Source organism: Mytilus trossulus, chromosome 3 (assembly GCF_036588685.1).
Source record: "Mytilus trossulus isolate FHL-02 chromosome 3, PNRI_Mtr1.1.1.hap1, whole genome shotgun sequence".
Classification (NCBI taxonomy): Eukaryota; Metazoa; Mollusca; class Bivalvia; order Mytilida; family Mytilidae; genus Mytilus; species Mytilus trossulus.
In genome coordinates, this window is record NC_086375.1 from 61,953,390 (window position 1) to 62,009,683 (window position 56,294).

The following is a 56,294-nucleotide window of genomic DNA, read 5'->3' on the forward strand; positions in this document are numbered from 1 at the left end:
TTTCTCCACTCTTCTCGGTTATTTGCTTTTCTTTCCACTGTGCCCCAGGTATATTCTCTTTCCTTTAGCTCATTTTCTATGGTGCGTCTCCGTGTTTTTTTATGTCCGTCTCGTTTTCTTTTCCCCTCTGGTGTCCTTCTATTGGCTACTTTGGTCATGTTGGTCATGTCATCAGATGGTTCGCGCATAACATGACCAAGCCACCTCCATCTTCCTGGTATCAGCAAAGTCTCCATGTCGTTGGTGCTGGTCATCTCATGTAGGTCTTTGTTGGAAATTTTATTTGGCCAGAATAATATTGTTATCTTCCTCAGGCATGTGTTATGGAAGCTGAAGATATTTGTTGATATTTTCTTTGAAAAGGCTGTTGTTTCCCAAATGTTGCCTAATCTAATGAATGCGGGTCTAGTTTTTCCTTCTAATTTTGATATCTCTTTCAGCACCACCTTCTGTTGTTATATAACTGCCTACATAATTAAATGAATCTACTGTTTCCAGCTGGTTCTGTTCTATAAATATGACAGGATATCTCTCTGTAATGAGGTACATTAACTTTGTCTTTTTGGCATTGATCTTAATCCCAATCATTTTAGCTATTTCTTTTAATTTTTTTTAGTCTTCTCCTGCATATGGTCTTCTGTAGGAGATAAAAGTGCTAAATCATCACTAGAGTCTGTGTCCTCAAGCATGGTACAAAGTGTCCATCTCAGACCCGTGATGATTTCTGCTGGGGTTGTTCTCATTACCCAATCAATAGCATTTATAAACAGCACAGATGGCATAAAACATCACCGTCTTACTCCTGAATTTACATGGAAACTAGCGTCAGCTATAGAGTTGATGGTACATGAGAAGTTTGCATAGTACTACTTGATGAGTTGCACTATCTTACTTGGTGTTCCATAGTTTCTCAGAATTTCCCAAAGACTTTCCCGGTGTCAGCTGTCAAACGCGTTTTCGAAGTCCACAAAATGTACTGGTAGTTTTTTCTTCCACACATGACACTGTTCTAAGATGTTACGTAGGACAAATATGTGATATATGCAGCATCTACCTTTACTTGTCTTAGTTCCTTTTCCACAGCCTCTGTAATTTTATTTAAATCTATGCGTATTGACAGTTAATAATTAGTTTTAAAAAAAAGACATTTTTGCCACTAGTTTGGACGGCAACTAAGAAATAAAAAATTATTTTACATGCAACGAGAAAGTGGAAACAATTATAAACCACATCAACACAAGACAACCACTGAACAACAGGGTCCTGACTTGGCCGATTGGAAACAAATGCAGTGGCTTTAAACGTTTGACAGGTGCTAACCTTCATTACCGTTTCAACATCACAACATAGATGAACACACTATAAAAAATCTTTTGTAAATCTAGACCCTGATTTGGACACAAGAAGAATAGACACAGCAATTTCTATATACGACTGCTTTATGAAGCTGAGAATTAATTCAATTTAACCTAATCTCATACATCAAATTGGAATAAAAGTATTTACACTAAATGTTTATAGCACCCCTAGTTTGAATGTCCCTCTGGTATCTCACGACCCTCTTTTATATAATAAACTGTTATAACAGAGTTATGTGTTGTAATTTTGTTATTTCCATTATGCAAATGTTGAAAATTAAAATAATAACACTTTAACATGTAAGTTCGCAAATATTTAAATATAGTTAAATGAACCATGGCTAAACAATCTCCATGGAATGATATGTACCAATGCTTATACAACTGCATACCAAATATCTTTGACTTAGCATAGAACAGGTCTCTTTCAATAAACCTAAACACGAACTAATACATATAAACTGAGCTAAATTTCAAAGTCAACAAGCAAAAACTGAGGGGGTGTTGTCAAATTATCTCCATGGTAATGAGATTTGCCAATTTTTATAAAACTACATACCAAATATCATTGACCTACCACTAGTCATTCCCATAACTGACCTAATCACAAACTAATACAAAAACTTCAAAGTAAATTGACAATGACTGAGTTGGTTGGGCTAAATAATCTCCATGGAAATGAGATTTGCGATTGCTTGTACAACTGCATACCAAATATTGACATACTTCTAGTGGTTCCCAACAAACTCAACTAATCACAAACTTATACATGAAAATTGAAGCAAAAGTTTCAAAGTCAATAGACAATGACTTAGGGGATTGGGCCAAATAACTTTATTAATTCTGTATTCAAAGTTTTTTTGCTATATAAGATTTGAAAAATCTAAAATTTTAAACCTTTTATTCAATAAATATGCAATAACAATATACAAATAAAACATCTGAATTAATTTTTGAAATCATACAAAATTGTTTAAAATAGATGTATAAAAATAGATATAGTTTCATTACAAAAACTTGCTTTTAACAGTTTACCCTATGTTAAACATCTAACTTACATGAATCACAAAATTTCAACCTTGGAGACCACCATATGAAGGTATAAATTGGCAGTCCCTAAAACTGTTTTGCTTTTGACAAACTATACTTCTAGATAACAAAGTGCTTACAAGAATATGCATCCATTGAAGTTTGTATGGTTTTTATTCTGTTTAAACTATCTCCATTTGGGACTACTTCCATTTTTCTACTTAGGCCGTTTTTATTTAATAAGTTGGTTTACAGATATCAGCCCAAAAAACTTAGGGTAGGAGGAGGGGGAAAAAATTTTAAACTAGATCTTTCCAGTTTGTTTTTTTTTACTTGGTTTACGGATATCAGCAGGGCTCACACTTCTTCAGAATTATAGGGAGAAGTGACTTCTCTTTTTGAAACTGATAGGGAGAAGTGGTGAGATTTGAAAGAGAAGTGCTCATTTGTGTGGTGCCCTACAATGTTTGGATTTTACTATAGTATAAAGGGTAATATGTAAATAATGTTCTTTTTATATTGTTCAAATCATATCTGAGTTTACAATTAAAGTAACATTTCAAATAAAAAGTTTTACTTGGGTTCTTGTGAGAAACTTCCAACTAAATATTTAATATCTAGCACTAAAAAAAAATAATTTTATTTTGAAAACTGTAAAGAAATTATAATATATCAATTACAATTTAATTCAAAACTATCTTAAGTATGAAATTCAGTGTTTCTCATCAAAAAATATATAATTTATTAAGCTGGGCCATAATATATTGATATTAGCTAGTGTAATAGTCTCAGAGTTAAGCAACTTTACTCAAGTTTGAAACAAATTCAATCCATAAAAAAATATAGGGAATTATATATACCAATCAATTAAATGTAAATAAAAGTCTCTTAATGCATGTGAAATACGTAATTTTTCCCTTTGTGGTCAATATTTGAATGTCAGCTGTTCCATCCGTGCGTCCGTAATAATTATTGTAAAAGTACGGATTTCGGCCTTAGCTGGTCAGGTTCAGATCCGTAGTTTAGAAATCGGTAAATGGCGGACGAATGAAAGAAAATTTACAAAAATAAACGATGTTTGACAAGTAATTTGGAAAGGAACATGACGTTTTTAATGCAATAAATGGATTAAACATTTACTAGAGGCAACTTTTATCACGTTTAAATGTAGTAACAAACTTATTTTGCCACCGTAATTTAGGTTGATGTACGTTTTGGAGTCACAAGCACCGGAACTTGCAAAAATGTTCGAGGTGATAAAAAGTTGTATTTTTTATCAAATAAACTGCTACACACTGCAAATACAATGCTTCAGTCTCTTTTCTTAAGATAATGAACAGTTTATGTCTTAATTTCCTTAATTATCAATAAAAAAAAATGATGTTTCATCAACTTGGTAAAAATTGAAAATGTCCAATGACAGAAGCGACTGAAAGCAAGTATCGTCAAGAACAGGGCGACTTGTTTTCGCTTTTGGGTGTCAGGGAAAGCTAACCAGTCACGTTTCCGGTGCACTGGTTAACTATTTTTTAATGCAGCAATAGGAACCAGAATACGAAACGTAAACACAAAAATTCCGTTTAAAATTTTCTTAGTAAATCGATAAATGTGAGGTCGGGGGAAATAATTTTTAAGGACAAATGTGCATTTATTTTTATTTGAATTGGCGAAAATTCGGGTGAGCGGATCCATAAACCAACTTATTTAATAAAAACGGCCTTATGTTACTCTTTTCTTTTATATTCTATTTAAGCATATGTACTTAAAAATGGGGAAGTACCTTGGTTTTGATATGCATGTTTTATTTTTCATTTCTCACAAAAAGTTGAAACTAAAAATTTTAAAAAAAGACTCTGATGAGTTTATTGATACTTTCAGAAAAATATTGCATTGCAATCACTTTAAAATTGCACTTTTATTATGAAATCTTACATTGTCTCAATGTAAAACCAATGATAATATTAAAACAGCGGCAAATAAATCATTCTGCATATAAAATTTTCAACAACATATATGATTAAAAGGTTGATACTAAACATAACAAACAACTGCATATATTGTCACAGTATGGACTAATGAGAACATTCAACGTACTAAGGTCAGAAGTCAAACCTTTACTTCCACAGAAAACAATATGACGGTCTATCTTAACTAGTCCCAAAATTCAAGAAGCCTGAATTGGTTACCTTCAAGTGATTAAAAAATAATTAAATTTTGATCAAAATATTTTATTTTTAAGAAATACAGGTGCCCTGTTGGACAATGGATTGTCTCAGCAAGATATCAAAATTATATTAGTTCCAAAAAGTTTGAAAGGATAAATTATATTTGATTTAACTGTATATTTTCAAATTTACTATTTCATTGACGACTAGACATGGCTAGGTTAAATGAAAATTGGGATCTACTAGACAAATTTAGTGAATACTTGTTTGGTTGATAGGGTCAAACAGTATCTCTTGCAGAAAGGTTTCTAAATTTTCTTCCAAAATAGTTAGTTAAAATCCCTTATAACTGTAAAATAAAGGCTGAGAAAAGCCTATTTCCCTTATAAAGCATGAATAATTTAAAAAATACTATTTAACATTTTTAAAGAAAAATAGTGTTATGCCATTTAAAAAAGCAGGGGTACATGTACAATCAATTGCATGTCATTAGCATCCTCTGGCACAAAAAACAATCACATCCTACTAAATTTAATCCTGGTATCTACAAGTTCATTTGGGACTACGCTTATATACAAAAGCCTCAAAACTTGCACTGCTTAAATAACCTTACTAGCTAGAGATTCCTTTTTTCTTGTGACATAAAATAATAGATTTTCTTATCAGATGTCTATTAATATCAAAGATTTCATAAGAAAACATCTATCATACAGTAAAAATTATTCAATATTGTAGGGTTAATTGATTTTTTGGGTCAAATGTATCAAAATAAAAAATTATCAAACAGATGCAAAAATGTATACAAACATGAAAATGCACGTTATTAACCCCATGATAAAAAAAACAGAACAAATATTGAAGTAAGAAGCTTAAAGGGGCACTAGCTACGAGATATATAAAAAATATGAATTTGTTTCATTCAATCGTAAATGAAAGAAAAATAGGGAAACAATAATTCACTTTTAGAAGCCAGTTTGGTACAATTTTGATAAAATACAGTAAACAAAGAAACATACACTGCCACTTCACATCAAACTGCATGAGTTCCCTATCTATTTATATCTATGTTTATGTTTATATTGGGTTATATGATCATGAACAGCCTTCACAGGTCACCATGATGATTAATTAGATAGAGTCTAGACTAAAATACACACAAAATGGTGATGTATATTATCGAGCATACCCATTGTGAATTATTTATTTTAGACTTTCTATCAATTGGATATACATTGTGGTATGCTTTAAACCAAATATGAAAATTTGAGTCAAGTTAATGATCATGAATTTGACAGCTAGTGCCCTTTTAACAGGCGTTTCTAATGAAATGTTACTATTCAACAGTTTAACTGTTTTATTTTTAACCTACAAACTTTTTTGATTTTAGCCCAAATAATGAATTTTATATGGATGAAAAATGTGTCTGGCATATCAAATTATATGGCGTGGTATCTGTATATACTGTATAGAATGATTGGTGTTTGATGCCACTTTCAGAACTTTTCATGGCAGATGACAATAAGATGATACAATTTTGTATTAAGTTGGGTTTTTTTTTAATTTGATTTTCAAACATGACATCCAAAGAATATAAATGATTGTAGTCAAGTTTAATAAAAAGAGATGAAGGTTTTCTATAAGGTGAATAATACTAGACAACAGACATAAAGTGCTATATAATTTCTTACCAGCCTTCAGAGCGGAAAATACATGATTAGCTATCATAATATGCCTAATGAACACATCTACTCACTAGAAGCAAGTGACATTTCAAAAATAATGTTATCTACCAAATGTTACAATTTTTAACCACCAATAGCTCATAAACTCATAAAAACAATCAATAAATGTTAAAAACATTGAAAACAAATGCATAATAAATCAGTATGGACATAATTCATGATTTTACAATTCAATCAGCAAGTATATGATTACAATTTATTCACCCACAGTAAACATTAATAATAAAAACTAGAGGCTCCAAAGAGCCTGTGTCGCTCACCTTGGTCTATGTGAATATTAAACAAAGGAAGCAGATGGATTCATGACAAAATTGTGTTTTGGTGATGGTGATGTGTTTGTAAATCTTACTTTACTAAACAGTCTTGCTGCTTACATTTATCTCTATCTATAATGAACTTGGCCCAGTAGTTTCAGTGGAAAATGTTAATAAAAATTTACAAATTGTTAAAAATTGACTATAAAGGACAATAACTCCTTAGGGGGTCAATTGACCATTTCGGTCATGTTGACTTATTTGTAAATCTTACTTTGCTGAACATAATTGCTGTTTACAGTTTATCTCTATCTATAATAATATTCAAGATAATAACCAAAAACAGCAAAATTTCCTTAAAATTACCAATTCAGGGGCAGCAACCCAACAATGGGTTGTCAGATTCATCTGAAAATTACAGGGCAGATAGATCATATGCCAACACTGATCCCAGCCATCGTTCAACATCACTCACTTTCATTTCTTTCCTGCTTGCATAATCTATAATCTGAAAGGGAGAGAAAATTATTCTTTAGATTTAGTAAACTATTTTTAAAACCTTTGAAAAAGTATGAAGATTATTTGTACCAACTGTCACCGTTGATTCTTTTAACCCATGTTTTACTGTTGTACACTGTCATAGGAATTATTATCAACTGATCTCTATAGTTAAACACAAACAAGGTTAAGTAATCAAATAAAAAATCATGTAAATAATTTTTCTAATCCTACAAGTAATGATCATTTCATAAATCAGAGGAAAATCAAATTAACACATAAGTTCAATACCTGATCTTTAGCCAACTTTCCAGTGGCAAAATATGATGATTTTCCATGACTAAAATATAATCCTGATACAGACGCTGCTGGGTCCATCGCTAAAGACTCTGTTAACTGTATTCCTACATCTGAAGCCTGTAGTAATTTCCACATAGTTTCCTTCTCTGTATGGTCTGGCTGACTTGGATATCCTGGAGCTGGTCGAATTCCCTACAAATATAATACATGGTTGTTATAAGGATAGTTAGATCATGTCTCAAAAAAATAAAAAATTTATGTTTGCTATACACTATTAATCATCATTTCTCTTTACAATTAGATGAATTTATTTTGAAGTATTTTAATAATAGGGGTTCTTAACATAGAATATTATAATTCAATTAATTTCTTTAAAACATCAGTAAAAATATCCTACCTTGTATTTAACTTTGAGTAAATCTTGTGTTTCCATAACTTCTTCCTTGGAATAACTCCATAATTCTTTTCTCACTTTCTCGTGTATCTCTTCAGCAAATGCCTGTAAATATTAGAATAAAAATGTATTACCACTATCATAAAATCTTATTGACTGTATGTTTAACATAAGGTTTTTTTAACATTTTAAGGATGTAATGTAAACTTTTGTTCATTAATTAACACTTCTCCCCCCTTTTCCCATCACAAGATGGAGCAAGTTGCCCAATATGTTGAAGTTGGACTTGTAATGTTAACAAAAATGCAAAAGAAATATGAAATGGACAGAGGTAATCCAGTATACCCCCTCCTATAGGCAGGGGTAGAATAATAATAACTAATTTCTTGATGAAGCAACATGTTTGGCAAAGGATCTATAATGGTTAACCTACCTCAGCTAGTCTGTCAGCTAATGCCTTTGTCATTATAATTCCATAATCATCATACTCTTTTTCATATCTAGATAAATTGAAAATACATTGAATATAGCATCCAGAAAAGATATCATGTACCTTTCAAAAGTATATTTTTGAAAACCAAAATGGCTTTATATGACATATTTGCTATTTGAATGCTGTAATAAAATCAACGGTACCAATTTTGTTGCACCAGATGCGCATTTCGACAATACATGTCTCTTCAGTGATGCTCGTGGCCAAAATATTTTAAATCCAAAGAATATATAAAAGATGAAAGAGCTATAATCCAAAATGTCCAAAAAGTATAGCCAAATTCGTGAAAGGAATCAGAGCTTAACACATAAGTAAATTGGGATATATACTAGTGGTCATAATTTAGTATATGAGGCTCTGTGATATATGTTTCAAAGCACATCAATATAAATAAAATTGTTGAAAATTAATTGCGTTTCCTGAATGATTTGTTATGTCCCTGATAAAGGTTTTAAAGTATGAGTTCCAAAACATATAACACAAATCAAATCATAAAGACATTCTTTGACAATACAAAGTCAGATTATTTCAAAGTGATACTGTAAGGACAAAATCCACACTAAATAAATTAATAAACTCACTCTTTACATATTTCCTGGACTCCATGACCTGTTGTGACAGCAAACAAACCAATGTAATCTACCATTCCTGACTCCTTTGGAGCTATGAAATCAGACAGACACAAATAGGCACTCTTATCATTTACATCCTTCTCTGCCTACAAATGTAACATCAAATCATAGTTTTAAGGACATGTTAGGGTATAGAATTTCAGGACAATAATAGATCCTGTATCTTGTGCTTAAAAACTGAACAATGTATGTTAGGATAGGAATGTTATCTCCTGTATATTTATTCAATAGTCTTTTTTTGGGTTTTTTTGTATCTGAAATAAGTTGGTCTCTTTTGCTATGTTGAAGGTTAAAGGTGTTTGTTCATGTATTTTATGGAGTGCTTGTTGATGACAAATAGCTAATAACTATTCATAAGTTTTATTTCCGACCAGTCGTTGATGCAAACCTGGGTCATCAATATTTTACAGAATCTGTCTACATTTGTTGTACAAATGAGAAATTCTAACTTAGAATGTAAGAGACAATATAATTTTGACAATCAGTTACTATAGTAAAACAAGTGCTTCTTTGATGGCTGAAAAGGCCTTTCACTGTAACTTGGGTGTATAACAATTGTTGCCTTTTTAAACAATGAATATCCAAAATTGTCAACCCTTTTGAAGAAACTCTCTCACTTCTACCTTCACCCTCAAGGAAATTACTTTTTTAGGTTGACAATGTTGGATATTCACCTTTTCTACAGGGATATGTATATGTTAGTATGACTGTATTACCTATTGTCTAAGTCCATATAAGACAGTTATGATCAGACCATCATCACCTAAGATATGTATATGTAAGGATGACTGTATTACCTATTGTCTAAGTCCATATAAGACAGTTATGATCAGACCATTATCACCTAAGATATGTATATGTAAGGATGACTGTATTACCTATTGTCTAAGTCCATATAAGACAGTTATGATCAGACCATTATCACCTAAGATATGTATATGTAAGGATGACTGTATTACCTATTGTCTAAGTACACATAAGACAGTTATGATCAGACCATCATCACCTAAGATATGTATATGTAAGGATGACTGTATTACCTATTGTCTAAGTCCATATAAGACAGTTATGATCAGACCATTATCACCTAAGATATGTATATGTTAGTATGACTGTATTACCTGTTGTCTAAGTACACGTAAGACAGTTATGATCAGACCATTATCACCTAAGATATGTATATGTTAGTATGACTGTATTACCTGTTGTCTAAGTCCACATAAGACAGTTATGATCAGACCATTATCACCTAAGATATGTATATGTTAGTATGACTGTATTACCTGTTGTCTAAGTCCACATAAGACAGTTATGATCTGACCATCATCACCAAAGATATATATATGTTAGTATGACTGTATTACCTGTTGTCTAAGTCCACGTAAGACAGTTATGATCAGACCATTATCACCTAAGATATGTATATGTTACTATGACTGTATTACCTGTTGTCTAAGTCCACATAAGACAGTTATGATCAGACCATTATCACCTAAGATATGTTTATGTTAGTATGACTGTATTACCTGTTGTCTAAGTCCACATAAGACAGTAATGATCTGACCATCATCACCAAAGATATATATATGTTAGTATGACTGTATTACCTGTTGTCTAAGTCCACGTAAGACAGTTATGATCAGACCATTATCACCTAAGATATATATATGTTAGTATGACTGTATTACCTGTTGTCTAAGTACACGTAAGACAGTTATGACCTGACCATCATCACCTAAGATATATATATGTTAGTATGACTGTATTACCTGTTGTCTAAGTCCACATAAGACAGTTATGATCAGACCATTATCACCTAAGATATATATATATTAGTATGACTGTATTACCTGTTGTCTAAGTCCACGTAAGACAGTTATGATCAGACCATTATCACCTAAGATATGTATATGTAAGGTTGACTGTATTACCTGTTGTCTAAGTCCACGTAAGACAGTTATGATCAGACCATTATCACCTAAGATATGTATATGTAAGGTTGACTGTATTACCTGTTGTCTAAGTCCACGTAAGACAGTTATGATCAGACCATTATCACCTAAGATATATATATGTTAGTATGACTGTATTACCTGTTGTCTAAGTCCACATAAGACAGTTATGACCTGACCATCATCACCTAAGATATGTATATGTAAGGATGACTGTATTACCTATTGTCTAAGTCCATATAAGACAGTTATGATCAGACCATTATCACCTAAGATATGTATATGTTAGTATGACTGTATTACCTGTTGTCTAAGTACACGTAAGACAGTTATGATCAGACCATTATCACCTAAGATATGTATATGTTAGTATGACTGTATTACCTGTTGTCTAAGTCCACATAAGACAGTTATGATCAGACCATTATCACCTAAGATATGTATATGTTAGTATGACTGTATTACCTGTTGTCTAAGTCCACATAAGACAGTTATGATCAGACCATTATCACCTAAGATATGTATATGTTAGTATGACTGTATTACCTGTTGTCTAAGTCCACATAAGACAGTTATGATCTGACCATCATCACCAAAGATATGTATATGTTAGTATGACTGTATTACCTGTTGTCTAAGTCCACATAAGACAGTTATGACCTGACCATTATCACCTAAGATATGTATATGTTAGTATGACTGTATTACCTGTTGTCTAAGTCCACGTAAGACAGTTATGATCAGACCATTATCACCTAAGATATATATATGTTAGTATGACTGTATTACCTGTTGTCTAAGTCCACGTAAGACAGTTATGACCTGACCATTACCACCTAAGATATATATATATTAGTATGACTGTATTACCTGTTGTCTAAGTCCACATAAGACAGTTATGACCTGACCATCATCACCTAAGATATGTATATGTAAGGATGACTGTATTACCTATTGTCTAAGTCCATATAAGACAGTTATGATCAGACCATTATCACCTAAGATATGTATATGTTAGTATGACTGTATTACCTGTTGTCTAAGTACACGTAAGACAGTTATGATCAGACCATTATCACCTAAGATATATATATATTAGTATGACTGTATTACCTGTTGTCTAAGTCCACGTAAGACAGTTATGACCTGACCATCATCACCTAAGATATGTATATGTTAGTATGACTGTATTACCTGTTGTCTAAGTCCACATAAGACAGTTATGATCTGACCATCATCACCAAAGATATGTATATGTTAGTATGACTGTATTACCTATTGTCTAAGTCCATATAAGACAGTTATGATCAGACCATTTTCACCTAAGATATGTATATGTTAGTATGACTGTATTACCTGTTGTCTAAGTACACGTAAGACAGTTATGATCAGACCATTATCACCTAAGATATGTATATGTTAGTATGACTGTATTACCTGTTGTCTAAGTCCACATAAGACAGTTATGATCAGACCATTATCACCTAAGATATGTATATGTTAGTATGACTGTATTACCTGTTGTCTAAGTCCACATAAGACAGTTATGATCTGACCATCATCACCAAAGATATGTATATGTTAGTATGACTGTATTACCTGTTGTCTAAGTCCACATAAGACAGTTATGATCTGACCATCATCACCAAAGATATGTATATGTTAGTATGACTGTATTACCTGTTGTCTAAGTCCACATAAGACAGTTATGACCTGACCATTATCACCTAAGATATGTATATGTTAGTATGACTGTATTACCTGTTGTCTAAGTCCACGTAAGACAGTTATGATCAGACCATTATCACCTAAGATATATATATGTTAGTATGACTGTATTACCTGTTGTCTAAGTCCACGTAAGACAGTTATGACCTGACCATTATCACCTAAGATATGTATATGTTAGTATGACTGTATTACCTGTTGTCTAAGTCCACATAAGACAGTTATGATCTGACCATTATCACCTAAGATATGTATATGTTAGTATGACTGTATTACCTATTGTCTAAGTCCACATAAGACAGTTATGATCAGACCATTATCACCTAAGATATGTATATGTTAGTATGACTGTATTACCTGTTGTCTAAGTCCACGTAAGACAGTTATGATCAGACCATTACCACCTAAGATATATATATATTAGTATGACTGTATTACCTGTTGTCTAAGTCCACGTAAGACAGTTATGACCTGACCATCATCACCTAAGATATGTATATGTAAGGATGACTGTATTACCTATTGTCTAAGTCCATATAAGACAGTTATGATCAGACCATTATCACCTAAGATATGTATATGTTAGTATGACTGTATTACCTGTTGTCTAAGTACACGTAAGACAGTTATGATCAGACCATTATCACCTAAGATATATATATATTAGTATGACTGTATTACCTGTTGTCTAAGTACACGTAAGACAGTTATGATCAGACCATTATCACCTAAGATATATATATATTAGTATGACTGTATTACCTGTTGTCTAAGTACACATAAGACAGTTATGACCTGACCATCATCACCTAAGATATATATATATTAGTATGACTGTATTACCTGTTGTCTAAGTACACGTAAGACAGTTAGGATTTGACCATTATTACCTATTAAAGATATGTATATGTTAGTAAGACTGTGTTACCTGTTGTCTAAGTCCACATAAGACAGTTATGACCTGACCATTATCACCTAAGATATGTATATGTTAGTATGACTGTATTACCTGTTGTCTAAGTCCACGTAAGACAGTTATGACCTGACCATCATCACCATATACTTCTATGTCATCTCCTATACTGTTAGCTCTGTAGAAAGCTACCACACCATGGGCTTTGAGTCGCTGGTCATTTATTAACTTCTTCAGTAATGTTTGTGCATCATTGTACACTCTTTTTGCCTCAGGTCCTTAAAAAATAAATCAAACAATATTTAAGTCTAGACTTCCACACAGCTAAAACAACCTTCATATCAATTAGTCCTTCAAAACTATAAATAGCACAACAGTTATCCAAAAGGTAGATCTGATCAACAGAACTGAAAGGTAAAAAAAATTAATGGATTTCCAAAATAATTGATCAATGAATAGTATTATTTTTAAAGCATTGTATCTTAAAATTAAAAGACTTATAATTAATAAATGTTTAGTCTGATCTACCACCAATATATTTTTTCAATATGCAAAGACATTCCTTTATAAAATTACCATTTCTCTTTATCTCATCCAAAATTTTAAATATCAAAAATCAGCTCCAACTTGGAAAGAAAAAAAATCAGGAAGCCATATTCTCATTTCACTTACCAACTTGTTTATCGTTGAAGATTTTAGGGTAGCCTCTGTTTGGATACTTTCCTCTCAGTTGCCATACATCAAAGAAAGGTTTCCAATCTATGTACGGCACCAGATGATTTAAATCATAATTTTCATATTTCTTCACTCCAAAAAATGTAGGCCTTCCTATAAATAAAATATTTTTTTCTTATAAAAGCGATGATAATAATCTCCATGACTATTGTTTGAAGTTGGTAGACACCATAAAAAAAAATTATGTTGATATAATTTCAAATCATTTAAAAACATTTCTTTAGAAAGCAAAGATCAGGTGTTCAAGGGAAACCATTAAAATAATTGAGATACAAAACAAAATAGGAGGTGCACACAAACATTATATTGTAAGAATTGAGAGAAAGTTTGAACAAATAAAGTTTAACAACTGACCTACTGGTGGATCATTAACCCAATCTATGCACAACTTCTTTTCTCTTGCTTTCTGTAAACTCAGATATTTTCTGTCCTGAAAGAGAAGATCACAAAATTTAGATATAGCAGACTTTATATATTATCAAAATTTACCACTTTTGTTTTGTTCCAAGAATAATCAACAACTATCTTTATTCAAGCTGAGCAATGAATCTACTATGGATAACAAAAAGGCCTTTAGTTCCTTCAGCACAGATGTATATTTACCATTGTTTACCTGCTATTGGCATTGGATCAACTTATTCAATGAAAGTTGCAATTAATTCCCAAAATATTAAATTATGATACGATTATGTTTAAAATATACATTTTATCTACACGAACTCCATGTAGTAATAATCTGTTTTTGGTGTCAAAGGAGCAAAGAATTGTAATTGAATTAGAATACCCACAAATTGTGAACAAATTCATTTCTTTGAACATTATGGTAAATTCTGTTTAGTTGACATCACAATAAAGCAATTAATATTCCAACTTACCTTTAAAGAATCATAATGTTCATCTCTTATTTCTTCATATTCCTCCTTAATTTCATCTGTGAATTCATCAAAATTGTTCACATCCAGCAGAGAGGAACACTGTAAGTAAAATGTTGTTTAAGAAACAGTATGTTATTTATATATACATATTTATTCACATGCTTTGATCATTTTAACATAAAATTGATGTTTTAAAATTGTTGAATTTGAAAATCATTGATAATGTTTAAATTGATCGCAAGCTTTTCTTCATTCCTAGTAGCTGTGATATCAACATCTTCTAACTTCCCTGATTTTCACAAATTTGGATAGCTACTCTGTGGAGTTTTAACTTCCTTGTTAATTTTTAAACAAATTAACCAGGTAAGATGTACCAATGTATACTCCCCAGCAAAAAAAGGAAATATCATCCAAGTGAATGTTACCATTTGATATTGCTCAAGGTGAAGCATACCAACCAGAAGCTTTCTTAGTCTCAAATAAATACTGAACACGAGATCAACTGCTGATGATTGTATGTTATAGCTTCAAAGCTCTACTTACAACGACTACACTTTTGGATGCATCTAGTACATGTATTGTTGGTTGTGAATATCTTGGTGCGATCTTTACAGCAGTGTGTGTTCTAAAATAGAAAATCAACAGAGAATTTAAAGTTTTTGAATGTCTTCCTTGTTTCCTTGTGACAAAGGATAGGTCTATTATTAAAATCAATATTATCTGATTTGCACAAAATTTCACATGAGATGAAACCAATCTTTATTAGTTCTTCTCAATTCCAAAATCATTTTAACCTTGTTTTTATAATACCATATAGTGATACTAAATCAAAATATTTTGCAAATGTTTTAACTATTTCCTTCGCTGTTTTTGTCCATAAATTAAAAAAAATCTAATATGTCATACTTAGATGTAGTGGCGCCTCCTATCAACAATGGCAATTTCATTCCTATTCTTTCCATTTCCTTTGCAACAAAGATCATTTCATCAAGTGAAGGAGTAATCAATCCTGACAAACCAACAAAATCTGGAAAGAGAAGAGATTGAATGAAATCCTATTTAACAGATGGTCCTCAAAAGGAATAACAATGTTAGGAGGTACTATAAGTACAATTATTATGCATATATATGTTCAGATCAATGGTTAATATCTAAAAATTGGTAAAGCTAAACATAGTTGACAAAAATTCAAAAGGAAACATATTTGAATAATAATACAGTATAAAAAATAAAACAAATTCAGATGTGGTAGCAACAGGTAGGCTCTTTTCAAGTATTTAGATTTTTCAGTCATTTACATTTCAAATCAGTCAAGGCAGCATATATGACTATTTATAGACTCTTTATTATTCCACTAATGCTGAATTAACTTACAGGTCTGTTTTTAGCAACAAATCCGATGTTTTTGGTATTCTAAATACTTTGTGAAAAATATTAATAACCGTAATATACACTAAATACTATTCTACAAATATCACTGTAAGTAGATATCTATACCTGCTTTCTCCTGTATTGCTGTCTCCAAGATCTTTTCACATGGTGTCATTACCCCTAAATCTATTACTCTGCAATTTAAAGTGTCTAACTATTCACATCATTATACACAAGTTTTTTTATTTAATGAAAGCATTTTAAATTGTCACTGCACCTATAATCTATACTATAATTATATATCTTATGTACAAATAAATTTATGACTCAAGAGTTGTTGCTGCCTGTGTGTAATTTTGAAGTACAAAGCAAATGTTGCAATTAAAATGTCAATGCATTTAAAGATAAACAATGCAAACTTAAAACCATATCTTCTTATTATTTTATTACAAATTTAGTTAAAACGTTATGAAATGAATTTGAATCATAATCCCAGATTCATTATCTATAGTCGAACTTTACACTTTAAAAATTACTTCATCTTAATAACTGATTTGTATCTCTATTCCAATGAATAACAAAATCTTCAGATAAAAGCTTTTTTTACTGATACTTACTTATAGTTGTTACATCCTAATACCACCCCTACAATGTTTTTACTGATACTTACTTATAGTTGTTACATCCTAATACCACCCCTACAATGTTTTTACTGATACTTACTTATAGTTGTTACATCCTAATACCACCCCTACAATGTTTTTACTGATACTTACTTATAGTTGTTACATCCTAATACCACCCCTACAATGTTTTTACTGATACTTACTTATAGTTGTTACATCCTAATACCACCCCTACAATGTTTTTACTGATACTTACTTATAGTTGTTACATCCTAATACCACCCCTACAATGTTTTTACTGATACTTACTTATAGTTGTTACATCCTAATACCACCCCTACAATGTTTTTACTGATACTTACTTATAGTTGTTACATCCTAATACCACCCCTACAATGTTTTTACTGATACTTACTTATAGTTGTTACATCCTAATACCACCCCTACAATGTTTTTACTGATACTTACTTATAGTTGTTACATCCTAATACCACCCCTACAATGTTTTTACTGATACTTACTTATAGTTGTTACATCCTAATACCACCCCTACAATGTTTTTACTGATACTTACTTATAGTTGTTACATCCTAATACCACCCCTACAATGTTTTTACTGATACTTACTTATAGTTGTTACATCCTAATACCACCCCTACAATGTTTTTACTGATACTTACTTATAGTTGTTACATCCTAATACCACCCCTACAATGTTTTTACTGATACTTACTTATAGTTGTTACATCCTAATACCACCCCTACAATGTTTTTACTGATACTTACTTATAGTTGTTACATCCTAATACCACCCCTACAATGTTTTTACTGATACTTACTTATAGTTGTTACATCCTAATACCACCCCTACAATGTTTTTACTGATACTTACTTATAGTTGTTACATCCTAATACCACCCCTACAATGTTTTTACTGATACTTACTTATAGTTGTTACATCCTAATACCACCCCTACAATGTTTTTACTGATACTTACTTATAGTTGTTACATCCTAATACCACCCCTACAATGTTTTTACTGATACTTACTTATAGTTGTTACATCCTAATACCACCCCTACAATGTTTTTACTGCTACTTACTTATAGTTGTTACATCCTAATACCACCCCTACAATGTTTTTACTGATACTTACTTATAGTTGTTACATCCTAATACCACCCCTACAATGTTTTTACTGATACTTACTTATAGTTGTTACATCCTAATACCACCCCTACAATGTTTTTACTGATACTTACTTATAGTTGTTACATCCTAATACCACCCCTACAATGTTTTTACTGATACTTACTTATAGTTGTTACATCCTAATACCACCCCTACAATGTTTTTACTGATACTTACTTATAGTTGTTACATCCTAATACCACCCCTACAATGTTTTTACTGATACTTACTTATAGTTGTTACATCCTAATACCACCCCTACAATGTTTTTACTGATACTTACTTATAGTTGTTACATCCTAATACCACCCCTACAATGTTTTTACTGATACTTACTTATAGTTGTTACATCCTAATACCACCCCTACAATGTTTTTACTGATACTTACTTATAGTTGTTACATCCTAATACCACCCCTACAATGTTTTTACCAATGTCATGTACATCTCCTTTAACAGTGGCTAGAACTACAACTCCTGTATACTGACTTCCCTATTAAAACACAGTCACACTGTTATAATTCACTATTCACAAGCTTTTCAAAATTAACGAGGAATTATGGAAGATTCACGTAATTTGTTTACAATTCAAATATGTATTATGATTAATTGTGGTAAAAATAGTGCAAATACAAAATTACCAACATTTAAAAGAAAAGCATTTTGTACCATGACGTTATTAATAAATAGATTATTTCTAATTACCAGGTAATATTGATCACATTCAAGTTTAATTCATAAATCTCATTATTGGTCTACAGGACTATATATTTATGTACTATTTAGATGATATAATTATGTGAACTACAAGACAAACATAAAGGTACATACTTCATCATCATCCCCTCCCAGTGCAATCTTTTGTTGTCTTTCTTCCTCCATAAATGGTATAAGGTGTCCCACAGCTTTCTTCATCACTCTGGCAGATTTTATTACTTGGGGTAAAAACATCTTCCCAGCTCCAAACAGATCACCAACCACACTCATACCCTGTATAGATATAGTCCATCAACATAAATCAAGATTGTCTCGTATTTTTTTCAAACAGTTCAGTTGAGGTTATTTTCAAACTAACAGCTTTAATAATTTTAAGCTATGTATGTGGAATAAACAAAATTGTATGAAAATAGTACACAGATATGAATCTAATTAATAAATTATATAAAGAATTTGCCCAAATAATGTTTTGATTTGAAGGACTTATCATATGCTCTTAAAATAGTCTTAATAATTGTACCGATAAATAAGGTGACCAATGGAATATAAATACCAATTTTCTGGTTGTCTGCATAATTAATATTATACAATTGTTGACTTTTGATGAGGTTGATACAATGATTTATCAACCCCAGAGATGTGATATTCACCAAGGCCAACAGCCGAGGTGAATATCCCATCTCTGGGTTGATAAATCATTGTATCAACTGATATCAAAAGTCAACAATTGCTTTATTATATGACTCTTTAGTTCTCAGTGTCATTTTAATATTTTTAGATTGTGAAATATATCCTTGGTTAGATAGTATTTTGCCTAGACTGTTTTTTTTTTATGCTTAGGATTTGTTTTTTAGGCATATTTAAGTCTGCATAATCAAAATCTAAACAAAATACTGTCCAATTCATTGTTTGGCAAATTCTCAAAATCTTCAGGTAGATTTTTCTCTCGTAAATAAGATTTAAATGTCCTCACGCTAGAATCTGTTGATCGCAAGTATTTTTAGAATCCTTTTCTGTCAAAATCTTCTTAATTTCCTCATTATTTAACGATGAAAAGCGTTTTTCAGTAGCTACTTCTGCTGCTACAGCCATACTTTGTTGCCGGAAACATGTAACTGTTGTCTGTGAGATCAAAACGATTTTATGTCGAGAGCGCTGATTGGTTGATATTTATTCGGTCGTTCAATTAAAAACCATTTTATTTATACATCCCTTAAATAGCTAACAAGAATTCCCCGTTTCTATATTTAGGTACACTGACGCTGTTCCAAATCTTATATTAACCTCACGTGATTTTTGCCGCGGTGAATATAATGTTTTATCAAAGAGGATTTCCTATGCTTTTAGCCAATGAGAAAACAGAAAATTTATAGTCATATAATAACTTAAAATGTCCACTGCAAGTCACATTTAAAAGCTTTTTGTCAAGTGAGCACAGAGAGCGAGTTCAAAATGGCTTCATATTGTTTCAAGCACCTGATATTTTACAATATAAATATGCAGACAACAACTAGATAATCGATTTATAGAGTTGATCTTGGGTATTTTGCATGATAGAAATAAGTTTGTGTTATTTTTTCACCAGGAACCAGAACATGACACGATAAGTTCAGGTCCAACTTGTCAACTTTGGTTCATTCATTATGAAGTTTGTGATATGTCTGGGTGACAGCTGGGTCAATGTATTTGACATCACAAAGCAGTGATATGTATTTTCATTAAGAGCTACATGATACATAGTGGAACTACTGAAAAATCAAATTACCTTCATCAAAGGTCCTTCAATAACATTTAAAGGTCTAGGATAATTATCTTTGTTAGCTCTGGCTTCCTCTGTATCTTCTACAATGAACTTATCTATACCCTAAATAGAAAATGGACATCTATAAATATTAATGTCATTCAGTTTCATATTTTTCCAGTTTAATTAAATCAGTTATACAGTCTTAAAATGTCAGTCTTAATATTATATATGGAACCCCAGACGACCAAGGTAAATCCTAAACTTTGCAATTGACCATGAAAAGGCTACACAACTCTTGATTTAAAACAAAAATCTCCCAAATTTGTTTTTAGTACGACAAAAATAGCCACAATCTTGTTTCATCTATATTAAAAAAAGCTCTAGTCAATCTGAATCCAAACTAAACATGTAGAATGAATGTCAATAAATGCTCAATGTTAAAAACGCATCCCTTCATGTTAAAATGTGTACTTACTTTCACTAGTGAATATTGTAACCTCTCTTCCACATCTTTTTCTCTCCATTCATCACTTACTACACCTTTTTTAGCATCTTTACTCATTCCCTAATAATTGAAATAATATGCTGTTAATTATCAATTGGAATATAACATAATAACACAAGAAATGTATGTGTTCATGCAAAAAGGTAATGCTTCATGTGAATATGCAGCAAGCAAGAACAAGAAAAGGAACTGAAACATTAAAAAGAGTACTGGCATAAAGACATGTTGTGCGGCCACAATTTGATGACCAACCAATGCATTTAACAAAGATATTCTGTCAGGAAAAAACATATCACATGAGAACACACGCAGAATTATGTTTAACAAATGTATAAATAAATGAGACAATGTCTTTTGAAACAGTTTAAAGAATTTAGAACTAAAAATTTCAAAATGAAAAAAAATGTTTGAATATTCTATATTGTTGTGATATCATCCATCTTGGGACTTTCCATTAAAACTATGTTGTTATGAGGAATGGCCATTATCTATATAACTTTCTCAGAACTTTCTAACATGAATATTTCTTTTCCTGACCTGTTGATTATCTTTATTTAATCAATGTGTGATTCATTTGATCTCAGTTCTTCATTGGTCAAAATCAAGTTTCTTGTCAAATTTTCTTGCTTTCCTCTGAATTTCCTATTGTGACGGCAGGAAAAAGTCATTATTAGGTTAGGTAAACTACCCTCCTTTACAAGTAGACTAGTCTGACAGGTAACCAATCTATCTGTCTGTAGGACAAGGCTACTTGAAAGCAGGGTAGTATACCTTACCTAATAATCACTTCACAGTTGAGCTATCAAGCAAGCTAACCAAAGATGTTACCTTTGCCTACACACTCAATGAAATCAGCTGTAACTGTCTGACTGGAAAGATATAGTATCACTCTGGATACAGTGGTGGAATCTATATATGAATATATCAACAGGTCAACTATAAACCTTTTTACTACATGTAGATGATTTAATTCAAAAATTTCATTAGTATATATATATTGACCACCAATTAAGTTCACCTGAGCATATACTAGCAGTTTTTCTGTGCCATCTGGATCCTTATCCCACAGAAGGTTTTCACACAACTCCAATAATTTAGGTTCAATATCATCATATACAGGCAAACATCCAGCATTTACTATTCCCATGTCCATTCCACTCTTCAAAATAAATAAAACATAAATACTTAATAACATGTTGTCCCATTAAAATTCCCAATCAGCCATGAAAATCCAATGATATAATCGCTAATTATTATTATTAGGTCTTTCCAATTTTCTGTGGAAAGACCTATCATTTTTCTTCTGATTATTTTTTTCTCTTTTTTTTCTTCCGCCTAATTTTGTTCTTGCGATAAATATTTGTTTCGCAATATGTTACTAAGATATTTGCTTTTATTAGAATCTCCAATTGGTACATATCAAAACAGTGGAATATTATTATTTTCAAATTACAACCAATATGTATGGTATCTATAACAAAAAGTTTCTGGTTGATTTAGACATGACAAAGTTTATAACATGTATTTCAATGATTTTATGTTTATTTTTCGATTCACAATTTATATCTAGGCTTAAACACAGCTTATGATTGATATGGATATTAGGACTCATTTTAAAGGACATATGCTACTTATATGTAATTTACTCTGCTTAGTTTAAACTTACTTATTTATAGTGAATTGGGAAACAAGTTATTACAACTTTATATTAGTCCCTTTCCACTTTGCAAGTGTGAGTGCTGCCTTGTATCAGCATTAGCCTGCTCTTTTTTGAAATATGCATGGGTGTCTTATGTGCAAGAAATATGGCTCTCTCTTTACACGGGTTAGCCATTTATCAACCCCTTCAGATGGACTATCATCGTTTCCTTAAGACCATATTCCCAAATGGTGTGAAATGAGAGCCAAAACATTCAGTCCCTGAAACTTTCTCCCAAAAGAGGGATGGAATCAGGAACCTTTGTGTTCGTAGTCTGATGCACTAACCACTACACCACGACTCTATTTACTCTGCTACATTTCTTACTTGTATTGTAGAATTCATGAATTCAACAAACAGTCAAGAAGTTAAAACATTAGTCCTTAATTAATATTACTTTAATTGTTACAAATTGTGTACTGTTATGTACAAATCTTTGTCAATATTTACTGCTGATTTTCATAATTTGTTTCAATAGTACTCATTTCTTTATATCTGTTCAGAAACTTTACCTTTTAAAAATTATTAAGACTTATACCTTAATAGCATGATAGAGAAACACACTGTGCATGGCTTCTCTGACAGCTTCCATTCCACGAAATGAAAATGAGAAGTTTGATACACCTCCACTAACTCTAGCACCTGGTAATGTTTCCTAAAATGTAAATGTTATCAAAATTATAATATAATTAGAACAAGGTAATATATCTATAATTTAATTTCCAAAATAAATTGACCAAGGGCAACATAGCCTACAGTAATGAAGAGTTAAGATATAAATCATGAATCCTACAACATAAATGTACAATGATATAAATAGGACTATAATCTAGTATTCTAAAGTAAAGGCATTTCCATTTCAAAAAATATATTGATAACATCTCTTTATAATTGTCAGTTATTCACACATGATAGAAAATAAAGGATCAATCATGACACAAAATCAGTACATAAAAGAAAAAAAAGCACAAATAACACGAAAGTCTCAGGAAAGGCTCTTTTATTGATATTTTCCATCTCAAAGTCTCATAGAAATTTTCAACACAGAGAAACTCTCACCTCACTACAAGTTTAAGACATCCCCCTAGCACCAGTTTGAGCATTACTTCATGTTTTTTGTAGTCTTACTTTTATTTTCTTCGTAGCTTCAACAAATGTGATACCATATCCATTATGTTCTTCCATCCCTGTAGCAATGGTCAGGATATTTGGATCAAATATAATGTCATTAGGGTTAAAACCAACTTTGTCCACCAATAAATTATATGATCTAGTGCAGATTTCTACTTTCCTTGCTGTATCTGTGGCCTGTAAGATTACATATAAATTAAAATTTCTAAATCTACTATCATTATATAAACTGATCAATATAATAGTTTTCTTTCTTCTGTGGAGGAATATTTTTTATGAAACTGGTAAAATTCTAGATTTTATTACAATTTTGGCAAACACAATAGTAGTTACAAATTTTATAGTAGAAACAGAATCATACAAATTCAATTTAGATTACAGATATTTATCAATGCATACAATTTAACTTAATAAGATGAGAACATTTATAATTTCTTAAACCTTTTCAAGGTAAAAAATATACCTGGCCTTCTTCGTCAAATGCCATAATAACAACAGCCCCTCCATACTGCTTTACTTTACTAGCTTTGTCTAAGAAATCTTTCTCTCCTTCCTTTAGACTGATACTGTTTACTATACACTTCCCCTGTGTACATTTCAATCCTGCTTCTACCACAGCAAAGTTTGAAGAATCTATACACAGTGGCACCTATATTTGAAATATCAATTAAATTTACATGCACGTAAACAATCTCCATGTCAATTTTTATATATGCTTCATAGAGAACTGTTTTCAACTGACATATTTAATAGTAACTTTTATTTGTATATTACACTAAGCTGAATTCAAATTATTAATTGTATCTATCTGTTTTGTACTAAGGGTATTATTTCAAGTAACCAATTTTTTTCACTCATTTTACAAACCTTAATGCATATTGCAGATTCTATGTAAAAATATGTTCTTGAATTCACAATATGAAGTGTACAAAATTAATGAAACTGTTAGTTAAAATTGGTATTATAAGTGATGACTTTGCTTTCAAATAAAAATAAGAAAAAAATTAACTGAAAAAATATCCTCATAGTATTATACTGAAATTTACTTTTGCAATATCTGGTTCTGATGAAATTAGATTGACAAACTTTGTCATGGCCTTGATTCCGTCTAACATTCCTTCGTCCATATTTATATCTAATATTTGTGCTCCATTTTCCACTTGTGTCTTAGCTATGCTTAGTGCTTCCTAGAAAAAAACAAAATGGCATTTTAAATGAAATAATACATGTAAAATTTTTACATGCCATGATTGGTAACAATCCTTTCTAAAATATCTATTTATGAATTTAAAATTATAAAGAAACTCAGGTTTCAACTCTCTTAGGCGAAATTGACCTCAAATCACTTTGGCAATGTATTTATGGTCCTTATTGGTCATATAGCTTTTTAGTTCTCAAACATTCTCGTCTTTCAAATATTTAGCTTTGAGTGTTCCTGATGAAGGTTAATCCATTAAAAGCTTTCTGATGCATGAAATTAGTGTAAAGTCGTTTTTTGGTTTAAGATATTTATTGTGATAGTTCAAGAAAATTTTTAAAAAAAATCCCCTTCACATTCTTATAAGATTAAATAACCTTTCAGTGACCAATGTTTATACTATCATTAAACATATTTTTCTTTAAATAGTTTAAGAACAATTAAATAGAAATAATTTCTACTTACATCATAATCCCCTTTAGTTATAAGTTTAGCAAATTTCCGAGAGCCTGCCACATTACATCTCTCTCCAATATTAACAAAGTTTGTAAATGGTCCAATGTAGGATGGTTCTAATCCTGTAAAATATAATACAATCTGTCAAACAAGATCATTGAATTAACATGTCTCAGAGTATCTACCTTTGTAGATAAAGTTTACACTTTTGTTGTTCAAGTTTCCCTCACTGTCCAAACATAATTGAATGCATGCATTGTTGTAATAATTGTTATTCAAAGGATAAGATAACAGGAAGTAAGTGGCTGACCAATTATAAAAGCACACATACATTAAAACTCATCACTACACAGCTAACCAAATATACAGTGTGTTATGTAGTCCTAGAGATATGTGTGACAAATTTATGTAAGTTTCTTCAACAAATGGCTCAAATCCAACAGATTAGCAAACAAAATATTTGTAACTGACAGATCCCCAAAGTACTCAAATGATAAAACTTATTGCTGCCAAGCTACTGAAGTCATTTTGTTTAGTAGTAACTGAGAAAGTGTGACAGAAATAGTTGTTGGATGAACAGAGTGAAGGATCAATTGACAAGGTGAATGCAACTAAGCCCCACTCTAAAAGTTGGAGTGCAGTATTCCAATGAAGTTCATATACCATTCTTTAAATTGTTCATATCAAAAGTAAGTCTGACATATTGATATTACCACATAATTTCATGTATCCTGACTTCAGGTCTGTTGGAGGAACTCTGGGTTTTTTATTCCTAACTATATCAGCAATAGCCCTTTGATTAGAAAAGGTAAAAATATTTTATTTCAATTTTAATGAATACAAAAAATAGGTGCAAAATGTGATTCATTTTAACTCTTTTTTTTAATGATCAATCTGTGTAGAATTTCAAGATAAAGTAGTTACTGTAAATTCAGAAAATTAATGCAAGGTTTTTATTATTGCGAAAAATGCAACTGAGTTGTAAACTCAATAATTTAAACTTGCAGTTTGAAATATTTTATATGAATTTAACAGGATTTTTCTCAAAATCATAAAAAAATTAAAATCGCATTTAAGTCTAAAATGACAAAAAATTAAAATCGCATTTAAGTCTAAAATGACAAAATTGCAATAATAAATGCACGCAATAATTTCAGAATTTTCAGTAGTTCATAGTTTTTACTTTTTACTAACTCTTCAAAATCTGAAAAAGTGAGTGCCGTGTATAAGAGGTGTTCTCTTTTCTGGTTTAATACAGTTTGTCATTGGTAGTCTGTAATAACTTAAACACAAAAAAATCAACAAAGAACTATTTCATTCATGACAGCTTATTTAAATAATGAAGCAAAAAATGTACAAGTTATCTGCCTTTAAATATCTTTTCAAAAAAGGGTTAAAAAATATTGTTTTTGTCAATTTCTAAAAGGAGTCTGTTCCACTATTTTTCATTTCCAATAAATAAAATAATAGCAGTATATAATACATGACTTAATTGTTTTATATATATAATGAAGCATGATGCAAAATGCCTATTATGTCATACAGGTATACTTGCAAAGGTGACTATTTGAATAAACTGAAATCTGATGTGTATTTCAATATAATAATTTACTTTATATGCTCTGGCGTGGTTCCACAACATCCACCAACTATGTTTAAAAATCCATCGTCAGCAAAAGCCTACAAAATATATAATGTAGACATATGATCTAATATTATAAATACATAAAATAGTAAATCTTTTAAAATCACAAGTTAGAATATGAATCTTTGAATGATTTGTCTTCTTTTGATAAAATTAGATCTTATCTGATTTACAGATACATTATAAACTATGTGATTTTTCGTTTTTGTTAAAAGATTGTTCAAGGCCAAAAGTTCTTCGCAATTACAAAGAAAAAAGTAATTTATATTCTTCGACAGGTAGAAAAGGTAAGATTTCACTATTAGACAATCACTCACTATGCTATATAGTTTAAAGGCTAAAATCATAAACATTAATATATTGTTAGCTATGCTTCTTTATTTTTGTACCCACATGATATTTGTGGTTCTCCAAGGCAAAATATGGCTTATACCATATCTGTTCAAATAGAGGAGCAGATGAATAAATTGTTTCCCTCTTCTTACATTAACATGTTGAAATGTAATTTGAGACCTTCATTTGCAATACCTACTTTTATGTGTCCAGCCATCATTTCTGGTGTTTCATCATAATCTCCAAAAGTGTTTGGTAAACCTACAAAATAAAAAAAATAAAAAATGCACAAGTAAGGATGGTTCATCAAACTGTGTATTGAAAAGGATGAAAATACAGAAAGATTGACACAATCACTTGTATGAGATTCCTGGCATCGGACAAGCACATTAACATAAATAAGGTACAGAAGGAATTTTTAAGTTGTATCAGAGAGAATGAAAAATTAAATACCTGGGTTGATATACTTACAGCTTGTTATTGGAACGGACATATAAATGTTTAGGACAAAACTATCTCATATGTTTTGGTAGCATCTCATTGAATTATCACAAGTGACCACACAATTGTGACTTATCTGAATTAGAATTATCAAAATGAGTGAATTCAATTAAATTACTTGGAGGATTTAGACGAACATTACCTGCATTTGGATAACATATGGTGTATGCAGTAGTGTTGTTACTGATTGCTTCAATGAATGGTCTCATTTCAACTGCTCCTAAAGCACAATTTAAACCCAAGCTGAAAGTTGAAAAAAATATAGTGAACTGAGAATTAAAAAAATCTTTTGATCTACTTTATTTGTAAACAAAGTACAATTCTTATTCATTTAGAAACAGATATAAGCTCATTTTTAATCCTGGTTTTCATAATGATTTTGTTAACCTGCTACATTTCACTAAACATCAATATTATGTTGCATACTGATGTGTCATCATTTGCAGCACAAACACCCAACGGGTCTAAACAAGAAAAGTTGTAGTCCATTAAGAGGGACACAATGATGAATTGTGCATACTTAAACCAATTGATAGCTTACCACATAGGATTAGCATGAGATACACTTATGATAAATGCTTCCGTGGTCTGACCAGATAATGTTCTCCCACTCTTATCTACAATGGTTCCAGATATCTGTAAATATAACAATATAAAATATATGTAGACATATCTGAAAAGTGTATGTGATGGAAGTACTACCGATAAACATGACCATATAATTAAATAGTCATAAACAAAAAATATTTCTTTTTTTTATTGAGCCACTTTTAATGTATACATCTTTCTTTAAATATTTCCAATAATATCTTATACCACAAGCTGGAACATTTACATGTATTAAATACACTATATCATACATGTACAGTCAAAATTTAAAAGATAACACTGTTGTTCTGAATGCACATTCACATCATTTTTACAGACAGTATCACATTAATAGAGAATTTTATTTAACACTTCCTTTGTATTCTACTATCAATGACTATTAGCTACTTACAAATACTGGACACTCTATGTTTTCTGTCTGGAAAAGCTTATTAACTGCAAAAATGGCTGCCTGAAATAAAGATTAATGTTTTATTCATGTTGCTACTGCATATCCTAATGCTAATAGTATATTGTCATGGTGAAAAATGTGTACCAGCATGCAGACATATTCAATTAACTTATTCCTGTTAACATACTTTTTTTGATGGAGTAATGGATTGTATTTATTATGATAACATAGCAGCTCTCAACATACTGATGATTTTCATCCAATTCTGAATCAAATGACTATTTATGATTATGACCTCCTTTAATTAGCTGTACAGTGATATTAAAAGAAATGAACTGCATCTGTTCTGATAAGTTATAAACTTGATATATTTCAAAGAATAACAAGAATTTTATCTACTAAGCATGTACTTTATCGCACTCTCCTATCATCTAAGATTTAAGGTACTAAATTTTCATTCTATAAACTGACAAAATAAAATGAAGCTTTCCGTATGTTCCGCCTTATATGACCACATAACCGGGATATAAACCAAGTCAAAAACAGCATTTTCTATAGCTTTCTTAATACAAAAATTAACTTATACTTTTGAAGTTCAGAAATATTTACTTTTACATGTATATGTTATTTTCTATCTAAATTAAATATCAATGTGATTCATAAAAGTATGTTGAGACAACATGTTTATACCTTAGAGTTAGCTGTATCAAATATGGTTTCAATAAGTAGAACATCTGATCCTCCATCTAGTAAACCTTTAGCTTGTTCATAGTAGGCATCTACTAATTCATCAAACGCTGAAATTCAAAACAAAACTACATTCATTCTAACAAAACATTAAGCCAAACACAACATAGGAAGATAATTTAAACATTATATCAGTGATTTTGCTAGTGTATTTTCGAAAAGGTTTTCGAAATGACGAAAGTATTTCAGATCAATTTCGTCACTTAAATTTGAAAGTGTAAAAATATTTACACATCCAATTACTTGAATTCTACCTGTCCTTTCTGACAAGTTTATGACCCTCAGGTAATTAACGTTTACCAAAGGTGTTAAAAGTTGTGATGACAAGTAATCAGGTAATCCGTCTATCACCAATCAGATGGGTCACTAATCCCTTAATTATTATTAAACCTCATAATTGACCATCATAAATTAATAATCTATATAAGTTTAATCAGTCAGTCAGCATTTCATTTTGATCATTTATCACAATTCTGTCGTATTTTCGTCATTTGAAAAAAATGATTATCTTCCTTTATTTTAATTTCAATATTTTCCTTACAATCTTAATTTGCAGTTAGCTTGTCGTAGTTTCGTCATTTGAACGTATTTTCGCCATTCTTGATATAAATATTCATCAAAAACTTCCGACAACTTCGATTAAAAAGAATAAACTTTATTCCAAATGGAAAAGTTTCACTTGCAAACAGGTGTTTCCTGTTCTATGTAATGCGCATGCGTGAAAGCTCGTAGATGAATCCGGTTTTATTCAGAAATTATTATTCAATTGCCACTTCCCGTTTTCATTTCATTTCGTTTAAAATCGAAAGTTAAGGTGATCTACAGTCATTAGAATCGTTGTATTAAGTAAAGATGCAGATCCTTCTATCCAATATTAAAGAAATTGATTCCAAATATCAATTTAAACGTATTTTCAAGAATATAGATGATTGTGAAGTGAAAAAGTCGTTACAAGTTCATTTGTGCAGTGGTTTAAAAAATAGAGGCACCCAACTTTTGTTGATTAGGAGTGTCCCCTGAAAATAACTGAAGTGAAGTTGTGAAACATATTACCAGATCCCGTTCTTATCTTTATATCTTAGCATCAAATCAGTCAATTCATGCAATATTGCCAATAACTGCCTACATTAGCAATCCTAAAGTCTTCAAAGATCCTAGACTAGTCCTTGAAGGATTTGGACATATATGTATAGCTAGTTTAATAAACATCCTAGACCCCTTGCTATTATAAGAAATAAGGCTGATTTTTATCACGCACAAAAGTGACTAAAGCCCTCAAAATCCTAGCTGAAACCCTGTATATACATGATACATGGACACCCATACAATTAAGAACTATAAATGAATACTGTAAGACTGTTCACGTTATGACATTGTAATACATTTCAAATTCTTAATTAAAATCTTTAAAGGATTTTTTGTGCATTATTCTGCCAATGCTTGATTGGTCTAAACTGCACACAATCAGGAGGTAAAAAAAACCCAAGTTTTTATGAAAATGTTAAGAGTTATCATTCTTTGACTACTGAAAGGGGTAAAATTTTACAAAACAAAGTTTTAACACAATTTCATGATAAATACAAGCCAGTGTCAGGTTTTGGACTTACCAAGCAGAGTTGGAGAACTAGAAAATAACTAAACATGGCCTACTTATACCTAAACACTTACTTATATTTCTGAAATCTGGTTTTTCTACTGATGGTGAAATTGACAAGGTTCTATTGGTTGGTCCCATGGCTCCTGCAACATACCTCTGTACACCTGAAAAAAAAGTTGATAATTTTCTTATTATTCAAATGCTCTTACAATTTTTAGATAAAAAGAAAGCTAATGTATACATAAATATACATGTATGTTAAACATTCTCAACAATTTAAATTAAATTTAATTATAAATTTAGATAAACAAAGCCTGAATTTAAATTATAAGGGGAGGTAAGTCTGAGTATAACCTAGACTGAATCCCCCTAGTTTATCTGGAATGATAAATATTCTACTGTTACCTGTGGCTGCTGTGACATCATTGGCAGCTCTCTTGGCTATTTTGGCTGACTCATGATTTAGTCTGTATACCTAAAACATATCAAAAGTAAATGCTGAGTGGTCACTTTCTGTAACTGTATCAGTCTTATTTTTGGAACCAACATCAAACTAGATGAGATAAAATGCACAATACTCTAACAATGTGATTTTTAATGAAATACGAAATGCAATTTATTTTTTCTTACACTGATTTCTTTCCATATAAATTTTACCATTTCAAATAAAGTAGGCTTTTACTTCATAATTCATTTAATAACTGCAAATGTAACATGAATATGTCAACAAAGACAATAAACATTTCAAAATATTTTGACCAGGGCTTACTTATGCCATGGAACATACACCAAAATCATTAGAATACATCTTAAAAGCTTCACGTTAAGAGAAACTTTTTTACAAGCAGAAATGCTACTTGTGCAAAACAATATTTTAATTCAATGCAGTTTTTGTGTCCTTTAATAATGTTCAATGAAATCTCTTTATCAGTTTGTATGTTTGTAAATCAGCTTATAAATCAGGAAAATATTTAGTTATTTCATACCATATGTTCTAAACCATAATCTGCTTGTGCAATGGTGGTACCACTGAATGTGTTTGTCTCAACGAAATCAGCTCCTGCTTCAAAATAATCCTGAAATGTAAAGTATCACAAGTAATTTAGCTCTATATTCATTCTTGCCAAATTTAATAAAAATATCAGAATAAAAAACTGTATCATGTATTAGTCCTTGACTCAAAGGGTCCGGAAACAGTCATATTTGCCAGTCATGTCCTAAACTGAAACTATAATGTCCTAAACTGAAACTATAATGTTCTAAACTTTTAATTGGGATTTAGGTCAAATTTTATTTTTCAACAGTAATAATTTCGGTCATTTTGTTGAGATTGACTTTAAAAATCGCCATTTTGAACATATTTTTGTTTTGTTATCGACTTCCTGTAATTAAACTGCCACTCCAATAAAGTGTTATAATCCTGAGGGCCCTCCTAATAACTATATTAATGCCTCGGGGAGCTATTGGCTAATGATTGCTAATCTCTTTACCTGTGTTTTTAATTCACACCTGGCAATTAATCACAAGCTCCAAACTATTATTATAAAGAAATAAAAATTCCATACCAACTGGCTTCATTATTTAATTACCCAACAGGTCAGACAATTGTCAATTATGATTTAAAATTAAATTAAAACTTGGTTTAATTTACGTAGAAAAATTTTTTTTTTTACTTCTAACACACGTGCTTTGTTTACAATGTAATACGCATGCTTGAAATTCTCTTCCACAGATAGACAATTAATCGTAAATTTAAAATAATTTCATCCTAAATAAAGCTTGTGCAACTATTTTAATTAATATTCTTGCACTATTAAAGGTCAAATATTAAAAAGCCGATGATTTCCTGTGATTTGGGTAAACAAAACTAATCCCGGAAATGAGTCCGGAATTGTTCGTTTTAGTATTGCAGCATTATATCCGGTTTGAATTTTGACTTCAGAATCAAAAGAAACAAGTGATAACTGAGAATATTATCGTTTTGAGTCATTAAAATCATTTTATTTTTAAACTGTTGCCTTCCCTTAATTGCTCTTGATCGATTTTTGGAAAATGGTAGGACAAATCATGAAGCAAATGTGATGCAACAGTGAAACAAGTTTGTTGATGCTACAACATAATGAGTCTCATGCAGTAATGTGATTTTGACAATCATTTTTTGAAAAGGGGCATCAACTTTTAAGTTGTATGGAAATGACCGAAATTAGGTGAACAAATTTACGGATCCTTGGTCCTTGTGTAACATAATATGCCAATCTCCATCTTATTCTATATGCTACCATTAAATATCCATATATCAGAAAATAAAATGAAACAACATGCATAGCATCTTCTTATATCTGTATTAAATTTTAAAAAAGCCAGGAAGCCTTTGATGTAAGTTTTTCATCGAAATAAATTTGTTATGCCAAAATCAGATTATTGTGATGTACATTCTTTAGTAAAGTACAGGAAGTGAAATCATCACTATTTTTTTTCTTTCTTTGAAACAGTATACAACCAATCTGTATTATTGATGTCACAATTGAAGTCAAGAAAAGTGAGATGATGTACTAAATGACTAAAAAGGAAAGCAACTTCTTTACCTTAGTCACCTAGTAGCCTGAGCCCTGTACAGTCTACATGTACTAAAACAGTGTCTGATCTAATCAAGCTATTGGCATGATTAGTATCAACTTAAAATAACAATCAGTAATTTATAAATTATACCTTATGAATTTTATAAATAACGTCTGGTTTGGTCAAACTAAGCAAATCATTGTTTCCTTTCAAACTTTTGGGATGATCAACAAATGCAGTACCCCTGAAATCCTCTTCCTCAAACCGTTGCTGCTGAATCATGGTTCCCATTCCGCCATCAAATATCATTATTCTTTCTAACAATGTCTTCTCTATAGAGTTTTTCACTGAAAACATATATAAGAGGGTCAAACAAGAAGAACCTTTATAAGACAACAGTTGCCAAATGATGTTCACAGTAATTATAGGTGCACGACTTTAAAATATGCATTTTCTTTATTGTTAAAAAATCAGGTTTAATTATTTCCAAAGTATAAAAGGTAACGGATAATTATTTGAGACCTCTGATGAATCCTGATAAGGATACTTTGATAATTCACAATAAATTGTAACAAGTATTGATGGTAAAAGGCATTGCCTACCCTCATTAAATAACAGTATGATTCTCTGTCAACATATGTGTTAATTATCAAAATGTTTATATTATCAACATATAAAAAAGAAGATGTGGTATGATTGCCAATGAGGCAACTGTCCACAAGAGACATTTATTGAATTATTGACAACTATAAGTCACCGTACGGCCTTCAACAATGAGCAAAGCCCATACTGCATAGTCAGCTATAAAAGACCCTGATAAGACACTGTAAAACAATTCAAACGAGTTTGAAAACTAACATGACTAACAGACTTATTTATATAAAAAAATGATAAAAAAACAAATATGTAACACATAAACCAGGGTGTTAAAGGTTTTTTTTCGTGCAACGTGATTGCCATTTTTTATTTCACATTCAACGTGATTTTACTTTTTTATTTGACGTTCGGTTGTGCAAAACGAGTGCCTCATTCAACGTGTTCTGCTTATTTAATTTTACATGCATCATGATTTTCAAAGTCTTATTTTGCGTGGTCAGTATTTTTCAAATAAAATTCAAATACTTGGCAGAGATCTTCAAGAAAACCTTTTTTAAAAGCCTTATATCATAGATGTGTGATAAATCGAGAATATCAAGTAAAACAAAGAGTTAATATATAAAAGAAGACAGTGACTCGGTCACAAAAGGTTCACATCAAAGTCTTTATTTTTCGTCAACGTGAAATGATGTCTTAATTCATGTTATTTTGGTAGCACCCCCCTTTACCACCCTCATAAACAAACGACAACCACTGAATTACAGGCTCCTGACTGTGGACAGGCACATACTTAAATAATGTGGCGGGGTTAAACAATACACTCATAAATCATATAACAGGGAATCTCATGCCAATCAATGTTTTTTAAGTGAAAAATCTTCATGATTTGAGGTCTTTCCATTTCATAACTTTTTTAACAAAATTAAAAAGTCATTATGATATAATAGGGAAGAAAATAATGATTTAGACATGCACGTTTGTACTTGTACGTGAGGAAAAATAAGTCACAACTATTTCCCCAAGATGTAGATTCATAATGTTTGAAATATTTGCCACTGGAACTTAACCAAAATGCAGACGAATTTAGTAAGGGAGATAACTGAACAAACATCAGCTGTTCTGATGTTTCATAATTTTTTTCTAAATTTTCTAAGCAAGTACAAACCATTTAAATAAATGTCCTGGTTGTTTGCGGCTGGAGGCATTTTTGTAGTGCGTCTGACTGTCTTGCTATACTTCGATTGGTTGGGGAAATTATGTTTTCTGGGACCGTTGTCTTTTCACGTCCGAACAGTCCGCGGTTAGACAACCAAATGCCGGATAGACTTACCCACAATTCAATCTAACAGTTGCGCTTGCGTTACGAAAGCGGAAATTACGTCTATTTTGAGTCGTGGTGGAAAAAAACATTGAAACAGGAGTCACTTTCTGTTTATCTCAAGGATTACTGTAACTAGAATCACTTTTACTACATTATATTTAATATCTTTAACCAACAAATCTTTTCCCACTTGATTTGTTTTTCGAAATAGTTTTGCTCACTGTTTTGATACTGTTTGACAGCTGTCATTCACCTCAACCTCATATGAACTGTCATTTCACTGATTTCAGGATTCTTGCATATATACATGAATGTAAAGTTGTCTGTTCGTTAAGTATTTTATTTGACATTTATTTTAAAATAAGTCCAAATAGCAGTGCTACACAAGATAGCCATCATGACCATACAGGGTCAAACATCTACATGCATCATACACCTTATTGTTAATCCCAACTGACCCAGCCGCATGAAGTTTTGACGCATACCAACAATCACTTTTCCATTGTGGCGTCAGATATTTTATTTTATGACGTCAAACTTTCACAGGAACCTGTGTAATATTTAGTAATGGCGGACAAATAGCAATAAGGTGTATTGTCATTGACACATCATGTTCTTCCAGACTCGCCATATCATGAACCTGTGTGTCAGTGGACTCACCTTCAAAAATCCTTTTGGTAAACCTGGAGTCCAGACACCAGTTCCCAATGCCACGTTCTTTATTTTCCCCTTGTGGTTGAGGGGGCCTTACTCTTGTCACCGTCCATACATCCAAACATTGATTTCCAATCTCCATCCACAGGCACACAATTTTGCGTCGGTAGACAAAATAATTACGATTTACTTTGGTAGGATTGCTACGGATGATTTGGACAACAAAAGTACATGTACATTTGTAGGTGTGTTATGTACACCATTGTGTAGATAAATCAAGTCAGATTTATGACATACATTGTAACAAGTTTTATTGGGGGTTGACAACGTAGAAATTTGTATGAAATGGAATTTCAAGACTATCTGACATGTTTTTTAAAATCTGAGTTAAGTCTCTTCTGTCTATCTGTTATATTAAGATATATATAGTAAACCTTTTTCTGAGACAAGTGCCTATGTCTCCATCTTTAGTTTGTCTCTACCAAATTCAATGTAATAACATTTACTACAAAATTGCATTACTATCAGTACATTGTTATACATTGTATATATACATTATATTCCAAATCAATTCATCAACAATTCCATGGCCCTACTTCTACTATACCCCCTAGGTCAGACTCCAGCATTAACTTTAAATTCATTTTGCAATTTTCAGTTTCTTTTTGCTATAGCCTGTTTGATAGGAATAACTTTCAGACTCTTTTTGATAGATCAAGGATATTTTATGCCCAACATATGATAGTAGTGGGGCATTATGCTTTCTGGTCTGTGAGTTCTTTTTCCTGTCCCGCTTCAGGTTAAAGTTTTTGTCAAGGTAGTTTTTGATGAAGTTGAAGTCCATTCAATTTGAATCTCAGTAAACATGTTTCCTATGATATGATCTTTTTAATTTGAATGTTAAATTACAGTTTTTACCCAAATTTCACATTCACTGAACATAGAAAATTATAGTGCAAATTTCAGGTTCAAGTTTTTGGTCAGGGTAATTTTTGATGAAGTTGAAGTTCAATCAACTTAAAACTTACAATGTAGTATACATATGTTCCCTACTATATGATCATTCTAATTTGAACGCCAAATATGAGTGTTTACCCCAATTTCATTGTCCACGTATCATAGAAAATGATTATGCGAGTGGGGCATCTGTGTACTATGGACACATTTTTTTTAAAATTTGCATTACTAACAGTACATATCAGTTTGACAACTACATTCATTCCCTATTTCATGGTCCAGGGACTTTGAATTAATTAGCAATGTTGCTTTCTATCAGATTGCCCCTTATCTGACTTTTCTGCTGACAGAATAGACATGTTTGAGTTACTAGTATCTTAATTAACTTGCATTTTGTCTGGTGTGCACATGAGTAAGCTTTTAACTCATGTCAGAAATGTTTCAAATGCATTTTTGATGATGCTGGCTTCCAGAAAGGGTAGAAAAAAACATCCAGTTTCAAATATTAACAAAAATGATCCCCAGTATTTCTTTAATCAACTTATTCCTTGATCATGTTGATGTAAAGTCAATTCAATTTTGGAACAATTTTCATTTTTTTCTGTTATATAAAAATGTGTTTTCATGTATACCTAATAATGTATGTTGTAAAGCCTATTTGTGACTCAATAATTTATCAGAGCCCTTTAACAATGTTTAATCAAACTGGATATAAAATTAACTACAAATTACAATGAATTATTTAATTGACAGTATTTTGTGTTTTTATAACAAATGTAAAGATTTGATTACGATGTCAGTAGACAAAGAATTAAGATACTTATTGTGTCTTAAAACACTTCCTGTATTATTGTGATTACAGTATTACAAACCAGTACACTGGTATAAACATAATAAAGTTAAAAATGCTTTGGTCTAATCCTATGTTTCTAAATGTAAGAAAACTTTTAGTAGGATGCTTTGCGACAGAGATAAGGTGATATAAATACAGGATACATGTGTTTAGTCTACCAAAATATCTTTATCGAAATATATATATATTGATCTTAAGCTGGAAAAAAGCTTTTCTGTCAAGTGGTCTGTCAATGGAGTAAGACTTAATACAATTATAATCATAACAGTATTAACACTAGCATGACTGGAAAGATAAATAACCAGGATGTTTGCAATGGTGACATACAAATGTACTAATTATTTAAAACCAATTTACATGTATTCTCTTTCATCTACTTACAATGAAATATACATGTACATAAATGTATGCTAGAAAAACAGACATAATTTCAATATGTACACTTAGTTTCAAGTGAATTGTATCCTAAATTTAAATAAAATATTTGTCAATGCTTAGCATTTGGATTCTATATTAGAATTTTCTCTTTTTTTTTGGCAGAAAATTAAAAGTTACAGATAGCATTACTGTTAATGCTGTCCAATGATAGCTAGACGTAGGAGAAATAATTCTGGTTCTGAATTAAAACAAGAAAACGGATTTGTACAACACAGTGGAAGCACATTTGTAACCAGCAATCCAACAGTTCCTACTACCAAGTTGGTTGTTGAGCCAGAAATGTCATGTCGTGACCGTACAGGGGAGTTTTTATCAGCATGTAAAGTTTTACAAACCAGACAGGTAATTTATAATTTATAATCACAGTTGTAAAGTTGTTTAAGTTGACAACAAACAAAAATATAATTGTGAGTTGTAAAATGAAATCAGTGACATGTACAGTAATTTAAATGACAACAATTGCTCTGATTCACAGTAAATCACTGAACACCATGGTTTAGACCTGGAGACAAGTACATAAAAAAAAAAATTATCAGTACATACTAATTTTTTAGTCAATCACTTTGTGTGTAGTGTGTGCTAAAATAACATGCATAATGATGGCAATGCTGTGGTCTGTTGCAATAAGCCAGCAATTTCAACAACAAACTATATGTTATTTTATGATGAAAATAAGACATCACAATCTTAATAAATGCTTAATAAAACTCATATCATTTTCGGTACATGTATTATTAAACATGTATGGTGTTTGTTCTCTGTTGTCATGGTTGTTAATAATTTTGTCATATTTTAAAAACAGCATCAAACTGCTGGCAGGTGGCTGTCCACAGTTACTGTACAATTACTAATGAATGATTTAATTATGCTCTTTAAATTTTGAAATTTTACTGATGTGATGACAAAATGGAGATCTAGTTGGTATTGACCATTTTCACTTTTATCTCAGGAGTTGTGCTCCTGTATATATTTGAAAATGTGGGATTTGTTATCATTTCTGTGCAATGAAATATGAACAGTTCAACTAATGCTTCTCAAATTTTACTTTGTTGTTTCTTTTTACATAATAAAGTTCATATTCAATTTTAACCATTTACTATTCAGGACTAGTGTTTTTGTCCTTATACATAGAGATAGAAAAAAAATTCCATGCAATTTCATTTGATGAACAGTTTTACCAATGCTTTTCAAATTTTAATATGTTGTTGCTTATATCAAAATGGAGGTCAAGTTTATATTGAAGGTTTTGTCTTTTGCCTTTATGGTCCTTGAAAAGTTGCATTTGATGTCATTTCTGTTCAGTAATTTGTGAACCTACAATGACTCAGTGTTCTCCTCAGGACCATTTAGCAGCATGGTAATGTGATGCTATATTTCTTGAATGTAATGCTATCTGAATTGGTTTTCTTATAGATTATGTTATGAATGTGATGCTATATTTTTTAGAATTAAGATGGTATTTCAAATTACCCTACTTTAATATCAGGATGCTATATGAAATGTCTGGGGTGAACACTGAATGTCCACCAATGCTTTTACAATTTTGATGTTTTGTTACTTATGATAGATTTGAGGTCAAGTTCAAGGTTGACATTTTTCACTTAGCCATTTATGGGTTATGGTGCTTGAAATCTTTGAAAATAGGCACAGAGTGATGCAGGTTAAACATACATGAAAGTGCCTTCATTTGTATGTATATGCTTTCTTCAAATAACTTAATTAGGATATTTGCTTAGAACTTATGAGTTGTTTTTTTGTTTTACAGATAAATGGAGCTATTCAAAGACCAAGTCCTCTAAGACAAAGAAGTGAATTTACACAGATAGCAAAGTTTGTAATAGTTTGTCGTCTTTTTTTTCTAGAATTTATCTAGAATCATTAGTATTGAAATTGATCTTTTGTTAAAGACTTATGGAATTTAAAATTTAACACTCTGCTTTAGATAATTTTGAACTTTTCATTAAAGATATCTAACCTTAAAATCCTTTGATTTAAAGTTAGTGAGTGCCTTAATCTTATGTGGCTTATTTGCTGAACTGAGAAGTGGCAATAATCTTTATAAATTTTTTTTAGAGAGCATAAGTTACATAACTTGTTTTCTAATATAATTCATTTTTAGTTTTATAAATGTCAAATATTGTCTTTCACGTACACATGATTTGTAGAAACTAGTGGTACTGTTCAGATTCTACATGCTCTAAATATTTACTAATTTTTATATATACATGTATATAAGCTTAAGGTTCTTGAGCAATTGATTAGCCATGATGAAATTTTGATAACTTTATAACTGCTTTTTCCACATCAATTTAACTTTATAGTGTTCTTTCTAAGGCAAAATAAAAAAAAAAGTTCAATTAAAAGCAAAATCTTTCTACAGTAAAAATTGTTTGGAGTGAATTGTAAAATAAGCATACACTTCATACACATCTTCTAGAGTTATTCTCTCCAAAAAAATCTAAATCTAAAATATCTATTTAAAACATGCATGACCCCTGATTCCTGTCAATTTTACTTGTCTGTTTACAAGCTATTGAACAATAATCATTATTGTGTTGAATATAACATGAATTATATTAATAAAAGTGTTTTATTTCAGGCGTATAGGAAGAGATCTTGCTAATACTTTTACAAAGTTAGAAAAACTGACAATATGTAAGTACATATTTATATTAAACACTTTGATAACAAATTATGTTGAGTTCTAGTGGTTATTAGCAGTATGTTTAAGATCATTTTATTCAAGACACTAAGGACAAATTTTAATTACTGTAAACCAACTAATTTTTCGCGTTCAATTTATTTTGGTGAGTAGAAAAATAAACTAGTGAATATAAATCGTCACAAATATGTTAAACTTGGATCTATTCTTATTTAATTACATACGGCAAAGTTGAGAATGTCGAAAATTTATCACCATGAAATGATTAAGTAAGGGCTTAATGCGAAATAAAGTATCCATGAAAATAAGTTGGTTTACAGTATTTAACAGGTTGGTTATTGGTCATGTGGCCAGTTTCCATTACTAAGAAGGGAGTTGAGTGGGAATTCCAAAATTCATAAAATAATGTGATAGCTTGTATTCTAGAACAAGCTTCAGAAAGCCTTAATTTTATTATGACAATTTTAAAATTGATATAATCATTATATTTGTAAACAGTTTAAAGCCAGAATAGGTACTTGTATTATGTGTGAATCTGTTATTTATATCAACAAAACTCATTTGATTTTCTATGTTACAATTTATTCAATTTATTTTCCTAATAGTGGCAAGAAGAAAATCATTATTTGATGATAAGCCAGTGGAGATACAGGAATTAACCTATATTATAAAACAGGACATTGATAGTTTAAACAAACAGATAGCACAGTTACAGAAGTTTGTTCAACATCATAAACAGCAGAATGGAAAACATCTGCAGACTCATTCCAATACTGTTGTTGTGTCATTACAGGTATGATAAAATACTTATGAACGAGAAAAAAATATATTATATAGCAGTTTTTACTTTTACTGCCTAAACAACATGAAATTTTTATTTACTGAATATGATGAAAACTTTGGGACAGATAAACAATATACAACATTGCAGCTAGGGCAAATGATATAACACCACAGTGCTTGTGTGGCCTTTGAAGAACACTTAATCATATATAATACTAAATGTTTCTTATAATATGAATTTCAATTACTTCTCTGGCATACAGAATTTTTAGCAAAAGCCTGATGATCCAGTTTACACTTTGTCATTTCTGACACTAACTATCTCTTAGTTTTTACAACATCTAGAATCATTATCATAATAAGAGATAAGGTATGGTAGCCAATTAAACAACTATCAAACTAACAAAAGGACAGAGATTTGAACAACTGCAGGTCGCAATACAACCTTTAACTATAAGCAAAACCAATGAGTGTAGTTTGATAAAAGGCACAAAGTACCCACATTACGTGGATTAAATTTTGTCGAGTATAACAGATTTGTTTGATATCCATGTCAGATATGGTTAGGTGAAATACAGGATGAATGGGGTTTGCAGAAAAATTGTGTTTTCTTCTCAAATACTAACAAATACTAATATATATTTGATGATTCACAGATTTCAAAGTTTATTTTTCTGAATTTCAGTCCAAGTTGGCAAATATGTCAAATGACTTCAAAGGAGTTCTGGAAGTTAGAACAGAGGTATGTAAATGAGTAATTAAGAAACTTAAATTTCTGAATCAAGTATTTTTTTACAGTCTTTTATCTATTTTATGTTTAACCTTTTAATAACACGTTTTGACAGTGTTTTTTGTAACATATTTCATGGTGGGAAAATCACTTATTTCAAACATCATTGATTTGTATTTGTATGGTATCAACCAGCACAAATTTATTTTCAAGCTTAAAGAAACACTATACAAGCACACATTTATTTTCATGCTTAAAGAAACACTTATTTTTCAGTTGAAAATGATACTGATCTTGAACAACAAGCTTTTTTACATTAATAACCGATATTTACTCCAGGATTATGAAAATGTGTGTCAGATTCATGACCTCCGTCAAACATGAAAAAAAATATTTGTCAACTCATAGTTGTGGTTGTTATTTACCATTTTCTCTTTGGACACTATAAAGGTTTTAAACTTATTTTTAAGAATATGATATATTTAATCATAGTATGTAATACGGTATGTCTGATATGTATAATTACTTTTCTACAGAATCTAAAACACCAAAAATCTCGTCGAGAACAATTTTCACAGTCCAATGCAATGCATCCATCAACAGTTGACAGTAGAGGTTTGCACTTTATAAAATACATTGCAGTAGATACTTTTGATTATAAAATTTATCAAAGTTATTGCTTAATGCCATTTCAATTTTCTGCCAAACTAGGTCTAAAAGATAGATTGAGCTATTGTCACCATCAAAATGTTTATACATGCATAAATCTGTTTCTTGATGTATTTATTCCTTACAGGCAAAATTTCTGTAAGTTTTCATCAAATAGTTTATCTAAGCATATACTTTTCACTGCATGTAACTGTATTTATAAGCAATGAAGGTCTTTTTACACAAAGTTTTTGACAAGTTAGCTAAATTTACAATTCAGTGTACTTCTTCGTTCTAACCTTTTATATTTATTTTTTCCCAGAAAAATCTGTATTATTCGAGGATGAAGCTACATATAACTGTGCATCTGGTGGTGGAGATTTTGTGATGAACATGGATGGTTCATCTAAACAACATCAACAGCAGCAACAATTGATAGATCAACAGGTATATAGACCCTTATTTAATAGAAAGTTTTATGGGTACATATGTGAAAATGTTAAAACACAGGAATTCATTAAAAAAATCTTTGGACTAAGTATTTTTATTCCCCTGCTTCAAGTAGTTATATATAAGTTTAAATTTTTTCTTTTGCACCATGAAATTTTTGTCTCATTTTTCTCAATCTTATCATAAATGAGTTTATATTTTATCCATAAAATTTATCAAATAAATATAAGCTTGGAAAATATATGATGTTATACAGGTCAAGAAATTACATAACTTTTGAAAGATGTCATCAAGAGATATCTGCCTTTGTCCAGAATGTTATTTGAATCAACTACAACCAATGCTTTGTACAAGCAATATTTGATATTTTTTCACACTGATGAATTAAAGCAATTTTTATCTTTCAGTGCTAACAAGGACAGTACTTTAACCTATAATGGTTTACTTTTTAAATTGTTATTTGGATGGAGAGTTGTCTCATTGGCGCTCACACCACATCTTCCTATATCTATTATATTTAAAGAAATAGTTGATGTAATTATGAAGCTTTTTGTGTTCATGTAGAAAAAATATTGAAGTGTTGATTTAACTACTATAAGAATAAGAAGAATAAGAATACTTTATTAATACAATTATGGACCCTTGCGGATTTTAAATTTCATACAATGATTACAATGATTTGTCATAACAATGAAATAATAAAATGAAATACATGACAATAGAACACTGAACAGTTATTGCATGCACATGGAATAGAAAGTAATATGGGAGACAATCAATTTCTGTAAGGATTATTCCCCTTTAAACAGATGTGGTGTTTTGATTTGCATAAAAAATGATATGCAGCCCCAACTGATTAGATATAAGGGTATTTTTCTCCCATGTACACACAGCAACAAATTACTAGATATTTATGTATATAATTATATTTTTTGACAATTGCAAGAATATGATAAGCACCTTAAAGTTTTACTGCAGTTTGTTAATACATATATAAGTATTTACATATTAATAGAAGAAATATGCATACACATAGAGAAATGTGCACTTAAATATATATATAGAGAAAACAAAAACATAAAACTAAAATAAAAATAAGTAGGTTTCTTTATTCAAAAGAATGTAATTTAATTTCAGGATACATATATAGAGGATAGGGCAAACACAATGCAGAGTATAGAATCAACGATAGTAGAACTGGGCTCAATATTTTCACAGTTAGCACATATGGTCAAAGACCAGGAAGAAATGGTCCAAAGGTACATATGAAGATATATAAAGTAGCACCATTATTTTGTTTTCTCAAACATTGAATCTAATTTTAGAAAGTTTGAAATTTTAAATTTATTTAACTTGTAAAAAATCATCATGATAGGTAATGTGGGGAAACTCATCTATCAGTCTATAAATGGAAAAGAACACAAATAGCCAAAGTGCATCAATAATAAAACACAATTACATTTAACTTCCTCATCTTTATTTTTATAACAGCCATGTTATAAGACAAAAATAAGATAAGAAAAAATTATAACCGTTTTTATTTTGGAGTACATTTCTCAGTTTCATACTAAAGAAATAATATTTAATTCACCCAACATAAGATCATTACTCAACCTTAATGTTATAAGAACAGAATTGATTATTACTCTAAGTTTTTACATTGTTGTGTTACAATAACAATGAGACCACTGGGTCGATGCCACTGCTGGTGGCGATTTATTTCCCTGAGGGTATCACAAGCCCAGTAGTCAGCACAAAATTTTTTGTGCTGACATGAATTGTCATTGATATGGTTATACATTTGTATTTATAAATTTACTGTTGACAAATTTTTGATTTTTTTTAAATACTAACGCTTTTCTACCTCAGGCATACATTATCTTAGCTGTATTTGGAAAAACCTTTGAGGAATTTTGGTCCTCAATGCTCTTCAACTTCGTACTTTATTTGGCCTTTTTAACTTTTTTGAATTTGAGTGTCACTGATGAGTCTTTTGAAGACGAAACGCGCGTCTGGCGTATATACTAAATTTAGTCCTGGTATCTTTGATGAGTTTATTTATATTTGTTTAGTAATTTGAAATTATACTTTTTATCTTCATGTGAAAAAGCAGTATTACTTTGACAATGAAATAAAGTTTAGTACCAATATATATTATTTTCACAATTCAGTATTACCAAGAGACAGCATTCTGTGTTCTATTTCTCCAATGCTTAATTTTGTTAATGGGAGATAACTCTTTCTACTATTTAAATATAAAACATTTGTTTATCATTTATTTTTTTCAGAATTGACACTAATGTTGAGGATACAGAAATGAACATTGAAGCAGCTCATGGAGAAATATTAAAATATTTTCAATCAGTGACTTCAAACAGATGGTTGATGATCAAAATATTTGCTGTTTTAATTGTATTTTTTATAGTGTTTGTTGTATTCATGGCATAATTCCGTTATTTAAATGGAATTTATTACAGTTTATTTGATCAACCACCAAAAATTTAAGAAAATCATTTAGATTTTTAAACAAAAATCTTGGAAACAGATACAAGTTGTTACTGATACAGTTATATTCCATCCAGGGCAGGACCAAAGAGAGAGAGACAACCATGGGTAATGAGGACGATGGCTATACATAGTGAAGGGCGACTAGGATCAGCAGTGCTTTATATCTGGTCAGCTGGAAATATTAAGCATCTGTTATTTTGATATAAAATTGGGCAAAATAAATTTCAATATGAAGATGTTATTTAATCTATGTTTTATTCACCAGTAATTCTCCACTATTTTATCAACACTTGAAAAAATGTTGAAACCAAATCTGTACTAATATTTTTCAGTTAATATATTATTGTTATACATATTACATGTTATTGGTCTCCAAAGAGATTTATATGCAGCTTGAATGAACTTCATTGAATGGATCAATGATGTAAACAGATTCTGTTAATAATATTTTCAGTTTTAACATTCTGGGGTTTTTCCGTTTATAAGGTACCCGAGGATCAATTACAACAGTACTTGATTCAAAGCAGTTCTATAAGTCTTTTAGAATAATTGTTTTACTTTTATTTAGTATAAGCAATCTTTCCCTAAATGGAGTCCTACATTTATTATTAATGATAATATGTTGATAAAAACCTATAAAGATTTTTTTCTGTATACATTTTGGTAAATATTGGTGTTAAAAATAAAAACCTTAGTAACACATTCTAACATTTTGTGTCCTTGCACTCTTCAATTAGATACAAGTTACACACCATACCCCAAGGTTGATATAGTAGTAACATTTTACCTTTAAGAACTTTTTTTAATGCAAATTTCCATATTTCATATAACCTTCTTAAGCAAAAGATATGTGTCCAGTGGCAAATATTTGATTGTCTAAATGATAATTTAAAAAAGATTACGCAATTTAGTGCTAGGTTCTGTAAGTTTGACTTACTGGGGTGGTCAGTTGTAAAATGGACTTGAAGTGAAAAAAGATAGTGTTATTTCAGTTGGAGCTTATATTTTTTCTTAAAACAGGCTACTTTGAATTCCTTAAAGAATTATTGTTAGGGTTGGTAAAGTGCAATGATCAGTATACTCTCCTAATAAGGGAACCATATTTATCATCCCATTCTGACCCTATCAGGTGATAATTAGTTTATAATAAATATTATACATCACAAAATACAATTAGGTTGATCTGTTATCTTTGACTTTATTTCACCAGAATTTGACAGGGAACTTTATTTTACTACACTGGTATAATGTTAATTGTAGTACTAAATATATTAAATATATCCATCTTACATTTTAAAGACATGATAAGTACTTTGAAATAATTAGTTTGTCAGAATATTATTGATCTTTTTCTTCTATCGTATATTTAAAGTGCCTTTATTGAACACCAAACATGAATGGCAGAAGTTTCTTAACACATTTGATTTACAGATACAAACTTGGGATAGGTTAAACATGTACACCTCATATTATTACCTAGATTTAAAACATGCAGACCATAATTGGAAACAGTATAAGGGAAAATCTAGGGACTTATTTTTTTATGCTTTATAAATGCTTACTTTGACAATCATTATTAAAACTATGAATTATCTACATGTTTAAAATATTGCTATTTTTAGAGACAAAATTTCAGCAAGACTGTTATGTACCTGAAAGTATTGACTTAATTTATGTACTTCTTTTCCATACATGTACTGTACAATATAATTCTATAGATCATTGGGTATTATCACTTCATTCACCAGGGACCACCAACATTGTAGTTGTTTACTGTTGTTTTACTTTCTATTATTGTATTTATGATGCTGACCATTCATATGTTTATTTTTCATACATTAATTGGTATTTCATACATACATTGAATTTGATTTAAAATAATTTTTTTTAGAAATTCAGATATTAATGCTTTACTTTTAGCAAGTGTTTCTCTATCGTTCAATCTCCTATTTTACACAGTTTCCTAGTTTCAGTTTTATATCTATATCAGCCACTCTTTTGATTTTGAAATTACTATTATATCCTTTAATAATCATATGACTGGTACCTTACATTAAGGAATGACAGAATTGTGCAATTTCTCATTTAATATTGATCATACCTTTGATTTGTTGTCTGATTGTGATAAGGTATTACTGGGATGGAACGTCATCACCGTTATGTGAACAGCCCTACAAGTCATTTAACTTTTGTTTTGAATTGTAAACCTATACAGAAGAGTTTCCTGAATAGTTTCTAAATCATCTGGTACAAAATTCCTCAAAATTGTTTCAGTTTTTGAAGTAATTCTGGAAGTATGGTTAAAAACCCCACCAACCCACCAATCTGCAAGCAGACCTTCATGTTTGTATCTTGTAGATTTAAAGAGCCTTGGTCCTTGTATACATACTGTGCATTATATTTACAAACAATGTAGCTGTATGATAACATTATTCATCTATCACAATATATTGGTACTGTGTGATTTATTTATAGGGGTTTTTGTTGAAGATTTAATTTATATGTTTGTTTGAATCTGAAACAAATATTATTTTATGAGACAATTCTAATGAATTTAGACATCAGTGCATAGAAAATGACTATTTTATTTTACATGGGATAACTATGGTACCTCTACCCTAGGTCATGCAATGGTAATAGAACTCATGTCCATCAATACATTTGTCTGTTTGTAATTTAATGCTTAGGTCCATTTCTCTGAAATCTATGGTGATGCATATTACAATGTTGAATACAGTTCATTGTGGCTCCACGTCTAATTAGTAATGTTACTTGACCGATTATAAATCAACTAAAATGCCTAATTACAGTCTTCTTGATTAGTGTGTACAGTTGTGACATTACATATTTGAGTTAATTTGATTTTACTCCCAAAAGCTATGGTAGTCTATCAGTGATAGGTAAAATCATAAAAATACTGAACTCCAGTGATATTTCACTATTTATGTCTTGAATGTCTTCATATAGTAAATTGTCATTTGTCAGAATTTAGGTCACTATAACTTACATTTCATGCTTGAGTGATGGTTTAAGGTCTATTTCACAGCAATCATAAAAATGTATCCCTGGTATTTTTCTACAGCTGTCCCCATGTATATGTATATTTTTTTTAAATCATAAGGATAACTGTGGGGAAACATTGTGTCATATATTGGAGGGGAATGGCAACTATTGTCCATTATTATAAGTGGATGTCTCAGATAAAGATTGTATTGTATATCATTCCTATAAATTTGTGCATCCAGGGATTGCTCTTACACTGTATTGGTTGTTTCAAAGGTTATACAGTAATAATGGTCAAAGACAAGTATGTATTGTTGATTGTTCAACTTAACGTATGAAAATTAAATCATGCTCATGTGATAACTATTATAATGTTTTAATGATATGTCTGGTGCAATGTCACCAATGAAGTAATAAAATATCAAATACAATTATTATGTTATGTGTTTTTATCTAGAAGACTTAAATTTCAAACACTCAAATATAAAAAAAAACTACATATGTTGTTTGTCTGGCATCAAATGTAGTCATCTTATGTCCTATGTTCCTAAAATGATATCAGATATGTTCTTACGTCGTAACTACAATCCCCTTCCCTTTCATGAATGTTACCTACGGAATTAGACTATTTACCGGATTTGTTATCACATAAGCAACACGACGGGTGCCACATGTGGAGCAGAATCTGCTTACCCTTCCGGAGCACCTGAGATCACCCCTAGTTTTTGGTGGGGTTCCTGTTGTTTATTCTTTAGTTTTCTATGTTGTGTAATGTGTAGTATTGTTTGTCTTTTTGTCTTTTTCATTTTTAGCCATGGCGTTGTCAGTTTGTTTTAGAATTATGAGTTTGACTGTCCCTTTGGTATCTTTCGTCCCTCTTTTTTTTTCCATCCTGAAACATATACTTTCAACCTAAGTAATTAAGATTATTGTACTAAATGCATTTCATGAGTTATTTGAAGTAGGCAAGGAAGAAAGCTCAAGTTCAATAAGTTATCAAGAAACATAGTTAACTAAATTTGAGATTATTTAAATGTTTAGTAAAATTACAAACAAAAAAACAAGTTTACAGACATGTATTGGGTAGTTTTAATAAAATTTCTTTATGTTACGTGACAAATTTAATTCCCCATTATCTGATTCTAATAACCAATTGATTTTACAATATGTTCTGCAAAGAGGTCAAATGATAACATTGATGTGTGCACTGCAACAAATACAAACAGCTCAATTCTCATGCTTAAACTTTAAAAATATCTCTCTTAAAAATTTGTTATGGAATGATTTATTTTTTTACCAACGTATCCATTGCCCATTGTTTTAATTCAATGATCCTATATTTCTATTGTACAGATTATGAAATTTTCACAAATATCTTAACAAAAATACTTTCAATACTTTGATAGTTAATCTGTGAACTAGAGTTGTTTCCCTTTGCTTATACAGATTGAAAGATTAAATAATGTCCTCTTGAATGAGTTATGACAGTAAGTTAATTGGAGATTTATATCATGTTGCAAGTAGGATTTAAAGGAGATTTATGTTGTAAAATTTGATTCAGTAAAAAGAAAAGTTTCCAAGTACCAGTATGCCTCCTGTCAACAATAACTTTACTGTTTGATCCATCATTACTTAATAAATCAGAAGCCTAACTTTAACAAGCTCTGCACTCATACCTAGTCCAGTATAAAATATATCTTCTACCTGTCATGACTGGCATCAATAAAGAGCTAGACCTATTCTGTTCTCTTGTTTTCTGCATTATTGAAAACCTGTCTATAGTTTTCGACAATATGTCAGCTTAAAGATCTTGTTTTTATTCTCTAATCTGCCACAAAGGAGTAGGTCCGGTAAGGACTGATTTTGGCCTCAAATTTCAGGTACTTCTGACAAAATATTTTGACCACTTTTTAAACCCTTAAGTGGCTATTTCATTTGAAACAATTAGTTTATGTGCAAGATTTTAACTGATTTAGTCATTAAAAACGATCCGATTCAAGCTAAAAAAAAAATGGAAAATCTACCAAATATGCCGAAAAATGTCATTTTTCAGATGGTTTTTGTCAAAAATGGAATTGGCCGCATCCGTGCTCATCCTCAACCTTTATATATGTTATGTATTATCATCAAATACAACTTGCATTTCAATATTAAGGATGAACACGAATGCAGCCACTTTCGTTTTACATGAAAACCGTCTGAAATTAACTAAAATGTTAAAATTGTGAATAGTTCAGTAAGTTAGCATGACTTAAGGATGCTAGTACTTGAGATGTGTGCATTGTATTGTCAAACGCAGCCCATACTTATGTAGCAGAAGCATTCTACTCTCCAATAAATAACTAAAAGGTTACATTTTAACAATTTTGTAAAACTACTATATTTTGGGGCTAAAAAGGGATTTTACTGGACCTACTCCTTTGTAATGTTGAAAGAAATAAAACCTGGTGATGTAGACTGTGGTCATCGGCTCTTTCAATAAATCTTTATATTTCAGTAGATCTGGATAATCTGTTTTTGGTAAATAAATGTCTTATTGTCTGAATGGTTGAATTTTTGCATCCAAAATTCCCGTCAAGTGGCGAACATTGCATGCGTATTTAGGAAGAGCACATGGTCTGAGGTTTCCGTAGAGCATATGTCTGTTGTCTGACCTCATTTGTATGCTCCATTGACCACTTATGTATACTGTATAGTTCTATCATTACTATCACATCATTTTATGCCCCTCATACAGTTGTAAGGGTGCAAAATTCTTCAAGTCTCTGCGTCTATCTCAAATCGTATTTAAGGTTACCATGAAGTTGTGGTCATATCAATTGAAATATAGTAAACATGTTCATTACAATGTGACTTCTTAATAATACATCCAAATTTATTAATTGACCCTTATTTAGATGTTCACTGATCATGTTAGTTTTGTGGAAAGCCAGTTATAATTTGGTTTCCATTAAGTCTTCGTCACAACAGCTCAAAAGTTAGTACACATGTTAATTATGATGTGAGTTGCTTGAAATACGTGTCTAATTAGCGTATTCCATTGTTTGCTGTAAACTGAAAAAGAAATATATGTGTGTGAACAGGGCCAAGGTGTCCCGTGGACTAATATTCTTGTTTCAGTCATTAGAAAGAATAGAACAATTTATCTGGTCCTCAGATACTTAAAGTAATAGGTCAATTACTACATTGTAGTATATTGCCAGTAGAGATTGGTCTTACAAGTCCGTCTGAGAGGGTTTATATGATTGTGATCCTATCTTCACTATCATTATACCTGTAGTAATGCTGTGATCATCAAACTCTCATTTAAGAATTATTTGTTCTTGTTTGTGAGTTGTTTCATATAATTAATTTGTTGATGGGTGGCTTGTTCAGATTATTGTTGTGTTCAAGTAATTGAGTGGATGTCGTTTGCTACTGTTTGTCATATTTCCTCTGTTTATTATATTGTTGAGTTTGTTAATTTGTAAATGTGTTGTTGAAACATTGTCCAAGGTAAAAAGAGTGTTTGGCGACCATAAACATGTTCAGACCATCATATACTGTATGTTGATGTTCCATTTCAGGAGTCTGTAATTCAGAGGTTGTTGTTAGTTGCTCCATATCATATTTGTTTTTCGTTTATTGATTAGGACATATAAATCTCTTGAATTGTTTTACATTTTGATGACTTTCATATATAGAGAATAATACATGGCAAAATCCGTATCATATGTCGTATCATCCCGAGACATCAATATCAGCCCGAGGGCCCTTAGGCCCGAGGGATGATATTGGTCGAGGGTGATACGGCATGTGATACGGATTTTGCCATGTATTATACGCTTTATCATATATTTCAACAGAAGAGTTTTATATTATATGAACTGTTTTCTGATCCATAGCACTGGGTTACCTTCAGTTCTGCTTTTGTCTTGTTTCAAAGCTTTAAAATAACTGCTCAATTATTTATACAAAACACCTAGGTTACCTTACAATCTGTTGTTTTGAAAATATTTTGTTTATTATTGTATTATTGAGTGTTTTGTATTTTTTATAGTTGCATTTAGTGTGCCAAAAAAATTGTTGTAAAAACTTGATGTTCGTGACGTTACATACCAAACAATGACGTCATTAAAAAATTGACCTATTTTTTTTTTATTTTTTTTTTTAATATTTTTTTTTTTTTTATAATGTTTAAAAAAAAAAAAAAAATTTAATAGAAAAAAAATTCTTCAGCAAAAAAAACCCAAAAAAAACTGACTTAAGTTTAAAAAAAAAAAAAAAAAAAAAGGTATGCGATACGGGTTTGACCATGCGATACGGGGTATGCGATACGGGTTTAGCCATGCGATACGGGGTATGCGATACAGGGTAGGTGATACAGACTGGAAAAAAGAACCTTTATTAGATATACAAAATAGCTGTATTTTGTACTAAATATATGATAAACATGTATATATAGCTTGCTATATAAGTATTTTTTGTTTAACAATAAAAACTCACAATATTGTCATAAGGTGTCTTTATAGTTGTTAGTGTTGAGAGGTTGTTATTTCCTTATCTTGCTATCTTCAACTTTGTTCATTGTTATTTTTAAGCTGTATTCATTTGCTGCTTCTCCATAATGCCATATTTAAAGCCATCCAGAGCTGTCTTCTAGTCTGGTTTATTCTTCAGTATGTACAGAACTAATGAATAAACACTTATTTGCCTTATCTGCTCTTCAACTTCGTTCTTTATTTGGCCTCTTTAACTTTTTTTTAATTCGAGCGTCACTGATGAGTCTTTTGTAGACGAAACGCGCGTCTGGCGTTTATACAAAATTTAGTCCTGGTATCTATGATGAGTTTAATTACTGGTCCAGATTTTTACTACAACACCAAGAACCAATATTATTTAAGACTAATGTGAAGACAAATATAAGTAAAAAAAAACACCATAAAAGGTGATAATGACATTAACGGTATCAATTTTCCTGATAAAGCACACCTGGATGACAATGAAAATAAATGCATTCAAGGCTTAAAGCAACTCCCGTTTGATTAACATAACACATAACCTAACTGTACACAAAACCTAACTGTACACAAAATCTAACTGTACACAAAACCTAACTGTACACAAAACCTAACTGTACACATAATCTAACTGTACACAAAACATAACTGTACACAAAACCATCAGAACACAAAACCTAGCTGTACACAAAGCCATCAGAACACAAAACCTAACTGTACACAAAGCCATCGGAACACAAAACCTAACTGTACACAAAACTATAAGAACACAAAACCCAAAGCAAGGAATATTTACATCAGACACACAGTGTGATACAATTTACGAATATTTGTTAATTGATGGACAAGAATTACTAGTGTTTAACCCATGACAAATAATGATTCCTATTGGTACGTGGATACTACTGTCTGTTTGAAGTCAGGAATAACAATCAATAATAAAAGATACATAGAAAATGCCACCCTGATATATGCAAAACCATGAAACAAACGCCTTTTTGATCGGATGAAGTTTGTGAATTCTCCAGGAAACCCTTCTGTTTGTAACGATAGATTTACTGTATGACAATGAGCATAGACCATGTTAGGAATGGCTAATTACAATTTTAAAAAATCATTAATTGATGATCATAGATTATTTTTTCAGCTAAATAGTATTTTGAATAACTTTGTGTCCGTCTTTGTCTTGTCCTGGAGGATTGTATAATCCTCATAATCTGCGTTTATGTCTTTCTCCTGTTTGTTTCCACTGCTGTTTTTAGTCCTGAGGTTTCCAATAATTTCGTTACAAAGAAGTTCAGATATACTTATTTGATTGGATTAAACATTTATCTGTGAAATCAGATATAGTTCCTTTAGCACATGATATATGCGTATTGTCATACAGTTAATAGTTTTACGAATGAAGGGATTTCCTGGAAAATATACAAACTTATCCCCACGTACATCGTTCGATCCAACTAGTCCATCAGCTAGTTCTCAAAAGGGCTCTAGTTAAGGAGTTTGTGTTACACCCCAGGGTACCGCAATTTTGTTGGATAGAATTCAACTTCATTATCTTATTGATAAAATACAAGGTGTTAGACTAAACAAAAGTGTCCAAAAGAGGTTTAAAAACGTCCCTTTCAATAATTCCCTCATTTAGCTATCACGACTAAGTAATTTTTAATTAAAAATTTTAATATAAAGCGATTGAAAAAAATAAAGTATAGGTTTAAACAACTGAAACAGATACAAAACAATCATATTAAATGTAACTCGGAAGTTTTTTTGTTTTACAAAAAAATGTTTTTTTACATAAAAAACAATCCGATTTGTTGGGTTCAAATTAAGGCATATTTTCTCCTTTCATAAAGAAATTCGTTACACAATTACCCCTTTTAGTTAATTAAACTTGAGAATTAATCATTGCGCAATGTTTAAATCATTTGCAGTATTTAAATATCGTCTAAAATATGAATTATTAAATAAAATACATGTACGTGCAATTACTCGTGAAATACCGTAAATCACCAAATTACCGTCGTTGATACAGTATACAACATGTACACTGTATTTACAAATAAGCATTATCAATTTGCAACTGAAAACAAACATTAAAT

General features: G+C 30.7%; 2 protein-coding genes across 2 annotated transcripts; one reads left to right on the forward strand and one right to left on the reverse strand.

Moving 5' to 3' along the window:
- Positions 1-6,963: 6,963 nt before the first annotated feature.
- Positions 6,964-35,998, reverse strand: LOC134710934 (methionine synthase-like). Its single transcript, XM_063571353.1, has 34 exons — positions 35,852-35,998; positions 34,240-34,436; positions 32,517-32,606; positions 31,936-32,005; positions 31,602-31,694; positions 29,877-29,983; positions 29,187-29,246; positions 28,728-28,822; positions 28,329-28,429; positions 27,885-27,946; positions 27,320-27,387; positions 26,421-26,500; positions 25,717-25,829; positions 25,100-25,240; positions 24,517-24,702; positions 24,051-24,230; positions 23,461-23,577; positions 22,242-22,382; positions 21,194-21,283; positions 20,740-20,838; positions 19,089-19,247; positions 18,647-18,750; positions 16,566-16,633; positions 15,975-16,095; positions 15,612-15,693; positions 15,069-15,167; positions 14,548-14,623; positions 14,131-14,286; positions 13,555-13,736; positions 8,815-8,951; positions 8,174-8,240; positions 7,744-7,845; positions 7,338-7,538; positions 6,964-7,056 (listed from the first exon to the last, which is right to left on the reverse strand). Exons 1-34 carry the CDS (start codon positions 35,889-35,891, stop codon positions 6,964-6,966), a joined length of 3,777 nt encoding a protein of 1,258 aa, XP_063427423.1. The 5' UTR covers positions 35,892-35,998.
- Positions 35,999-36,021: 23 nt separating this feature from the next.
- Positions 36,022-50,124, forward strand: LOC134712039 (syntaxin-5-like). Its single transcript, XM_063573155.1, has 10 exons — positions 36,022-36,135; positions 39,012-39,251; positions 40,675-40,739; positions 41,509-41,564; positions 42,177-42,364; positions 43,040-43,096; positions 43,621-43,699; positions 44,055-44,179; positions 45,320-45,441; positions 46,471-50,124. The coding sequence occupies exons 2-10, from the start codon at positions 39,054-39,056 to the stop codon at positions 46,628-46,630; spliced, it is 1,050 nt and encodes a 349-aa protein (XP_063429225.1). The 5' UTR covers positions 36,022-36,135; positions 39,012-39,053; the 3' UTR covers positions 46,631-50,124.
- The last annotated feature ends 6,170 nt before the right edge of the window (positions 50,125-56,294 follow it).

Excerpts from the sequence above, each read along its gene's own strand:
- LOC134710934 (XM_063571353.1), bottom strand. The coding sequence starts at position 35,891 with ATGCCTCCAGCCGCAAACAACCAGGACATTTATTTAAATG. Across the intron at positions 32,607-34,239 it reads TTATTTATAAAATTCATAAG|GATTATTTTGAAGCAGGAGC; the intron begins GTATAATTTATA and ends TTTACATTTCAG. Across the intron at positions 13,737-14,130 it reads CTTCAACGATAAACAAGTTG|GACCTGAGGCAAAAAGAGTG; the intron begins GTAAGTGAAATG and ends TTATTTTTTAAG.
- LOC134712039 (XM_063573155.1), top strand. The coding sequence starts at position 39,054 with ATGATAGCTAGACGTAGGAGAAATAATTCTGGTTCTGAATTAAAACAA. Across the intron at positions 42,365-43,039 it reads CTGTTGTTGTGTCATTACAG|TCCAAGTTGGCAAATATGTC; the intron begins GTATGATAAAAT and ends TCTGAATTTCAG. Across the intron at positions 45,442-46,470 it reads CAGGAAGAAATGGTCCAAAG|AATTGACACTAATGTTGAGG; the intron begins GTACATATGAAG and ends TATTTTTTTCAG.